The sequence below is a fragment of the Crocodylus siamensis genome, chromosome 3 (assembly GCF_052110815.1).
Source record: "Crocodylus siamensis isolate JL-2025a chromosome 3, ASM5211081v1, whole genome shotgun sequence".
In the NCBI taxonomy this organism is placed as follows: Eukaryota; Metazoa; Chordata; order Crocodylia; family Crocodylidae; genus Crocodylus; species Crocodylus siamensis.
In genome coordinates this window covers 127,006,452-127,078,540 of record NC_143397.1, presented here as the reverse complement: position 1 = coordinate 127,078,540, position 72,089 = coordinate 127,006,452, and the positions used below count along the sequence as shown (strand labels likewise).

General features: G+C 44.3%; 1 long non-coding RNA gene across 1 annotated transcript; it reads right to left on the bottom strand.

Moving 5' to 3' along the window:
* Positions 1-30,350: 30,350 nt before the first annotated feature.
* Positions 30,351-57,618, bottom strand: LOC149868782 (uncharacterized). Its single transcript, XR_016441026.1, has 3 exons — positions 57,412-57,618; positions 34,859-34,984; positions 30,351-30,473 (listed from the first exon to the last, which is right to left on the bottom strand). It is a non-coding gene; the product is annotated as an uncharacterized LOC149868782 (long non-coding RNA).
* Positions 57,619-72,089: the final 14,471 nt, after the last annotated feature.

The following is a 72,089-nucleotide window of genomic DNA, read 5'->3' as shown; positions in this document are numbered from 1 at the left end:
ATGTAACTAGTCTTCCCTGTTTGGTGAATAAAAGTCAAATGTTTCATCCCAAAAGTACATACATTAATACCAAGCTTTCAAAAGGAGGACTGAGCATGAAACCTAATGAAATGTGTAGAAGCCAGAAAGGATTGAAAGTATACCTTTATTAGGTACACTTAACAACATACTGGCCACATCTACACGAGACACTGACTGTACAGGAGCTCATTAATACTGTACAGCAACATCATGGGGCAGGAAGCATGATGTGACACTACTGCACAGCAGTAACAAGCTACTGCACAGTCAGCATCACAAAAAAAGCCATTTGGTGATGCTCCTGTGAAGTAATATGCTGGTTCAGAATTAATTCATCTGTTTAAATATGGTGGTCAAATGTAACTCTTTGGTCCCCTACTGGGATTTTCATGAGAAATTTAGACTTTTTGAACCAAGGTTCAACAAGGATTTCTTTGAGTTTGTTTCAGTTTTTGGTTATAGAAAAGATACAGCTCTATTAACCTGAATCAGTTTAACAAACCAATTAAGTTTGAGTGGTTCAGTTTGCAAATCTATTTTTAAAAGTAAAGATTATATAGTTCTGCACAAAGCCACCAGATTTGATTTGCTACAGTTGGGATTTCCTACATGGTTAGAGTGAAATAGGGAAGGTTCTTTCATGAAATACCCCCAGCCAAGGGTGAATCTTGGTGGAGGAGGGGTGCAATGGAGGAGCGGTACACTTGCACCGCTCTTTGGTTTCCACTCTAACCAAAGTTAAAGCCAACTGTCTGGCAGTGATAGCAGCATTTCTATTCAGGCAGTAGTGAGGGAGTCAGCTGACTTCATAGCTCATTATAACATGCTTGACTCCTTCTAAACACTTAATTCCACCAGTGTTAACAACCCTGTTTCCTTTTTAATGGCATTAATGGTTCCACTACTCAAGCTATCCTTACTTCTGCAATTCAGCTATTAACTGATCCTTGTAGTATAGCTCCCATTTTATAGTCTTGCAAACTGTTTTTTTAACTCTAGATATAAGCATTAACTCATGTGTGGGAATGTTAACTCAGGTGAACATTAGCTCAGGCATGGGAATAACTTTCAGTGAAGCACTGGATACATTATCAGGATGCTCAGCAAAGCTAGATTTTGTTTTATGAATCTGAAAAAGATGTACACTTAACTATAATGACTATAGGACTAATGAAACATCTCTTGATTATTTTTGCCTGGTTTGTTGTGTTTTTAATATATGATACAACAAATTAATGCACATTCCTATAAAGAGGGTTTTTTTCTTTAATCTTAAATTGAATAATATAGCTCTAGGTCCCTAGCTTATTAGTGAAACATCTAGTTTCTTTTTAACTAGAGAAAAATGTGTGTCATGTTATATGTGATGATGTACCATACCATCTGAACCTCATTTTTCAAAATCCTATATCCAACTCTGCCTCCAGCTAACCCCAGTTGGAGGGTGATTCCTTACTTTTGGAAGTCTTAGGGAGGAAACAGTTTGCCTATTTGCTGTGTTAGAGAAGACAGCACCTCACAAACGTTAGCACTCCTGACAGAGAAAATTATATGGTCTGCCATCTTGTGAACTAACAGGCAAAACTGGCCTTCATATTTTGAGTGCCTGCAAAATAATTTTCCAGGAATTTGATCCCTAAAATGTCTCTGACCCCTTTCTACTGTGGTTGCCAGAAAGAGTGTATCAAATATTTATGCCAATAAAATCAAAGAATTTTGTTTTATTTCACCCTCATATTTAATTCACAAATAAGCATGGCTAGACATCCCTCCAATGGCCTTTTGCTTCGCTCTCATCCTCCTGTATCTTCCATTTTTGTGTCCTTTGTTTTCTTCACCTTTGTTTTTCCTTGTAATAAACCTATTCATCCACTGTCAGCCAAGCTCTTCTCAATGCTCACTTTTCTCCTTCACCTGTTTCATTTGTTCTCCTACAACTTTGCTCTTTCACCCATTGACCCATTGTCCTTACCCACACATTACTTCACCCAGTCTTCCTTTGTCATTCCATTTCACCATATCCCCCATTGACCTATATCTTTCCTCACCCCTTGGCTTACCTAAGAAAGCTTTTCCCTATTTGTTCATCCACCACTTCTCACTCTGTTCATTCCTCAGCTGCCACATTGCATAGACACTTGAATGGGATATCTTAGTCAGAAATGATCCTGCCTTGAGCTGGGGGCTAGACTAGATAATTTTGTAAGGTTTCTTCCAGCCCTACTTTCCTTTGATCCTATGTTCCTGCTGCTCTAATCCACATTTTATTAATTATTTTATGAATAATGAAGGGAAGATGGGGTTCTTCAAGGAATCTATTGAGTGCATGCACAACATCCGATTATTGCAAAAATAAAATAATACAATTCCACTCTTCTTTGAAGTTCTTTAGATTTGCACCATAGCAAATGAAAGCAAAATCTAGCCCATTAATTTTACAAGGCTAAAAGCATCTTGGACCAAATCTTGGCCTAACTGACACCCAGTACAATTTCCTCTAAAGACAGTGAGGTTGCAGCCAGCTTAAGCCATGGTAGTATTTGATATTTCCTTGTTTGAATTAGATTCTAGCATTAAGGCAGTGGCTTTTGTAAATTATATTATTGTGTTTAAAAAGGTCTAAAAGTAATTGTTTTGCTACCTCAGTGGGTAATTTTTGTTCAAATTACTTTGAAAAATGTATTTTTTCACCTACCTGATTTCAGATTGCTAGTTTTGGCTGTGTAATCAATCATGTTATAGGTGTCATCATAGAAATTGGATGAAAAATGAATTCTTCTGAAAACTGTACTTGAAACTACTGTTTACAAAAGAACATCCACAAAATGTTTATTTTTAGAATACAAAGACACCATTAACCACTTTTTCCTACTACGCACAGTCCCTAAAACAGAACTGTGTGAAAAGGTTGAAATCTACATTTTAAGTAAGCATATCAGTTAGACTTAGTTGCAGTAAGTGCATTGTTGTTGGAGATGAAAATATCCATTAGGTTATAATAATACTTAGCGTGTCTCAAAAGCATTATAATAAAACTGATGTAACCAAAAATGCTCATAGAAAGATTTTGAGAAAGTAATATTAAAATATTAATTTCAATTAACTTCTTAATTTAGAGATGAGGTGAATTGGAGGGGGCATGAAAAAGATCAATAAAATAATGATATAGGGAAAGTAAATCAGATGTTCACTTTAACATTAGTAAGAATGCAAAAGGCAGTGGCTGGCCAGTGAAACTGAAAGGGAATTCATTTAAAGTAATAAAAGCACAATCTATAATTAACGTGTAAATTAGTAAAAATTATGAATGAGGCCAAGATGTCAGTAGATTTGCAAAAAAGATCTAGCCATTTCTACAGATGTTTAAAATATGCACACTTAACTAAAAGGTGCAACTAATATCAGTATATTGGCATGGTTTGATCTTGCAGGCATTTAAAATCCATCTACATGTTTAGAAAAGCTGGCATTATTAACCTCAATGCCTAGAGTAAATGATTTCTACATGAATTTGTTTTTTGGTCCCTCCTGGGAAAAAAAATGAAAGGATACACATATATAAACTAAAGCAAACTTGCTTTCCACTCAAAGTAATTATAGCTTGTCTAAACAATAGTCTGATCTACTCTTATAATGCTTTTCCCTCTGCATTCATATGGCCTTCCAAGTGAGTGTCTTTGTTTAGACACGTTAACAATTTATTATTCAAAAATAGAATAGATCTAAAAAAAAGCAATAACATTTATATTTAGTTTCATGAGTTTGAGTATTTCTTAGAGAATGGTGAATTTCAGCTATTTTGTATTATGCGGCCTTTTCCCCCTCAAAGGCTGCATTTCATTTCCCCCTGTACACAGGCCTTGCATTTTGCTTTGAAGTTTGGGTTTGAAGGAGCTTAAAGAACAAGATAAACAAGGGGGATAGACTCCTTAATCAGTAGCTTGATTTCACAACCAAATAATGTCCAGTAATCAGAAGCAGGTCCCAGATGTTAAGCACTTTAGAAAACCAGACCACTTAGGAACCAAAGATATTGACTTAGAAGCCTGACTTCAAACTTCCTTCTTAAAAATTTACTGGCCAGATTATCATAGTGAATTTCTGTCATATCCCTGAGTTGGTTTTTACCACATCAGCAGTGAGTCTTCAAGAGAATGGGACAGAGCATGTCCTACCACATCCTGCCCACCTATGTCTACTGACAAGCTGCAGAGATGGAAGTTCACTGGAGAGGTTGCCCTGGACTTGTGCTTCTTTTTGCCTTTGAGTCCTCAGCCTCTGGTGGGTACAAAAGATGAATCTGGAATGAAGCTCATGAGTGAATTTCTAGCTCTAGAGCATGTCAACAGATTCAGATGCATAGGGAATGCTCAGTCCCATCCTTCACAAAACCAGCTTCTGACACAGACTTGACATCCCCGAGCTTCCCTGGGGCTTTACTGAAACCAAACAAAACATTTACACAAGTTCATTGCAAAGCAAATACCAAAACTACCTCTGCCATATGTTCTGGGTTCTGCTTAAGCATGGGACTGACCTTTATTTAACAGCTAGGAAATGCTGAACATTGTCATACAGCTACTGCAGATGAAATGCTCCTAATTTCCCAGAATACACTGGTGCTAATATAACCAATAAAAAAAAATTATAATAGCAATAATCCCCTAGAAATCACCCATCACTGCAGTTAACAAACCAACGCTGTTAATTAAAAACAGCTCATATTAGGGCATTAGCTGCCTTAGGCTTCACATCAAGTTATAAACACATTTGGAAACCAAAGTGTTGGCGGTGTGTAGGCTGTAGAGAACATGGGATCATTAAAAGACTGACTACAGATACAAACAAAGTACAATGAAAGATTTTCTGCAGGCATCTCAACAATTCAATCAATTGAATTTTATTTTAATTAAGTATGCTCTGGATTATTATTATATTGTTTCTTTCTCTATCTCTAGCTGACGTCAACCCTAAAACATTTCATAGCTTAAAAATATTTTTTGTGTTCCTGCTATAATCCATTTTATTAGTTCCTGATACTTTTCATTTTCTATTATTGAAAATAATCTGCTACAGCTGCTAGCATTTACTTTCTCTGCACAAGAACTAGTAACAGGTTGAGTGACCATCATACATTTTCAGATGAACACCTATTATACTTTCTAGATGGAAAAGGACCATTCTCAGATAGAAGCATTTGCTAGCTTGTGCATTAGGCATAATTCAGTATTGCTCAGTAATTTTTTCAGTGAATGCTGGAAGCAGTTTTTCTGTGAAATTGGCTTGTTCACTAGGACTCTGTGAAATTTTGCAGGCCGTTTCATTTCATTTTAACACTGTTTCAACCAATTTCAAGGCTGAAACACCAAAACTGGAATGAAACAAAGGCCGTCGAAATAGCCTCAAAAAAAAAAAAGGTTAGTTGAAATGTTTCGAAAGTTGAAACAGTTTGACCATAGGCTGGGGATGGGAAATCAGTCCAGCTGGGCTGATTTCCCATCTCCAGTGCAAGATCCGGCAGGGGACGAGGAGTCAGCCTAGCTGCCTTGACTCCCCATCCCCCGCACTAGATCTCCATCCCCGGCACCAGATCACACAGGGGTGGGAAGCAGCCCAGCTGGGCTGCCTCCCACCCAGGCACAATCTACCACTGGGGATCAGAAGTCAGCCCAGCTAGGCTGACTCCTATTCCCAGCGAAACATCAAAACAGCATTGAAACAGCCTTTCTGTTTTGATGGAACAGAACAGAATACCTGTTTTGACTTGAAATGAAATTTGAAACAGAACACTGTTCCGCTGAACCAGCAAAACTGAAGGCAAAACGGAATGGTGCCATTTCACACAGCCCTATTGTTCATCTCATATAACGAATGCTTTCATATATAGCTGTTCTAAATATAATGCATTTTTCTCTGGAAAGGCCAAAATGTTTCATAGAATGAAATAGTTGCTCAGTTTTGATGGAATGATAAAAATGTTCTGTGAGCAAATATGCACAGTAAGAAACATCTGCCTTTGTGGTAGGAAACCTAATGCAAAGCAGCTAGATTTTTAGGAACTGTAGGTAAACACAATTAAAATCCCTTTCCGATCCAAGACACTAGAAGCAGGAAAAGCTGTTTAGCAGGAAGAACTGGTAAAAGAATATTAATTACCTTATTACCATCTGTTATTTGTGGAACACTGTCACTCTTGGGCACCTTATGTCAGATAAAAGATTTTTATCTTTATGGTCCTTGCTCAGAAACACCTGAAATATGAATATCAGAGCTGCTGGAGCCAGCAGCCCTGGTATGTGATAGGATATTCATTTTCTGCATGCCTGACCTCTGTCAGGTGACTGTGGCAATAAAATTCAGTATCCCTAATCAGCACTTCCATATGCCAGACATGCATTATGAAGTTCCGGGAATAAACTGAATCCTTGACAAATATGGACCAAATAAAGGGAATTAAAAGCTTGAGTGGACTGGTTTGTAAAATGAGATGCTATTGAGCAAATCCACACACCAAATGACTGAATGAAGGGTATGGTCCATTTAATAAAGCCAGACAAGTTAAGGATTGGCTTAGACCCTAAATGTTTAAATAGCATCATCAAATGTGAATACTACTCAAGAGAATACTTGAGGAGGTCAGAGCTAGATTTGTAAATACAAGCCAAGTCTCACTCAACACAGATAATGCATAGGCTGACACCTTCACCTGTCTTTTTCATACTGTGGGCAAAATTCTGCACTGGTGCCTAGATGTCTACATGGCATTTATTAAGTTCTTAGTCATCTAAGTTATGAAAGGACATTCTCCTTTACCCTGCGCAAGGGCCTAAGATACCCAAGTTCTTAACCTACACAACCTAGTCTGCCTTAATCCACCTGCCCAGAAGCAATTCAGTAAGGCCCTGTGTCATCTAACTCTAGTCATTCTCTGTTGCAAGTCAGTCGGACTGTGGAGGCCCAGAAACCTCCTAAAGAGGAACTGACCTTAACACCTTGCTGGGGTCGTTTGACCCCAGTACTCTTTCCTGCCATGGCAGGGGGTTGGACTAGATGATCTACTCAGGTCCCTTCCGACCCTAGAAACTATGAAACTATAAAAAAAAAAAACAACTATGACCAAAAACTCCAAGGAGTGACTTGGATGCTACATGGTAGTAAAGCAGATGGCAACTTGTCGGGTAGGGTATCCCCAGTAAAAGCATGAGAGAACAAAGAATAGAGTCCTAGGTCACTTTATGGGCCCAAATGGCAGTTTTCCAGTTGCACAGATGCCATTTTTGGCACCGATGCACAGTTTGCTCTTCTGTGCCCCATGCCATGTGGACCCACATTGAGCTGTGTCACATGTGGCTCGTATGCAAGTAGCAATTGAGCATGCACCATAGGTTATGCACTATCTGGCAGATGCATGGTGCAGTATGCATGTATGCTAGGCAAAGATGAGTCTCATAATTCTACCCAGAAAAACCTCATGGTAGTAAGTGTTAGACACTGGAACTACGCCCATGTTGTGTCTGACTGGTTAGTGCACTCACTCCTCCAAGAAAGGGAGACCACGGTTAAGGGGCCCACTCACCTATATTTCTATAAGCTCCCAGGACAGCACTCTAACTACCACACCACAGGTTAAATGATGTTCTCCAGCACTCTTTTTTGAGTTGGCCCCTGGGAATCCAAGAGACCAGGCTAGAGAGTCTGTGGCTCAGTGGGACATTTGCTATGCTGGAAGGGGGAGTCCCTGGCTTTGAGCTTACATTCTTGTTTCCAATGAAGCAGAAGCTTCTGCATTACTCTCCAGGTTCTACAAGACCCAGTAATTACTGCTATGGCATCCAGGGGTCTGCCTGGATGTTTTCATTCTCTGCCTAGTCTCACTGTACTTGAGCACAGCCCCAAGGAAAAGTGCAACCTCCTGTTGATGACAAACACATGTCTGCAGAAGGACTACCCAGCCATCAGAGGAAATCACCACTTTTGTCTCAGTTGTTCCAATCTAGAGGTGGGAACGGAAACCAGATAGAAATAGTCAGTTAAGTGGAAGTCCAGAAAGTAACACCATCATCGTGCCATACAGCCACATCTTAGCATGGTATCATAATGATTTGTTCTGATGTGGTTTGTTGAAGCTGAATTCCAGCGACAGAACACCATGATGGAGCCACCATGACGGTGTTCAAGAACACCCCACTCTATTTTGTTGCTTGTTGTGACTCTCTGGCTTTCCAAAAGAGGGGAAGAGTCTTTAGAAAAAAACATTTTACATACAGCTAGCCGACCCCATAGAGGAACAAGCTGAAGCCTTTTTTTAAAAGTTGTGGCTAACTCATGAAAATTTAGTAAAACTTTCTTTTTAGAGATAATGCCACTTAATATAATGAGTCATTTTCTGGTCTCTGCCCTTCTAGGCACTTGCTTTTCCATGCTGTCTCACTAGTTTAATTCTAGCCCAGGGAAGGCCAGCTTTTCAGGAAAAGCAGCAGCCAACAGTTATTAGGCCCATGGTCCTGCCTAAATAAATTATACATGCTGGTTTGGCCATGTGAACAGTTAAGCAGATCCTAGAAACAAGCTAACTCTGACCAAGTAACTGCCTCTGAAGTCAGTGATTTATTTTTTAACCTTCACATGCCTAAGCAGCGGGTATGTAGCCGCATAACTGCAGCTTTTGACACTTCACACAGTTTGAGATTTAATTTCTCCCAGTGGAAAAAAAATACCACTGTGCCTGTATCAGCCAGAAGTAAAATAGAGAAGAAGGAGGGAGCCTAAGTTCCTACAAACAGTACATAGTACAGTATCAACTTACAGTCCCACAGTTGGTGATACTCCTCTTAAATCTGGCATAGCACTTCTTAGGTCAGCTCTTAGCTGGGTGCAGGGGAAGATCAAAAAGCATAAGAGGAAGCATCAGTCATCAGTCAGCACTGTGTAGGTTTACAACAGAGATCAGATTCAGCTCCACCATTCACATCAGGATCTAGGCTGCCAACATCCAGAAGCATGACAGTCTTTGAATCCATGTTTGGTTTGGGACCATCTCTGGTTAAAGCAGAGTTCCATTATTTCTGGATTCCCTGTCCTTTTTGTCACAAATCCAAGATAGAAAGAGAAATATAAAAAATATTCACTATGAAAATTTACTAAAAATCAAGGCATGGGACTGATAAGAAACTGCTACCAAGGGAGATGGTCTGTTATGCCAGACCATTACTGAACTCATTGAAGGAACTATTGCCAGAAGAAATGACTGCAGTGCAGACATCCCCTAAATTAACCATAAGTAACCCTCTTTGAAAATACAGTATCTGTTCCATCTCAGCCTTATAAGATGACATGGATTTCCAAGGACAAATGCGGTACCTGATAGGTCTGTGCAAGTAGGTAGCTGTTTGATCCAGCTTTGGATCCAGCCGCTTCAGATGCCAGGGATCTGATCTGGAGCTCCAGATCAGTTTCCCGCTTCAATCTGGCTGAAGTGGCTCCAAAGCTTCAGAGCTGCCGCAGAGATCCGGCCATAGGGTATAATGGGGGATCAATGAAATATCTATAACTTTGTTGTTTTTGTCTGATTTGCCCAAAACTTGCAGGGGTGGTAGCCTCTGCTGAGCCTACGAAGCCTGCCAAGTTTTAAGGTGATAAAAGCAGGGGTTTGGGGGGAACTGCACCTCAAGCTGCTGACAGGCAAAACTTCCAGTGTGTATTAAGGCGCAGCAGGATGAAAACTGTAGGAGTGGTGGCCCCTGCTGAGGCCACAATGCCTGCCAAGTTTCAAGGAGATAAGTGAAGATGTTTGGGGGAAACTGCACCTCAAGCTGCGGACAAGCAAAGCTCGTGCCATGGGTGACACTGTGTGTGTTAAGGTGCAGCAAGGTGAAAGCTGCAGGGATGGTAGCCCCTGGTGTGGCCACAAAGCCTGCCAGCTGGCGAGGAGATAGGTGCAGGGCTTCTGGGTTCTGGGGCCCTGCACCTCTAGCTGCTGACAGGCAAAACTCGTGACATGGGTGCTTGTGCAACTGTGACTGACTTGGGGCATGGGAGCAGGGGGTGGGACTACTGCAGGCCTGGCTGCTAAGCTATTGTGTTACCAGTTACCAATTAACCATGATTCACTCAGGGACCAGCTCAATACACAATACCTACCTACTACATAATGAGTTGACCAGCAATGATTAACACCTACAAAACCACAGACTAGGAAGAGGAAATAATCATTACAGACAATCAACTGCCCCGAGACAGTCAGTTGCACAAGCACCCATGGCATGAGTTTTGTCTGTCAGCAGCTAGGGGTGCAGGGCCCTAGAACCCCCCTGCACTGATCTCCTTGACAGCTGTCAGGCTTTGTGGCCTAAGCAGGGGACACCACCCCTGCAGCTGTCACCCCGCCGCGCCTTAACACACACAGAGTCATCTATGTCACGAATTTTGCCTGTCATCAGCTTGAGGTGCAGTTCCCCCCAAACCCCTGCACCAATTGTCTTGAAACCTGGCAGGCTTTGTGGCCTCACCAGGCTCTACCACCCTTGCAGTTTTCACGCCCCTGTGGTGTAACACATACACATGACATGAGTTTTCCTTTCAAGAATTTGGGGTGCAGTTTCCCCAGAACCCTCTACCGATCTTCTTGAAACTTGGCAATCTTCATGCTCTCAGCAAAGGCTACCATCCCTTCAAGTTTCATCTAAATCAGACAAAAACCAACAAAGTTATAGGTATTTCATTGATTCCCCATTATACCCTATGGCCAGATCTCTGAAGTGATTCCAAAGCTTTTCTGAAGCAGTTCGGAAAGCCTAACAAAGCCAGCGCTTTGATCTGGACATGCTGCTTCAGACACTGAAGCATCCAAATCTTCTCCAGATCCAAAGCATGGTCCAAAGCCTTGCACAGCCCTAGTACCTGACTTGTAGAATACATTGTGAGCCTCTTTTGAAAGGCTTCTCAATACAGGTCCTGATGCAGACATGTTAGACTAATGCATGCTCTATTTACAAAAAATAATTAAAAACTGGTAAATTATCAAGAAAAGTAAAAAAAGGAGTCCCAACCTTAGCCCAGAAGTACTTGTTTCAGGATACAAGATTCAGAGCATCACATAAGTGCACTGCTTTTCAGAAGGGCTATGCCCATACTTTTAACTTGAAATAAATACCTGCCTTTATCTGGTAATGAGTTTTCAACAGATAGAAACAAAAATTTTTGTTCAGGTATTCTGATGCCCTTCCCTTTCTTTTATCTCCTTTTCAATCAAGGAACATATAAATACAGATATAATAAAAAATATTCTTAAAGATCTTGAAAAATATATTCTTAAATGTCTTGCCATATATGTCGACTCTTCTTTCACCAACTCCCTCCTTCTTCCATTGTCTATCACTTTCCATCTCCAGTTTTCCCCTCTTTTTATTCTGTCCCTAACATTTTCTTCTGCTTTCTTCCTCTAGGACTCTCCTTCATTTCTTTCTTTCAGAACCAGTGTACCCAACTCTTTTTAATTTTTGCTTGGGATTGTGGGACTTTCTGAATACAAAGCAGTGTTGGTTATGTCCTATATGCACAGGCTGTTTCACTTTTCCACTTTTTTCTTTTAGCACAAAAGTCATTTTTTCCAATGTCTCTCCCTTTGATTTGCAATGAGACCTTGTCATCTGCCCTCTCATATTTCAGGAAGATAGTACCTTATATAATCTACTGGAGAGAGAGTGATCCTCATGATATTCTGCTTTTACTCACTCTGGGTGAACCTATTAGTCCTGATAAGTCCTAGGTGGTTAGCCTGGAATTTGCTGCTCTCGCTGTCAGAGCAGAACAGTCTGTACACGTTTTGGATGAAGCCCCTGTGATTACCAGGTGGTAGACCATCAGCAATCTGTTTTGAACCTGCAAAAGGTTCATGCAGGCCTGTTTTCCTGAGAAGGAGAAAAAGCATTCCCTCTTCCCATTGCTGGTTCTCTCTCCTTTATGGATGGATTGTGTGCTATCAAGATGCTGTCTGGAACTGACTAGTAAATGTTCCTTTCCTAGTTCAGGGGGACTATGAGCAAAAGGCAGTTCTCTGGGATTTTTGTATACTGTGGCTTCACAACATCTTTTCTCATCTTGTGGCCCCCTCCTAGAGAACGCATTTGTCCTGGAGTTACTTCATGCCTAGGCTGGAGGATACCCCATAAGCAAAGTGCACTGGTAAGTGGCAGCGAAGTGTCCTACATGGCCCTGTACCAGTCACTTTGTGAGCCATATTGCTGTACCTGCATAGCACTCTTGTTGCTCAGCCTCAGATAGAGAGGTTTGTTTGTTTCTTCCATTGTCCTCCTCTGTCTCCTCTCCTGTAATTGTGTGTGGTAGTAGCTTTTCAGCAGGTTGTAACTGGCTTTCTCCAGGTGCCTATTTCTTCTCAGGCTGTGATACAGTGCCAGCAAATGGCCTGCTGCCAAACCAAAGAATTTGTTAGTGTTTTTGAAATCTCACCAGGACAAAATAGTTGTGCTGGATGGGAGATGTGTACAGGGATTGTTCTGCTTACAGACTGTGGCTAGACTTGTTTAAACTTTTAATCTGGCTGCTATTCTGTTGACCTGGTATGTTGATAATGTTCTGGGTGAACTTGGTGATACTAACACTTTAGTAATTCATATGTGATATTTGCCTGTCATGGATTTATTTATTTCTGTATGTGGGTATGCTGCAATGCATAATGTTTAATACTTTTATATCACTGATTGTACATAATGTTGTAAAGAACAAAGGAAGTTTTCAGGTGCTCCCATCTCTTTTCCCATTTTCTCCTCAATCCTATCTCTCTCTCTCTTCTATATCTCTTCCTTCCTCATTGTCCTTCATCTTATTCCTTCTTCCCTACTTTCTCTAACTTTACTAGTTCTTTCTCACTTTTTTCCCTCTCTTTCTCAATTTCTAACTTCCCCTTTGATTCTCCCTATTCCTGAAGAAGGGTGTTTGTGCCCAAAAGCTTGCAAAGAACATTTTTCCAACTATTTAGTTGATCTAATAAAAGATATCACATTTACCCAAAGAAGCCTGTCTGCCTATGTCCTTAAACCAACATGGCTACAACTAATACCCCCATAATTTCCCCTTTAGTTTTTAACTACTGTCTAACATTTCTAAAGCTGTAGCAGGCTCCAAATCTTTTTATCCACTATAAATATTTTATCCACTATAAATACTCCAGAAGTGATCTTTTCATATTCAGAAGTATTAAAATCAGCCCATCACCACCATCACAATCCCTACCCCTGTCATCTAGTAACTTCTGGCCTTTTTTTACCCTGACAGCCTGGGAACAACATACTCACATTGAAATTTCTTGCACTTTGCTACTCTGGGTCAGAGGCTACTCTGGGTCACACCAGAGTCCTGGATGGCTCCTTTGTACTGCTCACATAATGTGAAGTACAGATTTTTTGATTAGAGCCAGCCAACTCAGAATGTGTAAGAAGTTATCAAGGGATATGTGGTCAGCAAATATAGGCCCCGTGAGCACATCTACGGATGCATTAAACTGGCCCCCCACACGCAACTGAATGTGTACCCCTGAGGAGTAAATTTACCTCCAGCTGAAGCAATTCAGTTTAGGGCTACTCCTGCCCTGCTCTGCCCCCTGCAGCCAGGAAGAGGTCCAGGCTCCCCTAGGTACAAGCCCTGGGTTGGGAGCAGGCACGGGGGCTAGTTCCAATCTCTGCAGTGCAGGGAAGAGCTGTCCTGGCTGCTGGACAGCCGCTTTCCAGCCATGTGGAGAACAGCACTCATCCTGATCTCCACGTGGCTGAAAGGCAGCTTCCCGCTGAGCTGGGACAGCTCTCCCAGCCATATGGAGACCAGAACAGAGCCATATCTCCATGTGGCTGGGAGGCAACTGCTTGGCAGTTGGGATAGCTCACCTAGCTACATGAAGATCAGCACAGGTCCTGCTCTCCATGTGGCTGGAAGGTAGCCTTCTGCTGAGCCAGGACAGCTCTCCCTGTCCCTTGTGGCCCCCTGCTGCCTAGGCTGACCAGGAGCAATCTGTTGCCAGTCAGTGTCTACACGTGTTCTTCAGTGCATTATTTTAATGCACCAATTTCTAGTACCTGTATCTATAGGTACTAGAAAACAGCATATTAAACTAGTCCATTGCACAGTAATTACTGAGCATAGATAGATGCTGATACTTCACTGCACATTAGGTTGTCTAATGCTCAGTAATATGTCTCATGTAGAAGCACCTTCTGTCACCCTTCCCACTGCAGGGACGGATGGAGTGATGCTCCTCTTTGCTACGACGGTGTCCTCTTGAAGTACCAATGACATAAATAAAGGGTGTGGGCTGGATCCAGCCCTTGGAGCTGCTCCATCCATCCCCCTTCCCTCCCCCCAGGCTACTAGTGGACTACTGGAAGTTGGAAGTATGGGAGCAATGCAATGGGAGTATGGCACCAGTACAATGCTGCAGCTGTCAAAGCAAATAAAATTCTGGTTTGCATCTATCAAGGCATCTCAAGCAAGACCCAAGAAGTCATCCTCCCGCTTTACTCAGCCTTGGTGAGGCCGCAGCTAGAGTACTGCATCTGATTCTGGGCTCCACACTTCAGAAATGATGTGGAGAAGCTTGAGAGAGTCCAGAGGAGAGCCACATGTGCGATTAGAGGGCAAGAGAACAGGCCTCATGAAGAGAGGTTGAGACTCTTCAGCCTGCAGAAGCAAAGCCTCAGGGGTGACTTTGTGGCAGTCTGTGGAGAAATCATGCCCCAGTATGCCTCACTGCCATAAGCAGACACCTCAAACCCCGCTGCGTTACCTGCTTTCCCAACCAGCTGGGCTATAAAAATTCCAAAGGGAGCAGAAACTTACTCCTCTATTGTCTCAGGTTCCTGCCTCTGCAGGTCATGTGATTAGTTATCTCATCTGGTCAGGCTGATGTCATTTGGAAACACCAGTCAGCAGCCAGTGGGGCTACTTTTGTTGGGAACTTAGTGATGAGGTCATGATAGGTGTATAAGAGTCTGGCCATGAGGAAGGGGGTGGGGGTGACATGTTTTGGGACACAGCAAACAAACCATGCAGCCTCCAGAGAAAGAGCCTGGTCAGACTCTGGATGTAAATGTGAGTAACTTACTTGGAATTCAGCTAGTAACTTAGGATGAAGTGATCTAGAAGTGTATCAAAAGGCTACCAAGTCAACAAGATCTGGCAACACCAACACCGGAAGCCAGTGGCCTGTGCAGAATATTGGAAGTAGCCTATATAGAAAGGCTGGACCGGAGACATGACAAAGAAGAAGACTATGAGATTCCTTAACCTTTGGGCAATACAAAGAAAGGGCTCTCTCCATTTATGGCTTCTTTTGTTCAGACATCCTTGAAAAGCTGCTGGAGGATCTGATGAGCATTTTAGACATGTGTTAGGGACCAACACCTGTTCTGAACTGTATCTGCTCCCCTAAATCCCAGCATTATAAGTCAAAGACAGAGAGGAAGTAACTAGTTTTGAATAGTGATTTTGCACCCAAAAACAGCCAGCAACCTGCCTCAGAAAGACTTATTACTACTTGTACTTCTACTACTACTATTTTTGCCAGTTTTGCAGTCTTTTGCAGCTCAGCTGTCTTTGAGCATTCTTGCTTCAATGGCAACAGTAGATTAAGCCAGGCTCAATGACTAGAAAAGACCTTCTCTAGAGAACTAGTGAGCATCAACCGAACTTATCCCCCCCACCCCCATTCCCCTTCACAGAACAAATTTTAGGAGCTTTTACTGTGTCATACATCTGTGAAGCAGCTTCCTATTTCACTGAGGTTTTTCTTTGTGACTCTTTCCACTTTTGCTTAACCAAATTACATGTCCATATAAATAACCACTGTTGGAAATACATCACTGTAACTTTTTTATCATAAAATGCAGAAAAGCATCAGGATAAAGAATAACGCTGTTGTTCTCTTGGCCTCATACTGAGTTTCAATATTTTCAAGGCCAAATCCTTCATAGCAATGTCTTTAATTAACTATTCTCCATCTTTTGAGGAAAATATATATTGATATTTACATACGCACATATAGGATAAATATGGCAGGTTAGATCAAAGCTGTTGCTTAAAAAAAAATTAAAAGAGGGCTTCTTTGCAATTAGCAACCAGAATATCCCTGCTACCAAAAGAATGACTTTTCCTTATAATCTGGTAAGGACAGCAATAGATTTGCACATTGTCTTGTGGGTCTTTTGAGGAGGAACTCTGGTTGTAGTCCGGCAACTACCAAAACAGTGGCAGCTTTGCAGAGCCTTCATAATCATTACTTTCTTAGAATTTATGGCTAGGGACTCTTCTAAACTCCTGCTTGGGTTCCACAGAGACCACGGTTCACACAAATCACCACATAACTTTGTCTATCAAAACACACTTTCACTGTAATTATAGAGCCTCTAGCTCTCTATTATAATATAATTATATGCAAAACCAGATAATGTAACAATAATTCTGAGATTTTAATCATTCAGAAGCCAGGAAATTTGGAATTGAATCCTCAAACCAGCCTTAATTCTTCTGCCTTTCACATTCATTATCGAATTGCAATTCTGATTACAGGTTCTCAGAGGAGGATGCCCAGTAAGTAGTGTGTGAGTGTGCTCTCTCTTGGCTGCTCTGAGTTGATGTGTATTTACAAATGGCAGCTGGGGCATATAAAAGGTTCTGTTCCCTGTAACAGAGTAGTCTTGTCTCTCTCTCTTTACTTGAAGGCACAGGATGCTGTATTTTCAAATGAGCTGACTTAGACTTAAGAGTGGTAGTGATAGGTCCAGGGGATGGTGTGTGATAAGGCATTTGCACTTGCACAGGATATAGAAATATGATTGAGGAGGCCACTGCAGAGACACAGGTATTCTATTTGTACCCATAAGCAGTATTTTTTCCAGTCCTGACTGAGGCCTAGGAACAGACTTCCATAAAGTCCTAGCCTCAGGCATTGTGGGGTTGATCCCCCTTATTAAACTTAGACAGAGATAGTTAAGAAGGGGAAGCACATGTCAAAACAGGAGAAAGAGGTGAATCATTGAGTCAAACATCCATGAGCACGTGGAAAGTAAGAGGGGTAGATGAACTCAAAACTTGCTTGTGAAAAGTAAAGGTTTTATTCCTCCTCCTGGGAGCAAAAGACGGGATGTGGGATCTTCATCCTTCTTTGACAGTGTGGACAGTAACAATGGGCTACGTTTTACTTCATTTCATTGGCATACCACAGTTAATAGCAGGGAACATATGTTCAAATCTCTATTGAAAGAAAATCTACTTGTCTCTTACTACCTCCCACAAAACATGTCCACTGCCCAAATTTGCCACACAGTTCTCTGTAACTGAAACCTCTGGCTGAAGCAAAACCCTTGAGTTCACTGAGTGTTGCATGTCAGAAACAGTCTGGCCCAGGCAGATCTGCATGTGAAGGACTGTGCTAGTGACAGTCTGGAAGTGTTGCTGATTATTTCTTCACCCCCTGGAGCACTGAATTTACTCCCATATATTAAAATAAAAGCAAATTAAATGCAACAATGGGCTAAGGTGCCCAGGTAGTAGATCCCAAGTGCTGATTGTCTGCAGACCCATATTAAAGTCAATTTTATGGAAGTTATTATAATTAATCTTTCAACATGGGGGCATGGGAAAAGATGTAGTATAACTGTGGTCTGATCAAAATAATCAGATGCAATTGTTATTCCTCAGGGTGATAGCATTTTATTCTCCATGTGGCAGCCAAGAGATGATGGATAACAAGCTTGTAAATGTACTCATTTGTTGGCTCTGTTCCCACAGTACCTTAAATCATCCATAACCTAATTTGCACATCTTGTCATCAATCATTAACAAAGATTTACCATGCCACAGATGAATTGCCTGAGATTCTGATTTCACTGGTTAGGTAAGGGAGAAATTATTATTTTTTATTAAGAGGGAACAGAAAATCTATAAGACCCAAACCACCTGGTCATGGGCAGTAATGGCTCAAGGCTGGTGTCATGTGCTCTTTAATTAGGAAGTTCACAGCTTGCAGCAATCAGTATCATGCTACCAATACCTGTTTCCATTTATGGTCAGTATCTAGGAAGGTATGAGAAATTAACTGCATGTTAATTGCTAATATAAAACCAAATTTAGGCCTGAATAAGGAAGTGAAATGTACACATATAGGCCCCCATGTAGTAGTACATACATGTAATATCTCATTGATATCAGTAACTGAAGTCAGAGGAGGGCAAATGCGCAAAGAGGTTCAGAAAGTCTTGCAAGTAATTGTCCATGTATCTACAAAATGCAAAGGTATCAGAGATAAAATGTAATGAGAACGGAGGAGAAGGTGGATGATCAGAGAGACAGAAGTGCTGACTGTGGTGAAACTGGCATGAATTCCTGGAGTCATATGTAATTAGGACTGGAGTGTTTAAACTCTAACATCTGCTCTTTTAGGGTACAGCATGAAATATAGAAAGGAAGACTGAAAAATGTAAAGGGAGTGACAGGCTGAATTTTTGGCTGCTGTCATACTGGCTTGTTAATATCCATTTGTATGATTTGCCCCTCATTTAGTAATTTTGAGGGGATTCTGGTGTTATTATACTGATAACACTAATGTTTTCGTTGCAACTTCATCTGGTTTTCCATGACATTGTTAGAAATGGAGTATTGTTAGAAATGCACAGTTTGCATCTCGCACCTGATAAGAAAGAAACACTGCCAAGGACTTTTTTTCCTTGCCCAGCCTTGCCACAGTTTTTCTTAAATCGCAGACTCTCCCCCAGCCTCACCCTAGCCTTTCTCATGCAGATTACAGAAGCTGGAATTCAACTGACTGTGTCCTAGAAAGGGGGGGGGGAGGGGTTTAAACTCTTGGTGACCTATAGAACTTTCTGAGCATGCTTGATTAGCTGTTGCATATTTACTTCTCCGCCCTGCATACTTAAGTAGTTAATTATAATGTACATGCGATGGATGTAGTGATGTAACCACATATATGTTTGTATAAAACAGAAATGAGCTGTAAGAGTTCCTGTTTCTGCACACGTGCCCAGGAGGAAAAAGATAAATACAGGCTGCAAAAATTTCTTGGTGGATTCAGAGTAATCTGAGTCTTTGACTCTGCTCTGACCCTATTTGCAAATACACCTTTTGTGCCATCTAATAAGTGTGTGTCTGTGATTTTAGTAGCCTCCAAGAAACGGACCACAATTTTTTGCAACAACATAATCAGACCAGCAGGATTCAGCCTTCCAGTCCTTACAAGTTACATGTAAATCTTCTACTCTGTACTGCAAAGGTGCAAAAAGATTCTGAGGGCTTGTTGTTATGTTCCTTTGATGCTTCCATGACCAAAGGCACTTCTCAGTTTAAAACACAAACAACACCCCCTCACCACCTGTATTTTGGGAGGGCAGGAGATATGGTTTAACTACCAGTACTGAAAACTGAACCTGTGCTCTGAGACAACAGGGGTTCCCTTTTTACTTGGCCCTCATCCACAACACAGAGTTTCTGCAGGTCTACCTAAGGAGCTCTGCAACCTACGGGTGTGATAATGTGGGAAAAAGCAACCAGCTTGTTTTAGGCACAAGATAGAGGCCCCAATTCTGCAAATACTCCCTCACACACTTAGGGCCTTGTTGTGCATTTCCTTGCAGTCTTTGCAAATCTTTAACTTTACCTTTCCCAAGTGTTAAATGCTTTAAAGACGGGAGTGCCTACACATCAGGGCAGGAGAAGACAAGCTAAATAGGCTCTGGCTCAGAGTTATGCCTTTTTGGGAGAGAAATATCTCCATCTCATGCTACGCAGCTTGTGCTGTGGTAATGTCAGTGTGCTCCAAGGAGCCAATACAAGTGATTTACAGTCCTCTGGCATCCCAGGATGTACCATTCCCAGCACCCTCCCCCCTTCCAGACATAGGTGCTCTATCATCCTGGACTCTACTGGCCTGAATGGGTGTGGAGCCAGGGAGCTGGGCAGCTGAAATGAGAGAGCTGGTGAGCCAGGCAGCAGCAGGGGAGGAATGGGATCTCTGACAACTGTGGAAGAGCTGTGGAAAAGCTGGCTGATGCAGGAGAGCCAGGAGGAATTGCAAGAGAGTCACAGAGCCACAGGAGAGCTGACAGCTCCAGAAGGGAGAGCTGCAGGGCAGCCAAAAGAAAGGTGGCAGGTGCAGGGGAGCTGCAAGTATGTGGGAGCACAGGCAGCCAAGGGGCAGACTTCACAGCTCCTAGCCACACCCTGCTCACCAGGCCTCGAGTGGCAAGTCAGAGCTATGCACATCAGAGAAGTCATTTACCTGTAGCATGTGACTGTTCACAGTAGGCACGTTTACACAAGATGCTAAATGTGCAGGAGACTAATTCTATGTGCTACTGCACTACTGTGCAGTAGAATTAGGCTCCTGCACATTAGCATCACTAAAAAGACATGTGCCAGCACTACTGTGCAGTAGCACTGGTTACTGCAGATTCAGTTATTACCTGTTATTGCAGGTACTAAACTTAATGCACAGTATCTATGGCACATTAATGAACATGTAAACATGCCCACTATGTTCTAACTTTGAAACCATGTAATATACCATAGATTTAGTCCATGTGAATGGTAACATCTGATGACACCTTTAGTCTGAAGTTAAGCAGAGGCCAGGGCAGTATGGCACCATATAGACTAACTCATCCAGAAAGACATAAGCTTGTGTCACTTTTGTAGGCTGTAATGGAGGGCAGTCTTATTTATCTGAATAAAAATAGTCATTTTATTTACCACTCATCCTGGGTGTTCTTGAGGGCTGGAAATACTGGTTTTGTAATATAATGATAATATGTATAAAATAAATACAAGCATAATGCAAGCATTATATATAGATATATATAAAATGCTTTTATTTATTATGTATTACAATATAGACAGAGACAAATGTTACTACTATTACCAGTCCCCAAGGACACCCAGGATGAATGATGATGAGTAAAACATATACAAACACAACACACACACACACACACACATATAGTGTCATCTTTGGGAGAGTATATGAGCTGACATTTTCTGAGGGATGCCTTAAGTCTAAAATGATTGAGGATCACTGCCCTAGTCAAAGAACAACTGAAGTACTGCTCTAACAATGGCGAAGCTGCTCCTGGGGACCTCTACAGTAGTAACATAATGCTTTGTGAAGGTATGACAAGAGAGAAGATCTGCTTTATCTCAGCTGAAATGGTTTAGTCACGGACAATCCTGCTTTGAGGAGAGGGATGGACTAGATGACCTTGTGAGATCCATTCTAGCCCCATTTTCCTATGATCCTATATATATAGGCTCATATAGGAAATGTGCCATTTATATTTATATATGTTTTACTTCATTTCATTGGCATACCACAGTTAATAGCAGGGAACATATGTTCAAATCTCTGTTGAAAGAAAATCTACTTATCTCTTACTACCTCCCACAAGACATGTCCACTGACCAAATGTGCCACACAGTTCTCTGTAACTGAAAGCTCTGGCTGAAGCAAAACCCTTGAGATATATATATATATTGTCCTTGTATTTATTATTTGAACTTTTACTTGATGCTTTTACTGTTTCTTTCCTGTCAAAATCTTAGAAATAAGAGACTGATGTGTCATAAATTAAATAAGTATAGGGGCATTTATGCCTTCAGGCTTATGTGTACATATATACATGTTATCTGTACTAGGTCTGTTACAAAATTGCATACTTTCTGTACACAGTGCCTCACCAAAATAAGCAGCATCCTCAAGTAGAGCAGAATCCATTTCTGAGGGAACCATTTTTGGTACAATACCCAAATATACTAGTTTTCTGTTTCTTTCACATGCAGGATATTACTGCATTTGCTCATTGTCATGTGAGCAATAACAGATATAGGTATCTAATAAGCAAACAACCACCTGAGTTCAGAACCTGTCAGCGCTCCAAACCATTGTGCAACAAATATATGCATGAACTAAACCACAACCACAAGTGAACAGACATCCTATTAAAGTTAGTGAGAGCTATGGACATATATCCAAGTGTAAGCCATGTCCCAAAACTCAGGACAGGTAGCAAATATATACTGTCTTTCACCTCTTCCTTTTACTACTCCACATGGCTTAGTTTGGGCCTATTTGGGCCTCCTTGGAATGAAACTAGCAGGTACTATGTTTAAAACTAATAACAGGAAGTGGTTTTTTTGCACACAGCATGTAATTAAAATGTGGAACTCATTGCCACCAGATGTTGGGGAAGCTGACAGTTTAGCCAGATTCAAAAAGGGAACGGACACATTCTTGGAAGAAAGGGGCATCAGTAGCTATTGAGCATGGGAGTTAGGAATACAGCCTTTGAATCATAACTTTCTGGACCTAGACCTTAAATGCTGGAGGCTGTAAGAGGGGGAGGAACAATAGAAAAAACTCTGGTCACACCCAGTTCAGTCTCTCTTTCAGCATCTGTTGTCTGCCACCGTGTGACGCAGGATACTGAGCAAGATGGACCTATGGTCCGACACAGCAAATGGCAGTTTTTACAAGTTCATCAATACATTTCCTCACCATCGTAGAGCACCTTAGGATGAACAGGGGCAATATTACACCTTCAGTAGGATCTGCTGTACGCAGTGGACTTTCTTGGAAAAACATTTTTTACTATTTTGAGTCTCTGTGGCTGTGCTAATCATGATTCTGTGCAATGCCAAAAGTCCTTTCAAACACAATCCATCCCGTTCTATCTCAGGCTTCTTTCTTTTCCTAAAGTAATTGTTGCAAATATTTTAGACATAGCTTTTATAGCTTATTAGTCTCCAAATAGCACTTTGAGTCCTTGAAATACAAAACTGATTGTTTTAATTAAAAACTTTAGAGCCCAAAACTAATAAAAATAAAATCTGTCAGGAAATTTTCTCCCAAATTAGGAAACAAGAGTCATAGAATTGCAATTTCCATAGCATTTATTTAAAATTGATAGTAATCAGCTGGTGGCAAAATTACCAAAGCAATCACTTTTCTGCATTGCAAAATTGAGATATTTGAAAATAATGTTAAAGCTTTCAATGTTTCTTTACTACTCAGGTCAAAAGACGTTACTACAAATCCCACTTCTTAAGCAGTCCCATTAAAAGCAATAGTATAATAAAACTGAACATAAGCAGAGAGGTAGCATGTTTTTTGAATCCATGCTGCATTGTCATTTCTCTCCACCTCATCAGTCATTTTTTCTTTAGAATTCTTTTAATAATATATTTTCCATTTTTCTGCTTAAAGCTCTAGTCTTAATGAAAATTTTAGGAGCTTTTAGGACTACCAGAATATATGACAAATGTAGCTCTATGAAGGAATTTTGGAATCAAAAGCATATCTTGTAATACAAAAAAGAAAAGATCTATATATCCCTACACCCAAAGCAACAAAATCTTCTTGGGGTAGCTTCCTAAATTTTACGCTGCAGTTATCTTTATTACAAATCATTTGCTCAGTATATTTTCTAATCAAAACCCATGTCATTCGGTTGTAAAATACATATTTGAGTGAAGAGTGACTGTGCTCATTCAGATGAACCCCAGAAAGAGAGAAACGTTCTTTTAGGTAAAAGCATTAAGGATGCAGTGTATCTAGAGAATAATTCAAATTATAATGAATATAACAAAAAAAAAATCAAAAACACCTGAGTTTCTCATTACTCACTTCCAGATTTTTTGTAACCATTGTTTCAAACAGGTTGGAAAAGAGGCAGAAAGGGCCGAGTTCATCAAGGACTTTGTGGTAAGATTGATTTGCAATAGAACGAAGCAGAAATCTTGAATTAGCTTTAAGGGAAAAGCTAACTATACTCTCATTTAAACATAGATTTTTCAAAGTTCAGAAAGCTATGAAAACTATTTTATGTAACCAGAAGGAGCCTTTGCAATATCTGAGGGAATTTTATGAAAAAAAAATTGGAAGAATTACTTTTCATCTGTCCCAGATCTCAGCTCTACATTTTCACTCTGTACTTCAGACAAACCCAGAAACATGTTCCTTCACATTGCTTTTCCAAGCTCTGGTATTTCTGGTTTCTCTTAAAACATTAGACCAAATTCTGAAGGCTTTCCTCCTACAAAGAACTTGCTTGAAATCAGTTATTTGTCTAATTATGGACTGAACAAAAACTTTAGGGTTAGGCCCATGAGTATTTTATTTCAGCTTTACAATGCTGCCTAACAACACACTGAGCATGTCTACATGGGAAGCTAACAACACAGTAGCCTAATAACACTGTGCAGTAGCACATCACAGCACAAACAGTGCTAATACTCTACTATGCAGCATGATTAGGCTACTGCGTGGTAGCATCATTTAAAAGGTGTTTGCCAGCACTACTGCACACTATCTCTGATTACTGCACGTTTATTTAGTACTTGATTATACAAGTACTAAATGAAATGTTCAGTAACCACTGTGCATTAATAAATGTGTAGATGCACCCACTGAGAAATGTATTTTTCTTTTTTTGAAGCGTTCAGAAAGATACCTTGCAGACAAAACTCTGGCATGATAGCAAAGTGAGTTCCAGTCCTGGTTTTACCAACTGCATGTTTGGGAACTCTAGGCAAGTTAGGAACAGATCCCCAAATGTATTTAGAGACAAATTCTGTTCAACCTATCAGGCATGTAAGTAGAATTGGGCACTTAAGTACAATTATGTTTCACTTTGCTCAAGCCCCTGAGGGGGTAAAGGGATCCTCCTCCTCACTGCTTTTATGTGACTTGGCTTTAAGGGTCAGATGATGGTATGTTACAAAAGGATATGCAATGTGGATTTTCAGGGACTTGAACAAGTGTGTGTAACAAAATCACACTTGAGTGCCTAAATCCACTTAGGGCACATCTACATGTGCATTAATGCACCATAATTACAGCACATTAAGTTTACTACCTGTGGGTGCTTTTATACAAGTGTGGAAGTTGCTCCAATGTGTTGTAATTACAGCGTGTTCAAGCAGACTCAGTCAAATTGAGTCTGCTGGTACTATAAGCCAGTTAGTTTTACCTTGATCTTGGGTAAGCTTTTTGAGAGAATTATTCTGGCACATGTCCACAAGGGGCCAGCGGGGGAGAATATGCTTAGGGGCAACCAACACGGGTTCATTAGAGGCAGGTCCTGTCAGACCAACCTGGTGGCCTTCTACAACCAGGTCACCTAATCCTTACATGCAGGGGTAGCAGTGGACATAGTCTTTCTGGACTTTAGGAAGGCCTTCAACACTATCTCTCACCCTGTTCTCATTAAAAAACTGGGGGACTGTGGTGCTGATGTCTACACAGTCAAATGGGTCACCAACTGGCTGGAGGGCCGCACCCAGAGAGTGGTGGTGGATGGGTCATTTTTGACCTGGAGGGATGTGGGCAGTGGGGTTGCGCAGGGCTCAGTCCTTGGGCCCGCACTGTTCAACATCTTCATCAGTGTCTTGGATGAGGGGGTAAAAATTGTTCAAATTTGTTGATGACACTAAGATGTGGGGGGATGTGGGCACGCTAGAAGGAAGGAATAGTATACAATTGGACCTAGACAGGTTACAGGGGTGGGCGGATGAGAATAGGATGGGATTTAACACTGAGAAGTGCAAGGTGCTGCACGCAGGGAGGAAGAACCAGCACCATAGCTACAGGCTAGGGAACTCCCTTCTCATCAGTACAGAGGCAGAAAAGGATCTTGGAGTCATCATTGATGCCAAGATGAACATGGGCCGGCAGTGTGGAGATGCAGTCAGGAAGGCCAACCGTACCTTGTCATACATCCACAGATGCATCTCGAGCAGGTCCAAGGAGGTGATCCTCCCCCTCTATGCAGCACTGGTCAGGCCGCAGCTGGAGTACTGCGTCCAATTCTGGGTGCCACACTTCAGGAGGGATGTGGACAACATGGAGAGGGTCCAGAGGAGGGCCACCCACATGATCAGGGGGCAGCAGGGCAGGCCCTACAAGGAGAGGCTAAGGGACCTAAACCTGTTCAGCCTCCACAAGAGAAGGCTGAGGGGGGATCTAGTGGCCTGTTACAAACTAGTCGGGGGGACCAGGAATCACGGTCACAAGCTGGCAGAGGGTAGATTCAGACTAGACATCAGGAGGCGCAACTTCACTGTCAGAGCAGCTAGGATCTGGAACCAACTTCCAAGCAAAGTGATGCTGGCTCCTACCCTGGGGGTCTTTAAGACAAAGCTTGACAACCACCTTGCTGGGGTTGTGTGTCCCCAGCACTCTTTCCTGCCATGGCAGGGGTTCGGACTTAATGATCTGCTCAGGTCCCTTCCGACCCTACTAACTATGAAACTATGGAGCATGGCAATTACTGCACTCCAGCAGCCTCCTGTGTCTCATGTATTAGCATCCCCACACTTAAAAATAGTGGCAGGGCGCTTGAACTAAAGCTTGTTTAAGCATATTTTTAAGCACAGGGATGCTGATACATTAGATGCTACTGTGCTTTTATTAGAGTGGGTCTCAGAAATCCTCTAATTAAAGCACCACCTCCCTACCCCAGAGCACATGTAAAAGTAACCTTCAATTACAAGTACTAACTTAATGCACCATAATTGGCAATAGACATGCCCTTAGATGCCCAATACGTGGAATAGAATCTGGTCCTTAGAGGCTTACACTGCAAGTTGAGTGGCATTTAGGCACATAAATCCAAGAGTGTAATCCACAAAAGCTATAGAAGTTATAGGGGGAGAGAGGTAGGAAACAGATCAGTCTGGATAGGTCCCTCTGTTTGGCTTAGAAATGGTATTTAAAGGTTTGGTTTTTGGGAATTGACTCATAGATAGATATAAATATATAGATCTATCTAGCTATCTATGCATTACAATGGTTTAAGATGGGCAGCAGCGATTAATTGATTTCTAAAGAACTTAGGTCTCACACACAAAGTGCCTCATAACCTTGGAAGCAGACAGGCTGTCTAATACAAGGCCAACAAGAACACATAGTTTGGAAACCAGCCTGGGAACCAAGGGAGTATGTAATATACTGCCCATAACATGAGATAAAAATGGTACCAGCTAACAAGGCCTCAGAGCAGGGGGGTCTGAGTCCTGGTTTTGGGGGAACAGACCAAATTAGGAGAAGGCCCAGAAAGCTACGTGGACATGTAATGACAAAGAGACAACCAACCAGAGATAGTCATGGATCAAGAGTCATCAGGAGTCATCAAGAGGGAAGGAGTATACAAAAGCAGATACTTGAGAGTAACAAAGGGTCCCTCCCTGTTCCTTCTCATCACTCCCAATCCTTCTCCCCAAGAGGGTCCCTGAGAGGGACCCTCATCCCCATCCCTGAAAAGGGTCCCTGAGGCCACCATGGGCAGAGGGCACACGACCAGCCCATCTCACCCACCCCACTGGAGAGGAGGGGTGTGGGCCTCGGCATCCCACCTCCAGACTGCCGACATGCTGACACCTAAGAGACAATCTCAGAGTGGAGCCTGCATCCTGGCCAGATGTACTTTGTCTCTGATGACAGTCCTAAGATTTGGTAAATATATAGAATTGCTTGATTGTTTGTGTTGTTTCTTTTCTGTTATCAGTGTGTATCAATAAATTTGCCTATTATCAAATGGAAAGGTTGTGATCGGTCTGACGGTGGGTGTGATGCACAGGATACTAGGTCAGATGTACTTTGACTCAGAATGGCATTGCTTAAATACTCAGGTAGCTAAATGTACAAGTGTTTAACTCCTCTGTGTGTGCCCAGGACTGCCACCATCTTGACTGAGCCAAGCATCTCAACACCTGTCTCATGACTAAAGCCATTTGGGATTTACCAGTAAGGTGTCCCTTTAGAGGTCCAGTTCACTGGGCACACTCAGAGCCCACCTAGGATACACTAACAGCATTGAGCTCAACACAAAAGGCAGCAAGTATGTCATTTGTTTATGTTTGTATAATCTTGAAACAACTTAGGCCCACATCATGGTTGGTCCTCAGCAAATGTATGCTGAGTACAAAGTGAGAAGCCAGATGCAAAGAGCTGTCCCCCTAGCCCTTATTTCCCATGGAAGGACCAGGAACTCTGTGGTTGGGAAAATGCAGCCTACTCTGTGTGCTAACAGTTCTGATGGCACCAGCCTCCCCAGAGCTGGCATGAAAGGATGAGATAAGAGTGGGGCTTTGACCCTGTCAGCTTTACAAAAATCAGCAAAGCTGATCTGATAAAATGGAAAGTGCAGACTGCATGTGCTTGATCTGTGGGGGGGGAGGGGAATATGGATCCTCTAAGAGGAACTATACTTCAGGCATTTGCATCATGGAGCCTTGCACCCTAACCCTAACACAGAGCTATGCCTGTAAGCAAGACCCTGTGTATTCATGGCAAACTGGTCTCAATTTCTATAGTAAAGCTCTGGTTTCCATAGAACATGAAAAGTGCAATAACAGCATCATTTGAAATTAAAAAAGAGATGATTATTGGATTAAATATTAAAAAGAAAACACTCAGACTTTGCAGATGCTTTTCTATTAGGTATTTTGATATTAATTTTGACTTATTTTATGAGGTTCTGCAATTTCAGTATGCCATGCATATTTCTATTATCACCTAACAGGCACATCACTGGGATTGTCAAGGAGGGAAAAATGTAGATGTCGGTACCTTTGAGATCTGGAGGCAGTTTGGGATTCTGAAATAAGTGCATTTATTGCTCACAGTGCCAGAAATGACCAGTAAATAATATTGACAATAAAATTGTCATCATTAGTTTTTGGATTTAATGACCTCTTGGTTGAATGATACATTTCACAGACATCAGAACTTACATTTCAGGGAGCTTCAGGTCCAGAAAAATCAGGTTGTAGACCAACTCCCTTTGAGATATGGAAACAGTTTGTAGAGAATGTAGGATTTGTGCCCCATACTGCTTCTCTTCAGAACACACCAACACATTTCCTGCTGTGAATGATGTTGAAAGGTATCAATGTCTTGCTCCCTTGTGGTCACTGATGCTAATGCACGAGCCATTACAGGTAACTGCTGAAACTCCCTATAGACAAAAATATTGATTCCACAGACTATTCTGTACCTCAAGAGACATAAATGGTATTGTGTGCAGTAAAGAATCCTTCCTCTCTAAGCAATTAGGCCTCTCTCCACTTCTTTTCTGTCAATAAGTAGCTACACGGAAGTAGAAAGAAATAAGGGGGAATTCGGGCTATCTGCTGAGCACCGGCAACATGTAGGGGGGTGCATGCGGGTACACGTGCACCCCTTGAGCATGGCAGTGCACCCCCTGTGAGAAGATGCCGCTGACAGTGCTGGCGGCGCCTGCGGGCGGCTGCCACTCACCACCACCCTGCCTCTCCTCCGACAGCATCTGCAGGTAGTCCGCCGTCACCACTGGCCACTGCCACCGCTGGCCGCTGCCACCGCTGCTGGCAGCATCTGCAGGTGGTTGCTCACTAGTTGGCGCCACTGACAGCACTGCAGCTGCCTGTGGGAGGCTCCCCGCTTGCTACTACCAAGCGCCACTGCCACCTGCAGGAGCTTGCCATGCCGCCCCCCCCCAGCTGCCAGGGGCACATGGCATTCATGCTGCTGAGAACAGGTAGTCTGAAGCCTAGAGAAGTTTCCTAGGTAAAATCTGGGTGTGTATATACCTGAACTAGTTACAAGTGCCAGTTAGTGAGTTCCTGAGTTGGACATGGGGAGAGAAAGATAGCAGGACAGCTGGTTCTTAGGACAGGATGATAGGACATTTATACACGTGCCTTGGGAGCGGGGGGGGCCGGGGAGCATTTGAATTAGAGAGGTTCTGAGAGCCACTCTAATTAAACTGCCCAGAGCACCACATGTATCAGCATCCCCATGCTGAAAAACGGCAGCACGGGTGCTTTAACCCAGGTGAGCTTTAGTTAAAACACTCCCACTCCCATTTTTCAGAGTAGGGACACTGGTACACACGACACAGGAGTGTGCTGGACCACGGTAATTATCATGCTCCAGCAGACTTGATTAATCAAGTCTATTCTAGCACATTGTAATTACAGCACATTGGAGCAGCCTCAATGTATGTATAGGGGCTCATAGTGCCTAAACTATAGTGTCAGCAAGTCTGTGGCCTGTACACCTAGTTCAAGTAACTACGTCCCTAATTTTTACCTGGCAAATTCCTCTCCACCTTTGTGAAGCTGCTTTGTGATACAGATGAAGCTGAGAGTGCCTGTATGTAATGGGCTGCTACTTTTCCACCACACTGGGACTTGCATACAGTGTACAAATAAAAGAGTTCTAGTAAGAAAATACCTCACCTCCCATCACTGATTTCAGCTGCAAGAAGAATTGTAACTGGGCCTGCTTTAAAAGGTGCGCTAAGTGTCTCCAAGTTCTGTCACCATGCACCTAAAGAGCAACACTTGACATTCCTAGTCTTCTTCTGGCAGAAGTTGGAAGCTGGAGGTCCCATATCTCGCTGTGGTAGGGAAATGAGAGAATGAACACTGTGTATTTTAGCATGCATTAAAACTGGAAGTGTAAAGCCTTTACCTAGACATTTTTGACACTTAGCACACCTTTTACAGCAGGCCGAGTTCCAAAACTGGATGACAGTTTTGTTGGTAGGAATGGCTCAATATCTCCTTTTATCTTCACCTCTTTATCCACCTTTACATTTTCTAATAAGTAAAAGGCATTTCAATAGAAAAAAATAGTTGTAGTTGTCATGAATATGTTTAGACCACAAACTGATATGCTTATCCATATTGGGTGATGCCTTACTTTACTCTGCAAACTGTCCTATTTACTTCAGCGATGCGTCCTTTGCATTGGAGTATTACTCAGCATGAGTAGAGTCACAGTCTGCTGGAGGCTCAGATGACCACCCCTTTTGTAAATATGACCAAAACACTGTCAAGCTAGGAACATCTCCTTAATGTCATAGGAAAAGATCAGGTATGGTTCTTTATTATGTACAGTGCATAGGAAGATGGAAGGGTGAAAGTGTTTGGGTCTGTCGATATTCTGAAGGACATTAGAGAATATTAGACTAATGATTATTTCCTCCTACTCATAACTTTTTAAAATGCCAATTGTTTTGTTTTAGTTTAACTTAACCAAAGCTTCCTTGAATTTGGGCCTCAGTCTCATTTATTTGTTACCCACTATTCTTCTATCAGAAAGTCAAGTAGTGCTGGTGTAATTAATCTGTGCTGTTATGTATGGAAACAAATATAATTAAATCTGTGAGCACTAAATGAGAGTGATCTAAAAGTGCTGATTGGACCGGCTGTTTGGTTTACAATAGACTGCTGAACCATGCATGCTGTCAAACACGTCAAAGAGAAAGGAACAATATTCAGGCAGGGTTTGTATCCATTGAAATTCAGCAGACAAGGCAAGAGTATAGTGGAATGTCATTTATAACTCAGGATTGTGGGAGTTCTTATGGGCAAGAAGTGGGGCTTCTATTTTTTTCCATTCTGATGGAGAGAAAAATAATATTTTAATAGTCTAAATAATGTCCTAGTTCTATAGACGTAGAAATAATAAAGCAGGAATCCATGTTGCTAATCTTGCTTGACTTCCTTGATAACACAGCCCATAAAACTTCTTTACATTAATTTGTGCTTGAACTACAGTATGTCTTTTAGATAGAAACATACTATTTGATTTAAAAATCACCTGATATGGTGAATGCACTTCTACTGTTAACTCATTCCAGCAGTTATTTACTTTCACTGTTAAAAGCTGGTACATTACTTCTAGCCTGAATTTGCCTAGCTTCAGCTTCTAGCCATTAGAACTTGTTATATTTTTGTCCAACAGATTGAAAAACCATGTGTTATCAACTTTGTAAACTGTGATGCTCTACCTCCTGTTTGAGATGCTTGCTAACCTAACCTCCAAGTCGTTCGCTACAAGGTTTGTTTTCTAGTCTTCTACTCATTCTTGTAGTTGTTCTCTGAAACATTTCTTACATCTGTGAATAGTGGATACCAAAGCTAGATCTCATATTCCAGTAGCAGTCATGCCACTACCAACTAGAGAGGTAAATAGCCTCCTAAGTCCTGCCAGATATTCCCCTACTTATATCTCCAAGGGCGACTTTAGTCCTTTTAGCTATAGTTTGATATTGAGAGCTCACTTTCAGCTGATGGTTCAATTCATCACCAGCTGAGGATGAAAAAGAATTTCTTTCCCCCCTCATGAATGCTATTGGTTTCTGTTTCTCTTTTTCTTTCCTCTGAGCTTTGGAAGCATTGGGAGCTTTGGGAGCCTTCAACTGCCTGAAGGGTGGTTCCAAAGAGAAGATAGACTGCTCTCAGTGGTGACAGATGACAGAACAAGGAACAAAGGTCTCAAGTTGCAGCAAGGGCACTTTGGGTTAGATATTAGGAAAGACTCTCTCACTAGGAGGGTGATGAAGCACTGGAACAGGTTACCCGGAGAGGTGGTAGAATCTCCATCCTTGGGCATTTTTAAGACCTGGCTAGACAAAGCCTTGGCTGAGATGATATAGGTGGAGATAGTCATACTTTGAGCAGGGATTAGACTACATGGCCTCCTGAAGTCCCTTCCAACCCTAATTTTGCATCCTTCTATGATTGGCCACAGCTAAAGCTGGGCATTTTGACCAGTGTGTGCTGATGCTCCTGCCAGTAATTGATAACCTAGAGATTCCTGGCTAGAGAATGAGGCTTGGAGGGAGCATTTTGGGGATTCCTTAGTTTAACAATGGCTTGCAAACTCAGGGGACTGCACCCAATATTCTAGGACAGTGATCCTCAACCAGGACACCACAGGCTTGTCCCAACCTGATCAATTCCCCATCCCCACTGCCCAACCCCCTGTAGGAGGAGATCAGTTTAATATATAAATTAGCTTTTGAAATCACATGCTATCCATTACACAAAAGTTATGGAAAGGCCCCACAAGTCAAATGAGGGGTTCCTTGAGTCCAAAGAAAGGTTGAGAAGCACTGTTCTAGGAGGTCTCCTCCAGTCCTGTGGTTCTTTATCAGAGTTCCTGCTTCCCAGACTCCTCAGGTTGTAAATCAGCATCCTGCGTTCCAAGATGTACAACCTTATGTTGCCTATAATGGAATATACTATTTGATTATGGCCAACCTAACAGTGATCCAGATAACTCTGTATCAGAGAATTAGCTTTATTACTTACCAGTTTACTGATATTTTCGTTTTATTTTGTAAATTGTATGGCTTTTTCCAGAGCACTGAAATGTGAAGTAAAATAGGGCCAAGAATTGATTCCTGCAAAACCCCACTAGAAGCACTTGCTTTGTGATGATCCCCACTTTACAATCACACCAGGATACCTATCAAGTTAGCTAGTTTTTAATCCATTTAATCTTGTATCATTTTAGTTTCTTAAATAAAACATAGATAAGGATATTTCATACATTAAAGTAGCAGAAGTAATATTTAAAGTTTCATATGGCAGTAATATCTGATGTAAAAACCAACACTAGCAGGAAAATAACATGAGTTTTTGGGAGTGGAGAGTGGGAAGGGAAAAAGAACTTCTTGTATGTATTCTCCATCCATTTCAGTAGTAAAATGAGGTGAGGGGGGCATTGTTTTAGGTCTGTTAGGGAAATTCCCAAAAGGTAGTTTGCAGTTGGTTGCTTACAAAGTTTTGCATTCCTGTTGCAATTATTTTAACACTGAGGGCCCAATCCATCTCCTTCTGAGGTCAATGGAAACAGTCCTATTAATTTCTAGGGGAGTTGAAGCAGGCCCCAGTGTCTTAAAGCCTATACATTGTAAAGTAATTTCAGATTCTTGGATAAAAGTTACTGTATTGTGTAAGCTCAAACTATGTCATTTGTCACTATTCATAGTTTGCATTTAAATCAGGAAAAGCTAAGAGGTTTCTTATCATTTTCTTGTCTGTTTTTCTGGGTTCATATGAATCCAAAACTGAGGGCATGAACTCAACTAAACCACAGTAATAGAAATTCCTGAATACCCTTTGGACTAAAATCATGATGTTCTTTTCAGTGGGAAGTGACTGACAACAGGCTTTGTTCTCTTTTACTAAAGAGGGAATTTGAATTAAAACACACCCCTCTCAGCTCAAACTTATATTTTCTCCTAATAGGGCACATAACCCCTGCTTTGTCTCTATAAACCAAATGATTGATTCTGAGTCACTTTTTATGGAAGAGTTACCTTGGGAACAAACCCATGTACCAGCTGTGTCACAACCATCATTCTGCAATTAGATGAACCAGTCCCCAGGCAGAAAACAATGTCACTATTTAACAAAGGTCAGAGCTTTCAGGTCAAAACAATACAGGTTTGTACTTTAGACTGCAGTCCTCAGTCATTCAACAAAATGCTGCAGAACATTAGAGGAAAGGGGAAGGAAGGGCTTCTTCTTCAGTTGCCATATTTAGTTGCTCAAAAGAGAAAAAAATTAAAGCTAGCAATGTAAACGTCAGTATTTTTACTATTCAGTAAAGCCATTTTGGTATTACCATGGTATCAACTATCAGAAGACCAGTATACTCAAGTTAATAAGTATTTACAAACTTTATGGTTTTAAGAAATATGGGCCCAATCCTCACTCAATTTTTTGTCAGAAGGATAGCAAAGAGCTAGTACATTTCATATGGATTTTTTTGTTTTTGCATGATTTCTGGTGAAATTTCTGGAAGTTTTAGGTCTGTCCCATTTTGACAGATAGCTGCCATCCTAATTTTCATGCATGAGAATAGCATGGAATCATAATGAATTAGGTTTGTGAATAATTTTAGTTTCAAACAGCTCATATTGTGATGATACAGAATGGCATATGAAAAGGGAAATGAAAACACTATGAACAGTTAGATATTTACCTTGCACTATTCTTTCACACTGTCCTGGATGTCCTTCCCCTTTCTTCCATCCCTTATGCTTTAGGTTTTTCTTTCTGTATGCCAGCAGTGTCCTTTTTCAACTTCCATTTTTTATTACATTTCCCACTGAAATAATCAGCCAAAAATGAAGACCATAAACAGAAACAGTGGTAGATAAGGAGAGAGCAGAGCAATGGTTTTTTGAGCAGGAGAACAGTATCATCAGAAAGAGCAGAGTGGATCATCAGGCAGAGGAAGAGGATCAGAGTAGCACTTGGGGAAGGGACAGGGCTTACCCCATGGCATACCTATAAAAAAAGATTGGCCTCTGTTGCTCTAGGTCAATGACTTCTCCAAAATGATTCTCTAAGCAGAAAGAACCCTAACTCTGTAACCCAACATGTTCTGGTTCTAATTGAATATGCATCAGATACCAAGATGCTGATATATTCATACCAAACTTATTTTCTCTTAGTACATCCAGAGAGGACACTTTGGATCAGATCCTAAATGTGATCCTATTCCATCTTACTCAGGTCCCTGAAAAACTCTCGGCCATCTATTTTTGTACACACCACTATCTTAGGCTCTCACACAAAGGAGCAAGTAGGAGGAGGATCCATCTGCCTATTGCCTTAACTATTTTTCATGAGCTGGAGCAGGGTGAACTAGGATCATACTTAGGTGCCTAATAAGTGGAATAGGGGGTAACCCTTCAGAGTAATATACAGTAAGGGACAGTATATTGTAGTGGCTCTGGAGAGACCCCCAGGACGCTTGGAAGCTGAGGAATCATAGTCTCTCTAATGGATTGCCTGCTTCTCTGGGGAGGAAGGAAATGGTGAAATACCTAGGCTTACTACGGTTCATGCTCCCTGCTGGAATTGTATGACTGGGCACAATGTGGAGGAAGGCAAAGCTTCTCTGCTTCTCTGGTCATTTCACACAGAAAAATGTGGTCTCAATGGTTTGTGCACAATTTAGTCAACTGCAGCAATAGAGTGTACAGGCCCCTAGGAATAGTGTGCGTCACATTCTGAGGGAACAGTATTCAGCACGCTGTTTATTTCGATCAAAAAAATCAGAAAACCAGAAATGGCATTGCCACTTCAGCTGGAGTATACAAGCATGCAGGTAAATTGTGAATGCAATATGATTTCATAGATTTCATAGACATTAGGGCTGGAAGGGACCTCAGGAGATCATCGAGTCCAGCCCCCTGCCCAAAGGGCAGGAAGTCAGCTGGGGTCATGGGATCCCAGCAAGATAAGCATCCAATTTACTCTTGAAGGTGTTCAGTGTAGGTGCTTGAACCATCTCCGCTGGCAGACTGTTCCAGACCTTGGGGGCTCGGACAGTAAAGAAATTCTTCCTTATGTCCAGCCTGAAACGGTCTTGCAGGAGTTTATAACCATTCAACCTTGTCATCCCTTGGAGCGCTCTGGTAAACAAATGTTCACCCATATCCTGGTGAACACCCCTTATAAACTTATAGGTGGTCATCAGATCACCCCTGAGCCTGTGCTTTTCCAGGCTGAAGAGTCCCATAGCTCTCAGCCTCTTGTCATAAGGTCTGTTTTCCTGACCTCTGATCATGCGCGTGGCTCTCCTCTGGACTCTCTCAAGCTTCTCCACATCCTTTTTGAATTGTGGAGCCCAAAACTGGACGCAGTACTCCAGCTGCGGCCTCACCAAGGCCGAGTACAAGGGGAGAATGACGTCCCAGGATTTGCTCGAGAAGCATCTATGGATGCAAGCCAGCGTTTTGGTCGCTTTAGTAGCCGCAGCATCGCATTGGAGGCTCATGTTCATCTTGTGGTCAATGATGACCCCCCAAGTCTCTTAATTCTGTAGTACTATCCAACGTAGCGCTGCCGAGCCTATAAGGATGCTGCAGGTTTTTCCTCCCAAGGTGGAGAACCTTGCATTTTTTGGTGTTAAACACCATCAGGTTCTCGTCCGCCCATTTGCTGAGCTTGTCCAGGTCAGCCTGGATCACCCACCTATCTTCTGACGTGGATGCTTTGCCCCAAAGTTTGGTGTCATCGGCGAACTTGGCCAGTCCACTCCTGACTCCAATGTCCACATCGTTAATGAAGATGTTGAACAGTATGGGTCCCAGGACAGAGCCTTGAGGGACCCTACTGGTCACAGGGCACCATGATGAGTGACTGCCATCAATTACAACCCTCTGGGTCCGACCACGGAGCCAGTTTCCCAGCCAGCGGATCATGGTGGAGCCAAGGCCACAACTGGGCAGTTTGGCCAAGAGGTGATCATGGGATACCAGATCAAAGGCTTTTTTGAAGTCAAGATATATGACATCAATCTCTTCTCCCTTGTCCAGGTGATAGGTCACCTGGTCATAGAAGGAAATGAGATTGGTCAAACAAGACCTACCCACAGCAAACCCATGCTGGCTATCCCTTAGGATGTTAGCCTGGGCCAGTCCATCGAGGATGGCCTCCTTAATAAACTTTTCTAAGATCTTCCCCAGAATAGAAGTCAGGCTAATGGGCCTGTAGTTAGCCGGATCCACTCTCCTCCCTTTCTTGAAGATCAGCACCACATTGGCCTTCTTCCAGTCTTCAGGCACTACACCAGAGCGCCAGGAGTTTTCAAAGATCCGTGCCAGGGGCTGGGCTATGACGCTCGCCAGCTCCTTGAGTACCCTGGGGTGCAGATTGTCAGGGCCAACTGACTTGAAGGTATCCAGCTTCTCAAGGTGTTCTTTCACGAGGTCAGCATTTATGGAGGGTAGGGGATCCCCCTCACCCAGATTTCCCCGTCCCATAGCAGGCATGGGCATCCCATGTGACTGATGAAAGACTGACGCAAAGTACCTATTTAATAGGTTGGCTTTTTCCTGGGCTTCAGTTGCCAGTTGCCCCATCTGGTTTAGCAGGGGTCCAACATTGCCCTTGCTTTTCTTCCGGCTCCCCACATATCTGAAAAAGGACTTTTTGTTGTCCTTGATGCCTGAAGCTAGTTGGAGTTCAGTTGCAGCCTTGGCTTTCCTGGTTTGCTCCCTGCAGGACCAGACCAGCGCGGAGTAATCCTCCTTGGAGGTGAATCCCATCCTCCATCCTTTATAGGCTTTCCTTTTAAGCCACAGGAGGTCCACTAGGTCCCTGGAGAGCCAGGGGGGCTGCTGTGCCTTCTTGCTGCCTTTCCTCCATGTTGGAATAGATTTAGCTTGTGCATTGAGGATTGCTTCTTGAGGAGCAACCACTCTTCTTGAACTCCCATCACCCTGGGGTCATGGTCCCTGAGGGCCTGACCGACAAGCCTCTTGAGCTTGTCAAAGTCAGCTTTTCTGAAGTCAAGGACTTCTGTGTTGCTGACGGACTTGCCAGCTTTACAGCGGATGGTGAAGTTGATCAGCTCATGTTCGCTGTCACCCAGCTTCCCATCGATCACTAGGTTGCTGATTAGGTTGTTCCCCATAGCCAGTACCAGGTCGAGCAGCGCTTTGCCTCTCGTTGGCCCATAGACTTCTTGAGTCAGGTAGAGATCATCCACGCACGAGAGAAAGCTTTGCAACCGCTCGGATTTTGCTGAGTGATCTTTCCAGGAGATGTCCGGGTAATTGAAGTCACCCATGACAACCAAGGTCCTGGAGCAAGCGGCCTCAGTCAGTTCCCTGGCGAACTCCTGGTCAAGCTCAGGACTTTGAGTGGGAGGTCTGTAGTAGACTCCCACCGTTGTGTCCCCTGTGCCGAATTCCCCACGAATTTTTACCCAGAGGGTCTCTAGCTGTCCATGCCGGTCGCCAACATCAGCTTGCAGGGACATGTAGCTTTCCTTCACATAGAGAGCTACACCCCCGCCCCTTTTGTCAACACGATCCGTCCTGTACAGGGTATATCCCTCTATACCCGTGGTCCAGTCATGGGTGGAGTCCCACCAGGTCTCTGTTATCCCAATGACATCGTATTTCTTTGCACTGAGCAGGAGGACAAGCTCCTCCTGCTTGTTGCCCAGGCTTCTGGCATTAGTGTACAGGCAGGCAAGTGTGCCCTTGGGGGCTCTTGCCTTGCCCACAGATTGTGCCAGGGCTGAGGCAGGGGTGGGCTCCCTTAAGTGCCTTGGTCTGCTGGCTTTGCAAGGGTCGCTCAGCGGGCCAGCAGTGGTGGTAGTCCCCCCATTCCCCCAACAGGCTTAGTTTAAAGCCCGATGGAGCAGGTCAGCCAGCCTGGCTGAGAAGAGCCTCCTCCTCAGGAGGGAGAGGTGGAGGCCATCTCTTCCCAGCAGCTCACTGCCTCTCTCGCCAAAGAGCGGGCTGTGGTCATGGAAGCCAAAGCCTTCCCGATAACACCAGCGCCGCAGTCTTTGGTTCACTGCATGGATCCTCCTCTCCCTCCTCAGCCCATAGCCCGAGACTGGGAGGATCGACGAAAACACCACCTGAGCTCCCAGACCCCTAAGCCCCGCTCCCAACTCCCTGTAGCGCCTCATGACCTGGCTGGGGGTGCTCCGAGCCGTGTCATTGGTGCCCATATGAATAAGGAGCATGGGGTAGTGGTCTGTGGGACGGAGGATCTGCAGGATCCTCTCCACAATGTCTCAGATGCGGGCCCCCGGGAAGCAGCAGACTTCCCGGGCTAAGGGGTCGGGGCGGCAGATTGCCCCCTCAGTGCCCCACAGGATGGAGTCTCCCACAACAAACACCTTTCGCTTTGTCTTGGGGAGAGCGGGGCCAGTAGCTGTGGTTGAGCCTGGGTTGCCTGCGAGAGCTGGCAACTGAGCAGGCTCTGCTGGGGCTGCAAGAGGTGCGAACCTGTTGCTAAGCTCCGGTGAGGGAGGGGCCTTGGTGCGGCGGGCCTTGGGGCCCTTGACCACCTTGGTCCATGCCCCTGACTGGGCAGAGCGGGAGGTCCCAGAGTCCTCCTTAGTCATGGAGGGAGACGGAGCTCTCCCCTGCAGCTCCCGGGGGAGAAGGGCCTGGCAGTAGGAGTCTGTCTCCTGCTCACAGTCCCTGATGGCACGCAGTCTCTGGACTGTGGCCTGGAGCTCCTCCTGCTGGCGCGCCAGAGACCCCAGTAGGGAGCAGACCCCACAAGGGGAGGTGGCCATGCTCCCAGGCCACAGAGCCTGAAAAAGGGACAGCCAGCCCCCGCAGCCAAGAGCCAGGGGCTCTGTCTGCGTGAAGCCCGGGACCATGGGCTCCGTCTGGGTGGCCGTCTCTGAGGTGCCCAATGGGGGTGCCGCAGAGCCTGAGGGGACCCTCAGGGTGTGGCGCCTGCCCATCCGTGTCATGCCTCTTGTAGGCTGGCTATGACTGGGGCTGACTACTCTGGGGGGGGTCGCGGGCAGGGTCCCGTGCCCTCCCGCGCCCTCCCCTGCGCGAACTCCGCGCTAACTCAAGTGCCTGTTTATGCAGCCTGTTCACATGGCTCCCTGGGGGGCTGGGCCAAGTAGGGGCCTGGGCGGGGGCTTAACCCAGCCCGGCACCAGGCAGCGGCCTCCTCCCAGGGAGCGAGGAGTTAACCCCTTCCCACCACGAGCCCGCTTACCTCCGGCTGTGCTGGGGGGTCGGCAGGGGGCTCTGCAGCTGCTGAGGGGGTGTCTGGGGGGCTTCGGGGGAGGGGGGGCGCAGCGGGCTTCACCCACAAGTTTCTCACTGCTCCGGAGCCTAACTGAGCTTTTTTGACTCAGCCAGCTTATGCAATAGTGTAAAAAAGAAGAATTCAACTCAAACTTATCTACTAGTCTAGAAATGGCACTGTCAGAAATCCCACTCCTACTCTCCTCCCCCCAAAACCCCCTCCAAAAAAACGTGGCTAATGCCACCCACCCCCCCCATTCTGACTAATAATACTAAGTCTGACCAAACATATAGGGTTTTTCAATGATTTTCACCCATGGTGGTGGTGTTATTTATTTTAGTGAGTACCCAAGTGGTACAATAGATATGATGTAAAATTTGAAATATGAAATGTAAAGTAGGGAGATATGCCTCTCTGTTTATGTGAAAATGGCAAAAGGAGCTTAAATAGGCATCACACAACTTTGAGCCATGCAAGAACCTTAGACCAGAAGTATGGAGAGCCCTCCTGACAAACTAGCACAACACAAGCAGCTCTTCACGGGAGAAGCAGCATCCTTAACTGCATTATAGTTACAGAGGGATGCTCCTATATCACTAAGTGTGGCCATTTGTAATACACCTCACATCTCAAATAACCATGCTAGTTCCAAGGCTGGTGTGGCAGTTCAAAGCTACTGTACTCAAATCTAAGATCAGGTGTGCTCCTCCCCCCACACCTCATCAGCATGGGAGAGAAAAGCCCCTCATCTTATATTTGTGTCCAAAGCAAGAGGTGGAAATGGGGGGAGCAGGAAGTTTCTGTGGCTTTGACTCTGGCTCTGAACCCAGATTAGGGCCAGAGTCCTATCCACAGCAGACACCTGCTCCCCTCTCTCCACTTCCCCTCTGCAGCTTCTGCCAAGTCTCTGGATCTGAATTGAATCAGGAGATCCTTTATTCTCTCTGAATCAAATTGGAACCTTTCATATTGATTCAGAAAGATTCGTAGATTCGGATACAGACACAGTTTTAAATATTTTTCCTACATACCTTGAGGTACCAGGTGCAGCTTGTGAATGCTGCGATGCTGGGGTGGATGGAGCTTCCCGGGGGGGGAAGGGAAGACCCAGTGCGCTCAGCAGCAAACCTGCAAGTGGACTGGAAGTACTTCCAGTCCACTTCTGGGTCCACCAGGGAGCATGCAGAGGGGGCCTCCCACGCCTCCCCCGGCTCTGTGATCAGCCATGGAGGGACCCCAGGTGCCCCCCCAGACCTAGGAGGCACCAGTCACCAAGCCAGTGGGGCACGGGGGGCCCCCCCTGCACGGTCCCCAGCAGACCTGGAAGTTCTTCTGGTCCACTTCCAGGTCTGCTGCCAAGTGCGCTGGGAAGCCCCCCACACTCCTGTGGGATGTTCCATCTGCCCCACCATCACAGTTCTCACAAGCCACCTGGCACCTTGAGGTATGTAGAAAAAAACATTTAAAGCTGTGTCTGTATCCGAATCTACGAATCTTTCCGAATCAATATGGAAGGTTCCAATTCGATTCAGAGAGATTAAAGGATCTCCTGATTCAGTTCGGATCCAGAGACTTGGCCACTGAACTGAGCCAAATCTCTGACAAATTGAATCAGGGACTGAAGCTTTGCACAACCCTACTAGGCACCATCTGACATTAAAGGGAGCAGGAGCAGGGAAGAGGCAGAGACTGGGAGGAAGGGGAAGAGACTGTAGAGGGAAAAAGTGGTCAGCAGTAGATGGCAAGGGGATTACCCAACCCCCCATTAACTGTGTTCCTTGCTGTAGTGGAGGGGAGGGGGGAGAGGAATGAAAAATTCAAGACAGCCCTCTCTGATAATTAGATTCTATACCTGGAAAATTATAACAAATTTATAATTTTTCCATATATAGAATCTAATTATTGGGAGGTCATCTTAAATTCAAGGTCATCTTACATTTGAGTAAATACAGTAGGTTATATAATGAGGAGATTTGGAGGGAACAGCTTGCTATCATTTTGCTCATCACAGTCTGAATGCACCCACTGAGGAGATGATCCATAGCATAATCTAGGTTGATCTGCTGATGATCTAGTGGTAACATGCCTCATGATTTTAAGAGAGGTATAGTAGTTGTTTTTGCTTGAAAGCATCGGCTAAAACAATAACTTTTATTACCAAGCCCACAATACCAGGGGGAAAATACAAATTTGATTGGTTTCTTTATGCTTTTTCTTTTCTTTTTTTTCTCATCAAATCATAAGAAAGTGGAGCAGTTTATCTGCTGTAGTAGGATGCTTGATGGTAGGAAATGGGATATCGGGGCTTTGTTACATGTTACACTGCGAGCTGTACAAATGTTGATTGGTGTTAGTTCTAGCACAAGTTGGGAGCAGACACATGTTCAGGCCAGGAGGGCCTGGAGGACTAAAAGGTAAGAGCTCCCCCTTCCCGTTCCAGGCTTCTCCCTGCCCCTTGGGACTCCCCTGGTTCTGCCCCCACTCCTGGGGCTCCCCTGTCTCTCCCCCACCCTGGGGCGTTACTTGTGGTTGCCTGCAGTGTCTTAGGGGAACAGGCAGGGGAGGGTTAACCTGCCTGCCCAGCTGCCCCTGCTACTCTTCTGGCCCAGAGAGCAGCTACAGTGGTGGCCAAGCAGTCACGTTAACCCTTCCCTGCCTGCTCTCCTGGGACAGACAGTGTGGGCAACCACAAGTAAGCAGGGGGTAGGGGACAAGAGGTAGTGAGCAGATCTGGGGTGCTGGAAGAGGGGTAGTAGGCCCAATCCAGGCTAGCAAGAGAAGGGGGGATAGATGGGCTGTTTAAGGTGTTGCCAAGAGCAACTACACCTTAGTGTAATGTGAGCTGGGGAATATGAATCAGAGATAAGATTTCAGGACAGCCCTAGATTTCAGGAGAGCAAACTTCAATGAGCTAAGGAGGATAGTTGGGGAAGCGCTGTGGTCCCAGAGGGGAGGGGAGCCAGGTGTCCAAGGAGAGTGGTCGTTCCTTAAGGAGACGATCCTCCAAACCCAGAGGAAGGCAATCCCAATGAGGATCAAAGGGAGCAGGAGGGCACACAAGCCTCCATGGCTCACCTAGAGCATCTGGGAAAGTCTCCTTGCTATATTGCAGTCGCTCGGGGATGTAGGGGGGGCGGTCAAGAAGGCCAAGGTTGAGATGGAATTAGGGCTAGCTTCCCAGATTAAGGACAATAAGAAGTCCTTCTTTAAATACATAGGGGTAAAAAGAAGGTTCCAGGTAATGTGGGGCCCCTGCAGGACACATTGGGAAATTTGGTCATCACACCAGACAACAAAGCTAATATGTTTAACGATTTCTTTGCCTCCGGCTTCCTAAGTAGAGACCAGAACAGTCACCTCCCTGCTGGGCCCCCCTCGGGCCCCAGGGGAGGCACACCTGGGCCAAGGGTTACTGAGGAACTAGTTAGGGAACTTGGAGGGACTGGACGTATTCAAGTCTGCTGGTCCGGATGATCTTCACCCTAGAGTTCTAAAGGAATTGGCTGAGGTCATTGCAGGACCCCTGGCACGGCTTTATGAGCACTTGTGGGGCTCTGGTGTGGTGCCGGAGGGCTGGAAGAGGGCCAGCGTGGTTCCCATCTTCAAAAAGGGGAAAGAGGAGGACCCGGGAAATGATAGGCCAGTTAGTCTTATGTCAATCCTAGGCAAGCTGTTTGAGAAAATTATTCTGGCACACATCCACAAGGGGCCAGCAGGGGACTGCATGCTTAGGGGCAACCAACATGGGTTCATCAGTGGCAGGTCCTGTCAGACCAACCTGGTGGCCTTTTATGATCAGATCACCAAATCATTAGATGCAGGGGTAGCAGTACACATAGTCTTCCTGGACTTCCGGAAGGCTTTCGACACTGTCTCTCACCCCATTCTCATCAAGAAAATGGGGGACTGCGGTGTCCACACCCACACAGTCAAATGGGTTGCCAACTGGCTGGAGGGCCACACCCAGAGGGTGGTAGTGGATGGGTCCTCCTCAACCTGGAAGGATGTGGGCAATGTGGTTCCGCAGGGTTCGGTCCTCGGGCCCGCACTGTTCAACATCTTCATCAGTGACTTGGACGAGGGGGTGAAAAGTACCCTGTTCAAATTTGCTCATGACACTAAGATGTGGGGGGATGTGGGCATGAAAGAAGGAAGCAACAGATTACAATCGGACCTAGACAGGTTACAAGGGTGGGCGGACAAGAATAGGACGGGTTTCAACACAGACAAGTGCAAGGTGATGCACCTTGGGAGGAACAACCGGCACCATACCTACAGGTTAGGGAACTCCCCTCTTGTCAGCACGGAGGTGGAAAAGGATCTTGGAGTCATCATTGACTCCAAGATGAACATGGGCCGGCAGTGTGGGCATGCAGTCAGGAAGGCCAACCATACCTTGTCATGAATCCACAGATGCATCTCGAGCAGATCCAAGGAGGTGATCCTCCCCCTCTATGCGGCACTGGTCAGGCTGCAGTTGGAGTACTGGGTCCAGGTCTGGGCACCGCACTTCAAGAGGGATGTCGACAGCATGGAGAGGGTTCAGAGGAGGACCACTCGCATGATCAGGGGACAGCAGGGCAGGCCCTATGAGGAGAGGCTGAGGGACCTGAACCTGTTCAGTCTCCAAAAGAGAAGGCTGAGGGGGGATTTAGTGGCCTGTTACAAACTAGTCAGGGGGGGAATCAGCAGGCATTGGGGGAGTCACTGTTCCCCCGAGCACTGCCAGGAGTGACCAGGAATAACGGTCACAAGCTGGCAGAGGGTAGATTTAGGCTGGATATCAGGAGGCGCTACTTCACGGTCAGGGTGGCTAGGATCTGGAACCAACTTCCAAGAGAAGTGGTGTAGGCTCCTATCCTGGGGGTGTTTAAGAGGAGGTTAGATGAACACCTTGCTGGGGTCGTTTGACCCCAGTATTCTTTCCTACCATGGCAGGGGGTCGGACTAGATGATCTACTCAGGTCCCTTCCGACCCTAGAAACTATGAAACTATGAAACTATAATCCCGCCCTGGTGTGGCATAACTTTGAGCCACGTTAATTAGTGCTTAAAACCAGTTTCAGGTGTTAATGTGTAGACAATCTAGGAGTTTAGAGTTCCAGAAGCTACCCAAAATTACCATTTCATGAGGCCCTTAGAAAGTACTGATAACCACTTTGTGAACCAGTCTTATAAAAATACCACCAGTTACTTTTGTTGAATTGAATTGTACAGCAATTAGTTTTGTGTGTGAAGAGTTCGATCTCACAGTATTCTCTGACTAAGAAGTAGAGGGCTAGCTCTTGTCTATACAGTACATGGATGTTTGCTTCAAATTCAGGCTGCAAGCTTATTTAGAAGCTCATTTTTAATTTTTCTGAGCCACCTTCAGTGAGGTGGTTATAAGAAGACTGCGATCAAGAATGACTCCTAAATAAACTGTCTTGTACCAGCCATTTCTATTCTTGATTAATGGATGACTCATGCATGAGCTCCCTGGGTGTCACCACTGGGAAGAGAAGTACAAAAAGGAGAGGAAGGCCATTTTCCCATCAAATCTTCCTTCACTGACCTCAGGAAAGACCCATATACTTTTTGGAAAGAGAGACCCATGACCTTGAAGGTGGATGAAAAAGGTGCAAGATGAAATGGAACTTGAGATTTTCAGCTGGGCCCCATTTCAAATACCATTTCATCTACCTCTAAATTCAGATAGCCTTCTGCCCCCAGGTCTCACACACCTAATTTCTTAACATGTATCTGGTCTGGGTAAAGACTCTGAATAGAACTTCATCAGGAACTCCCATGGAGCATATTTTTCCTGTTGCGTACATGTGGTGTCTTACCCATATCTAATGGCTCTTCTAGCTGTCAGAGCCAAGCAACTCAGTGTCATTTCTCCACTGTAGACAAGTCATGTATGTAGAGTTATGAGCCAATTTGCTCTTTTCATCCCACTAATACCGGCTGCTTGCAGATGTGGGGAACCTGCCCCACCCCCCAAAAAAACCAACGCTTTAGAGTCAGTGTACTTCTTACCAAGCCCAGCACACTTCTAGAAGAGGCATTGCATTAGTTAGACCCAGCTCTACCAATATCTGTATAGATCAGGCATTTTAGTGGGGGGGGTTTTGGGTGCTTTTACTGGAGCTTTTTGGGTGCTTTTATCTAATAGCTGATTGAATCAGTTATTAGATAACAGTGCTAAAAAGCCCCACTGAAGTTGTAAATTGACAGTATAATTTGCAATTTCCTAACATGACCCTTCAGGTCACACAGTAGTCATGGGTTAAATGCAGGTCAAAATAGACATTTTATGTTATTTACAACAACATGATAAGCAGGGTCACATGCAGCCTCTGATTTCCCTTTTAGCCACCCCCAATACCACCCACATGCTATTCAATTTTTCTTGTCAGAGGTCTCAACAGTCCTCTCCAGCCTTCTCTTGGTAGCCATCCACAACATTTCCACCCTCTGAGTTCTCACATTCTTGGCAACCAAACTGCAACTGACTTCTCTTCCTTTGCTCACTCCTTATATAACTTTAAAAGGGAGGAAGTCAGAAATGGGGGTGGCTGGAGTTTTGGCCCAGCCTCCTCACCCTTTAGGCACAGATCTTCCTACCCTGTGACACATGCTCTTAAACTAAAAATCTGTAGCAAAAGAAATGTGTGCAGGTTGAGCACTTCCTATTTAGAGACTGTGGAAGGTCAAAGATACTAATGTGAATTAGACACAGGGTTGAAGTTCAATCTAAACAAAAAATAACAATGGTGTAAAGGAACTTACTAGTCATTGGGCGGGGTGGAAATAAAATGAATATAGAAAAGGATTAAATCAGATCTGAAAGAATCATAAGTACAATTTCCTTGAGAATGACTGGGATTAACAACAAGGTGCGACATCAAGAGAATGCACAGGTATTTGAAGCCATAACTCCAGGGTTAGATTTCATAGATTTCAAAAAGGGAACACAGGAAGCCAAAGACACATAATAATTTCTACAAGAGCTGCAAAAGAGACACTATAAAGATGAATAACAAAGGCATGCCGTGCCTGAACCAATTTAACATAGAGAATACTTCAAAGACCAGATTTGTTCTAGTACATAGGCGTTAGAAAATGACATTAAATTACATTTTTAAATAAAAGGGAAGAAAAAAATGGGGCTATTCTCAATTTACTAGTGTTCAGCACTGCTTATTTTTATGATACATTTCCAAGCTCTTTCTTAATTGATATGGGAGCTGCAAAAGTGTTCTGATGATTTAGGAGTGGTAAAAACAGATGTCGCCAAACACAGGTCCCACCACAGATGATCCATTTTATTGTGTGAAACATGTCTCCCATTGTCCTGCACTGGGCAGGGACCTAATGCAGGACAGCAGGTGATATGTTCCCTTGCCTGTGGATTTGCCACATCCCTGCCGCCCCAGTCCTCCTTTCCAGGATCTGCACCAGGTCCTACACTGACCAGTGCTTCGTGTGGAGGAATGGGTATGCGGAGGTCTCAGTGTGGGGCAAAGTGGGGGTGTGGGATGGTACAGGACCCAAGGAATTCCCAGTGCCCCATGCCTCCCCATCAGGATCCATGCCAACCCATGCTGCCTTGTGAAGCATGGGCCAGCACACGCACTGGCAAGGAAGTAAAGGGTGCCTGGGGACTTTCTGGAGCACCATGCCTCCATTCTGGGACCCGTGCAGACCCATGCTTCATACAGAGGCACAGATAAGTGTGGATCCTGGCATGGAGGCATTGCATTCTGGGAATTCCCCAGGCCTCACACTAACCCATGCTTTCTTGCTGAGACGTGTGCCAACTTATGCCTATCACAGGTCCCAGCATGGAAGCATGGAGCTACACATGTTCCACTATAGAGACATGGGGTGCCAGGGATTCTCTGGATCCTGTGCCTCCATACAGGAACCTGCATGGACTCTCCCCTCTTACAGATACATGCCCCTGGGGATCCCAGAGTGGGTCTCTATATGCAGGAACCCCAACTTTCCCAGCTTAGAGAGGAGCCCCAAAATTTCCCAGCATAGGCAACTGGTAGGGGGTGCATGGGGGTGCACCTGCCCCCCCCCGACGGCTGACACTGATGCTGTCAGTAGGGCTGGTGCCTCCCCCCCACCCCCGACAGGGCCACCTCTGTCGGCGGCTTCTGTGGGTGCCCCCACAGATTCAGGAGGTACCAGTCACTCATGTTTCCTAGGGTGCATCCCTGTAATCAGGGGAAGCCAAGAAGGTGCTTCTGGGCTCTGAGGGGCCTGATCTTGCATGGGAATTCCTGAAGTGTGGAGGATCAGATTTCTAAAGCCCCAGAAGCACCTGCAGTCTCCTGCCACAGAGCAATGAGATGTTCACTGCAATGAAGTGGCACTCATTTGCCTGAGAAATTTCTGGAGCTTTTGTTGTGGCCACTGATGTGGCATGACAAAGGATGGGGACATCTATTTTCTCACTGTTGGTGTTGCCATAAAAATTTTGGCACATTGCTACAAATGTGTCATCCCCAGATTGGCACAGATGCAACATCAAGCAAGGTCAAACAACATTTCTATCCTATAAGTCTCTCATAAGTCTCTTTTGCAAACTCAGCCCGTGACAAACCATGGTCCAGTGGTGTTTTCCTATTCTCAGAGGTCCAACTGAAATACAAAATACAGAACAGCATTGTTCTTGGGATAGTGCCATAGTGCAGTCTTCCCCCATTTGAGATTTGGATTAATTAGAAATCTTGGTATCATCTGAAACTGGGAAAATCCAGCTGCTAAAAGGAATTTTTTTCTGCTTTCCTTTTGCTCTTCCTAGCAATAAATTATGGGGTTGTCGGCAGAAAAGACTGTTTCTCCTTCTAGCCAGAGGGTAAATTCAAAATTAATTTGTAGTTGCTAAAGAGGAGGGGATTATATACAGAAATAAACTGCGTTAAGTAGTGGGTTGGTTAAAAACCTTATTTACCCCTAGATTGGAACTAGATAATATTTGGAGGCATCTTGATGAAACGAATGCTCCCTGATCCATGTGAACGAGTAGGAAATAAGATGCCTGAGGGTCTTGTCTGCATATTGTTATTGCATTACATACACAATAAAATTGTGACATCTTGGTATACCGGGCAATTGAAAATATTTGAACAGCTTTGCAACTTCAAAGTGAATTATAACATACTGAGCCTTTATCACATGTATTTCAATTCTTTTTATTTTTAACCAGCCAACCAACCACATTATATAGAACACAGTATAGAACGAAGGAGGAACTATAATTAACCATGTATAATACAGTTACTGAATCTCAGAGGGGTAAACCCCAGGACCAGATGGCCTAGTAGCCTAAGAAATTAAGGGCAATGAGAAAAGAATGAGCAATTAGTTGAAGAACTGATTACCAGCAGTACTTCATAAAGGTTAGGGGAATCATTGAGGCTGGGAGATAAATAAAAAATGAAACTTAGGAAGGCAGGTGGTACAGTGAATTAATGCAGTCTCCTGTCACCTCTGTAAGGTCTAAGCACAAATCCCAGTTATGAAGAGGACCATGCAGTTTAATACTGTTTTCTGTCTCTCTTGAAAAGAGAGCCATGGCTAGAAAGGAAGAGTTGCAGGCCAAAATTGCAGAAGACTGCCCATGGAAGCTTGCACATCGACTGACACTAGATAGCAATGCTAGCCCCTGACTTTGGTTTTGAAGAAATACTGGAAACCCTTACTACTCATGGGTTTGGCATTTGTGGTTTCAAATATTCGTGAATGCTGAACCTGCATCTTAAAGACACTTAAAAGAGCTCCTCGGCAGCTCCACACTTGCCGCTGCCGGGCTCCCACCACTGTGCTCCCACCATCGCCAGCACAGCCATGCCCACCCCTCAAGCGGCCAGGGGCACTGTGTTCATGAACGCAGGCAGCGTTCATGAACACAGTGCCTTATTCACGGATTTCACCATTTGCAGGGGAAATGAGAACATATTCCCTGTGAATGGCGAGGGTCTCCTCTAAATACACAAGGGGGATTCCTGACTCTGCTTAGGTCAATGTGGAATATCACTCAGTCTGAAGAGGAATTGCAATCAGCACCTGGAAATGGGAGAAAATTATTGTACATATTTGTCAACAATGCACTCTGTTTAAAAGAAAGGGGAATTAATTCAGAAAATGAATCCTGTACTACAAAAGAACTTATTTTCTTTCAGACTATTAAGACCTATTTGTGTGGTGGGCTATGGGCAGGGCTTCTAAGACTGATAGCAGTTTATATCCAAGACACATAACTATTATTTTTTATGGTTGCTCTTGATGTTGCCTTGTAAAAATAATACTGTGCTATTTAGATAGACATTTTTTGTATTTTTATGACTTGAAATAGTTAATATTGTCTTAAAAAGCCTGGACTGTTTGAGATATACGACAAAGACAAAGGAATTATGGCAACATGTAGAGGTAAATTTCTGTCTTTGATAGTCTGTCATAAAGTGTATTTCAAACCAGCTGCTGTGAGTTTGATTTCAAAGCTGTTTTTGACAGCATGTTCCAATTATATCCATATTGAAAGTCTTAGAGTTTTGCTAGAGTGGCAAGGATTTTTTCTTTCTTTCTTTCTTCCTTTTAAATGAGAAATACAATCTGTTCCAGTATCCAGATTTAGTTTATTTATTTTTGGACTTATGAAATGTGCTCTGCCCACTTTGTCTGTCTTAAGGTGTGTGTACCAACAATAGTAAAGTAATATACTCTTTTGAGAAACAAGGACTGGGGGGAAAGGAGGTGAGGGGCAGGGAAACAGTTCCATTCATACCTAGTTCACCCACCATTGCTTTGCAGGGTAGTATCATATTTACTCAAATATAAGACAAACCCTACCCCCCTCCTCCCATTCAGCATGGGGAAAAAGACCTCTTATCTTACATTTGCATACAAAGAAACCTCACTAACTATATATTATGTATCTTTGAACTACTGCTAAAAGCAATGTGCTCAATACAGCAGTGCGAAACGGCACCATTTCGTTTCAACTTCTGCTTCACCATTTTGAAGGGACAATCTTTCATTTTGGCATTTTATTTCATTTCAAAGCACTGTTCCATTTCATTTCGTCGAAACTGTTTCACTGTGTTGATATGTTTCAACATTTCGCCCGTAGGCTATAATGATGAATCACGAAAACTTATAACTGTCATTTCTTGCCTGATTGAGATGAAAATTGCTGGGATGGTAGCCCAATCTGAGGGCATGAAGCCTGCCAAGTTTCACGGAGATAGGTGCAGGGGTTTCTGGGAAACTGGACCTCAAGTTGCTCACAAGCAAAACTCGTGCCACTTGCCAGCAGCAGCAGCCTCCTGTCATTCCGTGTGCAGATCTGAACCCCTGGGAGGGCTGTGGGGCTGTGCCAGACTCCTCCCTGGGCTGCAGGCCCCCAGATCTGCACTCGAGATGACAGGAAGCTGCCACTGCCTCCTGGGACCAGCGCTGGGCACAACCTGCACCCAGCACCGAGAAGATAGGTGCTGCTGCTGGCCCCAGGCAGCAATGGCAGCCTCCTGTCATCCCGCACACAGATCTGAGGGCCTGCAACCCTGGGAGGAGTCTGGCAGCACTGGGAGGGCAGATTGAGCTCCATGGAGCTGGCAAAGCCACTCAGAGTGCAGCCCTGGCTCTCCCTGTCTCCCGCCGCTGGGCTGTACTCTGAGCAGCTCCACCACAGGCTCCTCCACTGCCGAGCTAAGCTCCACAGAGCTGCTCGGAGCACAGCCCTGGCCAGTGGCTCTCCCCCAACTCCCACTGCCAGGCTCAGCTCCCTGGAGCTGGCAGAACCAGTCAGAGTGCAGCCTGGTGGCGGGAGGCGGGGGAGAGCCAGGCCTGCACTTCAAGTGGCTCTGCACGGCCCACAGAGCTCAGCCCGGGAGCAGGAGGCAGAGCACAGGCCTGGCTCTCCACTGTCTCCTGCCACTGGGCTGAGCTCCATAGGGTGGCGAAGCCACACAGAGTGCAGCCCAGTGGCGGGAGGCAGGACTGAGCTCTGACTGGCTCTGCCAGCCCCATGGAGCTCAGCCTGGCAGCAGGAGGTGGGGGAGAGCCCACCACCAGGCTGAGCTCCATGGGACTGGTGGAGCCGCTTGGAGCACAGCCCTGGCTCTCCCCCACCTCCCACCACTGGGCTGCTTCGAAACTTGAAATGCTTCGAAATTTTGAGTTCCCTCATTTCATGTTGAAGGTTTTTGTTTCATTTAGATTTCGCTGTTTCGAGCTTGAAACGCATTGATGAATGAAACACTCGTCAAAATTTTTCACAGCCCTAGTGCTCAGTCATGGAAACTAACTGTGTAGCTGATTGAATGCAGCCAACATTAAACATGACTATAAAATACCTTACCCGCATTGGGCAAACATGCTTATGGGAACCTACCACAAAGTAAGGCTAATGCAACTCATCTGAATGAGATATATGGTAGTGCCCAATGAGCACAGTCCCCTTCAGCACTGATTGTTTTAAGTCATGGGAAGCTGACCTACTATTCTGAATATGTTTCAACTTCCTTTTCACTCCCACAGCAGGGCTGCACCTTTCTTTCCAATTTCCAGTGATTCCTGTTTCTTCATGAGCCTTAAATGTCTGACAAACATCAACAAATTGGGCCCCAAAGAGTTCATCATTCTGGATGAACTAAATCTCTGGGGACTATATGCAAATTACAATATCTGTTTATTTCAAGGTCAGTTTTTTCATAGTTTCATAGTTTCTAGGGTTGGAAGGGACCTGAGCAGATCATCTAGTCCAACCCCCTGCCATGGCAGGAAAGAATACTGGGGTCAAACAACCCCGGCAAAATGTTCATCTAACCTCCTCTTAAACACCCCCAGGATAGGAGCCTGCACCACTTCTCTTGGAAGTTGGTTCCAGACCCTAGCCGCCCTGACCGTGAAGTAGCGCCTCCTGATATCTAACCTAAACCTACCCTCTGCCAGCTTGTGACCATTATTCCTGGTCACTCCTGGCGATGCTCGGGGGAACAGTGACTCCCCCAATGCCTGCTGATCCCCCCAACTAGTTTGTAACAGGCCACTAAATCCCCCCTCAGCCTTCTCTTTTGGAGGCTGAACAGGTTCAGGTCCCGTAGCCTCTCCTCATAGGGCCTGCCCTGTTGTCCCCTGATCAAATTTGCTTCTCAATCCCATGTGCCCAGAGAGAGCAGGGTCTTATAGTAAAAAGCGGGGAAGGGGCTGCAGGAGGAAAAAGGGGGGAGAGGGCAAACAAGATACCTGACCCCCCCCAGATTTATTTTCCCTACTGTAGCAGTGGGAGGGGGACAAATTCAAGTTAAACCTCCAATAATTAGATTCTATACCTGGAAAAAGTATTTGAAACGTATATATTTTCCACATATAAAATCTAATTATGGGGAGTCACCTTATAATCAATGTCATTTTATATTCTAGTAATGATGGTACTTTGGGAAACTGCTACAGACTAGCCTATATTAAAACATCTGATTGTGTTAAAAATCATGTTATTAACATGTTGACCAAGGGAGGGTCATATTTAACATCATGTCATTGGTACCTGTTCTATCTGCCAGTGCTTTACATTGGGTTCTAATTTTTTTTTTTTATATATATATATATAATTAGAACTACATTCTACCCCATCTATTAGGCATCTAAGGAGACTTAAGCTCCTAAGTGTTACACATTTTCAACCACTAACTTTATAGCTGGTTGGCTGTTTTTATAGCTGGATAGTAATTTTTATTATGAGACAATTACTTTGCACAAGTGGCTTGTCTAAAATTAATGGCACAATTAACCAGTTAATTGCGTGATAATTATTTTTCCCTTTTGACTGATCTTGCTTTGCATGTGTGGTGGGTCTAAATTCATTGCAGGGTTTCCCAGGATAGACCAGTCTAATGGTAAAGACAGTCAGGGCTAAACCCAACTGTATCTTCATGTACATATGAAATGGCGATTTGGAGCACTAACTCATAGTTTGGATTCTGTTTGCATTCATGACAGAAGAAGATTGTGCAGGCACCTGCTGAAAGTAAAACAGAGGAGAAAGATAACCCTTCCATCTTTTATCCCAGGGAGCACAAGACCCAGGTTCCCAGTCCCCCTTACCAACAGTATCGAACCACATCCCTTATCCCATAGTATTCTAACCACAAAGCCATGGACTAGGCCAGAGGTGACCAACCTGTGGCATAGGTGCTACACATAGCACGGGCAGCCTCTTTGTGGTGGCACATACCAGATAAGCAAGGGTGGAGGCAGGCAGCATACTGATAGACAGAGTAGGAAGCAGAAAGCAAAGTAGCGCATAGGGAAGGAAGCACAACGAAGAAAGCAGAAAGCAGAGTAGGCAGATGAAGGGAATTGGAGTGGCACTTGGGGATGGTGTGGGGCTACTCTTTGGCACATCTGCCAAAAATATTGGCCTGAACTGGACTAGGCATTGCCAAGAGTGCTTGCCAGCCACCCTTTTAGTAGCAATCAAGACAAGATGCCTGAAATTGGTACCATTACAACCATTAGGTAGCTAGGTAATGTAATCCTATACCTCTGCCAATGGATGGCCTTGCATACCTACCTTGTAATGAATCTATTTCTACTAGGATTTTGTAGCACAGCTGATAATGTAATATAACCCTTCTGCTGGACACCAGTCAGCAGCAAAAAGGGATGGGTTCACATTTTGGGGTACCCCATAAATTATACCAGTGTCTTGAACCCCTACCCAGAAATCTGGGAACACTCAATTTGCTGGGGCATACCCTATAAACAAAATCCACTCCTCACAAGCAATGTAAACACAAAAACTCAAATTTATTACAAAAAAATAAGAACAAAAAACCAAAAGAAAACACTAAATATAATTTTTAAACACTATTAACTACAAAATAAAATCTATAGGTGCCACCCTTTTGGGGAAGCTTTACCCATGCCCAGAGTCTGGGACTTGGGGTTCCCCAAAGGTTAGTTCCAGGGGCCTGTGGGCCTGCACCCCTACACCTGCCCTTAAGGAAATGGGCTGGAGAGGGGGGTCTACACCAGAGAGTCCTATGAGCTGCTCCTTGGGTTTACTGCACCACAGGGAGCTGCTTGAGAGGGTGGGTCCTTCTGCATAGCAAAGGGCTCTATCACTTCTGGAGAAGTGGTAGAGCACTGACCTTCACTTCCACATGGTGGCTGTGAGGAGTTAACTGTGGCTTTTGTCAGCATCCAGCACCCCAAAATTCCTAGTCCCAATCCCAGCTCTCCTGGGCAGAAAACTACAAAAGAACTTGAAGGAAAGGTCAGGCCTATCTTGGCTTGGGCCTGAACTACAATTAGTGCCTGACCACACTGCTTGGTTGAGACATAAACTACAAAAAGGACAAAAGAAGGCCCAGGCCTATCTCTCTGGGCCTGAACTGAGCAGCAAAAGCCAGCCAGGCCTATACTGCACTGAGGCCTGGATCAACAAGATCCAGTCCCTACTCACTGGCTCCCTGGTCACAGGCTCCAGTTACTGGGAATGGGAGCAAGTTCACCCCCATCTGTGGTGTCTGCTCTTTAGTGAGGTCCCTGGAGTCCCAGGTGATTTTGCTCCAGGCCTAGGCAGGCAGACTTTGTGCCTAGGGCCCACGAGCAGGAGACTTGACTACTACAGTCAGGCTCTTCTCCTGAAGAATGAAGAAGAAAAGAAAATAGAGCAGAAGGTGGCCAACAAGGAGTCTGGCCAAAAAGACCAACCTGGAGCTAACTGGAAGAAAGTTGTTTCAGGCTCCAGGACATGTAAGGCTAAGGCTGTCCCTTCCCCTGGCACTGCACAACAGGTATGCTCCCCTCACCATGCTTGAGGAGGCTCTGATGGAGACACTGGAGGAGGAGGTGGGTAATCCAAGAGGAGACACAGAGTGTTAGTGGTGGGAGACTCCCCCTCTGGGACACCAAGGGACATCTGCCATCTAGACCCCCTAGCTTATGAGGTCTGCTACCACCCTGGGGCCTGCATCCGGGATGTTGTGGAAAGGATCCCTAGGCATGTCCAGCCCTCTGACCAGTACTCAATGCTCCTCATCCACATGGGCGAATGACATGGCCAGGAATAATCCAGACCAGGTCATGAGTAACTACAGAGCTCTGAGGGATGGGATCAAGGGGTTGGGGGTTCAGGTAGTCTTGTCCTCTGTGCTTCCATTTGCAAGCCACGGACCTAGGAGGGAAGGATGTGTTGAAGAAGAGAACTGATGAATCCAATGGTGGTGCTACTAAGAGGGCTTTTGTTTCTTTGACCACAGCGCACACTTAAGGAAGACAGGACTCCTTGGAAGGGATGGCAACCACCCCCCACAGAGGGGTAAGTCCCTGTTCTCAGTCAGGATGGCCAATCTTCTAGATAGGGCTTTAAACTAAAATCACTGGGAGATGGGGAAACACTGACTGAAGCATGTTGGGGCACTGGCACACAAAAAAGCTCTGAAGCTGGGGGCACTAGGAGAGCCACTCTTGCAAGAGCTGAGGGAATGGTTCTCCCTCAGCATGACAGGAAATCAAGGGTCTTAATTGGAGGACTCAGGTGCCTGTACACAGGAGCATGGGGAACAAACAGGAGGAGCTAGCCCTCCTACTCCTCGATGAGCATTACAATCTACTTGGGATTATGGAGACCTGGTGGGACTCCTCACATGATTGAAACATAGCCATAGATGGCTACACCCTGCACAGAAGGGACCAAGTAGAAAAGAAAAGCAGAAGGGTAGCTCTCTATGTGAGGGAGCAGTTTTCCTCCTGTTCCCTACATACCTAAAAAATGATTTTTTATTGTCCTTGATTTCTGTGGCTAGTTTAAATTCAGTCACTGCCTTAGCCTTTCTAATCAGCTCCCTACAAACGCAGGCCATTGTTGTATAGTCCTCTTTGGGGATTTTAAAGACTCAAGACGCTGGGGCTGGGTGGGGCATGGCTGGTAGAGCAGGCAGGGGTCTGCCCAAGGCCCCATTCCCCCTCCTCCAACCCCACCCCCCACCCCCTACTTACCAGCATGTAGTCTGGGTCCAGCTCCCTGCAGCAGCGAGTGGGGACTGCCTGAATCTCCGAAGTTCTCTGAATCTTTTCCAAATCAATTTGGAGAGCTTCAAATCAATTCGGATCTTTTTACTGGTTTCCCAATTCAATTTGGATTTGGAGATTCGGCTGCCGAATTAGGTCAAATCTCCTCCGACTCAAATCAGCACCCAAAGCTTCCTACAGCCCTACTTAGCAGCCGCAAGAGAAAGAGAGAAAAGCCTTAGTTGAGTTGTCCTTATATGTCTGGTGTGACATCACCCAAGCTTTGTCCAATTAAGGAATGCCACATTTCAGCCTCTCTCTTACCCAATCTGCCTAAAGAATCTTCTGCTTCCTCTGGCCAATGAGGCCAGAGGATTTTACGTACTTTACATAGATACAGGCTCCAGCTTTCCATGTGCAGACCACCTGGCCAGAAACAGGGGCCATTTTGCCTACATAAACACACGCACACACAATATACAACAACCAAAAGCACAGTGTGGGGGTTACAGTAACCAACTCACCTTTCTTTTAATAGAGACACACCCCCATGGCTGTGTTAGAACAGCTAATTCCAGAATAAAAGTGTTTTGCACTGATATGAGTTTTCAATGGAGTTTCTTAGACACATTTATCTGAGATTGTTGGTCAAAGTGCTTCAGCTGACAATAGCTGGTGTGGTGGCTCCTGGAAAAGGTACATACTCTCAGACAAAGATAGATCTGAGAAAAGTTCATACCCAAAAGAAAAATTATAGCATACGTGCCTACCCAGGCACTGTTGGAAAAGAATGTTCTTAACTTTGGTGTATAAGAGGAATTTCAAAAGAAACTGGGAACACCTTTATCTTGCAAACTTCTTAGCCAAACTTGAGATGAATTCTCTCAATTATTGAGCAGAAAGCACTACATTATTCTCTCAAGATCTTTGCCCACTGGATGTGGGGCATAAGCATAAAGTAACTGTACAGTAAATCTAGTGATATAAAAGCATTCTGGAAATGTAAAACTACATAAGTCTGGATGATTATAACTAAAACTGCAAAGATTTTCAAAATGAAAAAATGCTAAATTAAAACGGGAAAACAGCCCTTAGAGAGAGAGAGAAATCAAAAGGTGTCAGACTTTGATTAATGGTTATAATCAATGGAATAAAGCTGATCTGGATAATTCTGCAATGGGTCCCACGGGAATTGATGCTAATGCTATTACATTTTCATTTAGCTTTACCTCTTTGTTAATTTAATAGAGATGCAGGATATTAATAATATTATTGCTATATCAATATCTTAATTGGCTGAATTAGGTTACAGAGATAATATGAACATTCAGCAGTGTACTCCCTCATCAAGGGGAAATATTTTCCTGCATATCTAAATTTTCACACTGTGAAACTTCTTGGAGCTGCGATATACATGTAGCTGTTTCTGTCATAACTTCATTTCAGTTCTTGAGTGTTAAGCGACATGCAGAAAGGATTTGAGAATGTCTCATTTTCCAACATCAAGCATTATGTTATGATAAATGTGTCCTTGCCTGTTTGAGTACCAATCCATCTGTAAGTTAAAAAGTGTACATTGTATACATTTTCCTGCAAGGTTCTTATTACAGTATTGATTTGTTATCACTGGTCTCATATAAAAGAATTACCATGTAAATGAGAACAAGGAAGTGCAGAATAAAGCAATCTCTCTCTCAGAGCTGTGTAAAATGAGGAAATCAGGAACACTAATCTATTATAAATGATTTCAAATCAACAAATTAACATTAAACTCCTATATAAAGAAAAAAAAAGAAAGAGATAGCAAAAGCCACAGAATTTACAATATTGTCATTTCAGAATAAAGTTGGCAATGCTGTCCATTTATAGTAAAAACATCTCTTGTTTCATTCCCAGAGGACAACAGCTAGTCAAAATAAAGTATAGATGCCATTAGTGCCATATAAGATACAGCAGATTTATGGATAATGCAGCCAAGCATGTAGTGCCTTCCATCTGCTAATGCAATGCAATTGAAACAATCAGGAAAAGATAAGAATTATATTGTGTGGCCTGATCCTGCAAGATACTGAGGACACTCCATTCCATGGGAATCGTGTACAGCAGGAGTGGCATTCTATTCTTTTCTGGTCACATAGGTGTCCAAGTCTGGTCCCCTGCATGGCATTTTTGATAATCAAAGTCCCAGAAAAAACATTTTCACACAGGTTGTTATTCTACTCCTGCATGTGGATGACTACGCACCACTTTGTAGTCATGCAGACTGAGCTGGTGTGGTAGTGGCCAGGGCACATGCATGTGCTCCTTGTGCCTTAGGCAGCCATAAATGAAGATGGCTAAAACCCATGACTACTGGGCTTAAATTCAGGAGCCAAAGAAGACTGTGTGCACTCTTTTGCCCCCATGGGTCAGTGTCTAGGTCATTGGGTCCCATCACCTAGAGGGGGTTTAAACAAAGACCTGCTTCTGCTTCCTTGCACTGCATCTATCCAGCACACCACAGGTCAGACAGTAGTCACTTGCTTCTCTGGGGCTCCTTTTAAAGTTGAGCTACTAATATAGTCATTGGAAGAAAGGCATGTGGGGCAAAGCTTCTGTCCCACTGAGAACAAAGTCCCAGGCTAGAACTAGAACCCTCCTTTCTAGACCAGCTGCCACCTCAATGAGATGCACACCCTCTGGCTGCTCGTTTCTTCCTGGCCTCACATCTCCCACAGACTTCCTTCTCATGGCTGCCCAAGGGGCCAGCTTCAGAAGAAGTACCAAAGAGAATCCTGTATACTTTGTAAGCTGTGATGTGGTAGAGTACTGTACAAGAAGTCAGACGCCCAGCTTCAAACTATCTCTGCCCAAGGGGTGCAGGCTTAGAACCAAAGACATTCAGTTTTCGAGCAAACACCCTGGCTACTGAGATGTTTGGGAGGTGTGGATGATATTTCCCACCTTGTTGTCAGGGCGTCTGACCAGTCTAGGCAGCCATGTGTACAGGTATAGAAATCCAGTGCGTATGTAAGTGGCTTTTTTGAAACTTAAACAACCACACAGACAATCAAATCTAGTCAGCTAGGTATCCAGAAAATAATAGAATGCCATCCAAAGTGCTCAGAAGTAAAAATGTCTAAGGATTGGACACCCAGACAAGAATGTTTGCTAATAGTAACCAACCTCACCACCAACCTTTGTTTTGCTCTTTGAAGGAAGCAAATCGGTTCGTGTGTTGAGAGTAAGAACCAATTTTCCTCTCTTTCCTAGAGGATGCTGGCAATCTTTTTTAAGGTACAACAAAATGTCAAACGAAGCTGAACCCCAAACTGCAGCTCCGCCTGCCCACTAATAAGGGAGGAAGGAATGTTGATCATTAGGCGGCTTCATATATGCATGTTGTAACACCAGACATTAACATGGCCCATTGAACCAAATGAAGGGAAAGACCTTGTCCATTGTACACCATATTCCTTGTACTTTGATACACTTCATTTCCCTGCCAAGAAAGGAAGCATTTACTCTTGTACATTTGAAATAAGAGTTTTGGCTGGTCTAGATTTAAATACATCAAGCAATGAGTTTTTTTCTCCCTCCCTCCCTTTTTGTTGTAACTTGTCTCTCCTTTAGTTGTAACTTAGCCAAGTGACAAAGTGAGCTTTTAAAAAAAATATTTCTTTATATTCCTACATCCCTCTTATAATTTCTTTCTTCTTCTTCCTAGCAGTCTTTCCATTATGTCAATATCTGTCTGGTTGATAAAAAGGTTGTCAGGGCTAAATACCATGGAACAGGTGCTACTGTGCAAAAGCCATTTAAAGAGGGCCAATTATTTTAATCAGCTGTAATCCAATCCTTCTGCCTATGGAGCCCAAAGTCATGAACAGTTCAATACCCACTGTTCTCCTAAAGTCTTTCTGAGAAACAGAACTGGTCAAGTTTTTTCTCCTCCTTATTGGGAACACAAAGACAATTCATTTTCCTTATACAGTGTTAGAATTTAATGTTGGTGGGGAGGCTATGTACCACTCTCCTGCCTGTATTTACGCTTGTTCTTCAGGAATAAAACATTCAGTAACAGAAAAATCCAAAGGGCTTGTTATGGGATACAGTGACCCAAAGTTTTCACTTAATTTCTTGAAAAAGTGTAGCAGCATTATATATATTATTTATATACACTGTGGTTGGATCACTTCTAGGGGAGGTGTGTGTGTAAAATATATTACACACACATTTGTATAATACGTGTATACACACACACACACACACACGTGGTGTTCATAAATGTATAATGTGTGTATACAAAACACACACACTTATATGTATATATGTGTGCGCATATATACACACTTCTATATACATACACACACACACACATATACACATACATACACATAACACATACACACATATACATACACGTGTGTGTGCACAGATGTACACACACACACACATTATGTATGTATGTATATATGTATTATAAATGATTCATCCACATTAGATGGATGTTGAAATTCAGAGGCAGGATTGACTAACTGACACCTCACAGCCAGGAACCCAATATGTTGGAGTAGGGAATGCGAATGGATGACAGGGATAATGAAAGCAGTAGGAGGCATATACAGTTCAACTGGAACAAATGAACCAAGGAAGGGTGCTAAAGACATGTCAGTTCTTATGTTAACATGCACAGTTACCAATCTAAATCTGCAGTCACAAAGCTAGGAGAGTGGAAAGGAGCTGAAGGGAATCCAGCTTTGTTTCCTAAATACAATTACATCTAATTCCAATACATATGGTTAGATACACACACATCTGTGAAGGGAAAAGAGTGGGGCAAGGGTTAGGAAGACCACATCGTGATTGGAGTTGCAGCTAGCAAGGGATGTAAAGGACAGCAAGAAGGATTTCTACAAATATGTCAGTAACAAGAGAAAGATCAGGGAAAGCATGGGTCCCTTACTGAATAGGGGAGGCAACCTAGTGACAGATGATGTACAAAAAACTAAAGTACCCAATACATTTTTCACCCCAGTCTTCACAAGCAAGGTCAGCTCCCAGACTACTGCACCTGGCAGCACAGTTTGGGGTGGAGGTGAGCAGCCAACAGTGGTGAAAGAACAGGTTAGGGGCTATTTAGAAAAGCTGGACATATACAAGTCCTTGGGACCAGACAGGATGCACCCAAAGGTGCTGAGGGAGATGACTGATGTGATTGCAGAGCCTCTGGCCATCATTTTGAAAACTCATGGCAATCAGGAAAGATCCCAGGTAATTGAAAAATGGCCAACACAGTGCCCGTATTTCAGAAAGGAAAAAAGGAGGTTCCAGGGAACTACAGACCAGTCAGCCTCACCTCAGTCCCCAGAAAAATCATGGAACAGATACTCAAGGAATCCATTTCTGAGCACTTGGAGGAAAAGGTGATGATTAGGAAGTCAACATGGGCTCAGCAAGGGCAAGTCATGCCTGACAAACCTGATTGGCTTCTATAATGAGACAAGTGGCTTTGTGGATGCAGGGAGACCAGTAGAAGTGATATAACTTTGATTTTAGCAAGGCTTTTGATACAGTCTGCCACAGCAGTCTTACAAGCAACTTAAGGAAGTATAGACTGGATGAGTGCACTGTAAGGTGGATTAAAAACTGGCTGGAGCATCAGGCTCAGAGGATAATAATCAATGGCTCGATATCTAGTTGTCAGCCAGTATCAAGTGGAGTGCCCCAGGGGTCAGTCCTGGGACCAGTTTTGTTCAATATCTTCATTAACAACCTGGAAGCTAGGATAGCACATGCCCTCAGCAAGTTTCCAGATGACATCAAGCTGAGGGGAGTAATAGATATGTTGGAGGGTAGGGGTAGGATTCAGAGTGACCTAGACAAATTGGAGGATTGGACCAAAAGAAATCTCATGAGGTTCAATGAGGAGAAGTGCAGAGTCCTGCACTTAGAATGGAAGAATCCCATGCACTGGTACAGGCTGGGGGTTGACTGGCTGGGCAGCAGCTCTGCAGAAAAGGACCTGGGGGTTACAGTGGACAATAAGCTGAATATGAGCTAGCAATGGGCCCTCGTTGCCAAGAAAGCTAATGGCATACTGGGCGGCATTGGCAGGAGTGTTTCCAGTAGGTCAAGGGGAAGTGATTATTCCCCTCTATTCAGCACCGGTGAAGCCACATCTGTAGTACTGTGTTCAGTTTTCAGGCCCCCACTACAGAAAGGATTTGAACAAATTGGAGAGAGTCTAGTGGAGGGCAACAAAAATGGTGAGGGGACTGGGGAACATGACTTCTGAGGGAACTGAACTTATTTAGTTCTAGAGAAGAGGAGACTGAGAGGGGACTTAATAGCAGCCTTCAAATACTTGAAGGGGGGGGTTCAAAAGTGGATGGAGCTAGACTATTCTCAGTGGTAGCAGGTGACAAAACAAGGAGCAATGGTGTCAAGTCACAGCAAGAAAAGTTTAGGTTAGATACTAAGAAGAATTTTCTCACTAGGGGAGTAATAAAACACTGCAACAGGTTATCTAAAGAGGTTGTGGACTTTCCCTCTTTGAAGGTTTTTAAGACCCAGCTAGACAAAGTCTTGGCTGGGATGATCTACCTGGGGCTGGTTCAACTTTGAGTAGGGACTTGCACTAAATAACCTCCTGAGGTCCCTTCCAACCCTATCTTTCTATGATTCTGTGATTCTAAGGGAAAAGCCCTGAGAGACTCACCCAAAGAACCCTTACCTCAGGTATGATGGGAGGCTCAACCAAAGCGGTGAACATGCTGCCATGCTTCCACAGCATGTGCTCTCTGTAGATAGGCAGGTGAAAGGCATGGGAGGGTATTTTTGGCCCTGTGGAGGGGCAGTTGAGGGAGGACCATGCCCAGCAGACAGAGGCAATGCAGGGAGTCTCACCTGCCAGCAGCTGCCCATGACCAGCAGTAGAAAAAGGAGGCAGATCCTTCACCTAGAGTGTTCAGGGGCCCACTGATCAACTTTGTGACCCATTGGAATAGGAATCCCTTGAAGATGGGCAGCCAAAGACTAAAGCAGTAGAACCCCTGACAAGCCATGCATGAGTTAAGGGGTGTCCACCCAGTCTGTTTCTTCCCCTCCCCTCTTTTGTTGTTGTTGTTGTTGTTTCTGTCCCGGTGGTGGTAGAATGCGTGGGGGAAGAACTCTCCTCCCGGAAGTATGGTCTGAAGGTTCTTGCCCTAAGAAGCCAACCCAGGGAGAAGAACCCAGGGAGAAAGGGGTTCCTTTGTTTGCTTGTTGGAAGAGTAGAGTCACCCTTAAAGGGGCAGATGTGAATTAATCAACACAGGAGCCCAGAAAGGGACATTTCATAGATTTTTTTCATAGACACTTGGGCTGGAAGGGACCCCAGAGGATCATTGAGCCCAGCCCCCCACCCCAGGGGCAGGAAGTCAGCAGGGATCATAGGATCCCAGCAAGATAAGCGTCCAAATATGTTTTGAGGGCATTTGAACCACCTCAGGTGGCAGTCTGTTCCAAACTTTGGGGGCTCAGACAGTGAAGAAGTTCTTTCTTATGTCCCACCTGAACCGGTCACAGGGGAGTTTGTGACCATTCAATCTTGTCATCCCTTGGGGCGCTCTGGTGAACAAACGCTCCCCCAGATCCTGATGAGCACCTCTGATAAGCTTATATAGGTGGCCACCAGATGACCCCTGAGCCTGCGCTTTTCTAGGCTGAAGGGTCCCATGGCTCTCAGCCTCTCATCATAAGGTCTGTTTTCCTGACCTTTGATCATGTGTGTGGCTCTCCTCTGGGCCCTCTCAAACTTATGCACATCTTTTTTGAATTGTGGAGCCCAAAACTGGAAACAGTACTCCAGCTGAGGCCTCACCAAGGCCAAGTACAATGGGAAAATGTTGTCCTTGGATTTGCTTGACAAGCATCTATGGATGCAAACCAGCATTTTGCTCACTTTACTAGCCATAGCACCACACTGAAGGCTCATGTTCATCTTGTGGTCAACCGTGACCCCAAAGTCCCTTTCATCTGTAGTTTTGACCAGCGTAGCACTGCCAAGCCTATAAGGATGCTGCAGGTTTTTCCTCCCAAGGTGCAGAACCTTGCATTTTTCAGTGTTGAACACCATCAGGTTCTTTTCCGCCCATTTCATGAGTCTGTTCAGATCTGCCTGGTTCACCCTCCTGCTCTCAGGTGTGGATGCTTTACCCCAGATTTGGTGTCATCGGCAAACTTGGCCAGTCAGCTTCTGACACCAATGTCCACATCATTGATGTAGATGCTAAACAGTATAGGCCCTAGAACAGAGCCTTGTGGGACCCCAATGGTCACAGCGCACTGAGACGATTGGCTCCCGTCAACCACCACCCTCTGGGTCCTACCGCAGAGCCAGTTCCCCAGCCAGTGGATCGTGGTGACATCAAGGCCACAGTTAACCAGTTTAACTAAGCAATGATTGTGGAATACCAGATTGAAGGCTTTTTTAAAGTTGAGGTATATGACATCAATCTCTTCCCCTTTGTCCAGGTGATAAGTCACCTGGTCATAAAAGGAAATGAGATTGGTCAAGCAAGACCTACCCGCAACAAACCCATGCTAGGTATCCCTCAGGATATTGCCTTCAGCTAGTCTGTTAAGGGTGGCCTCCTTGATAATCTTTTCCAAGACTTTCCCCAGGAGAGACCTCAGGCTGATGGGCCTGTAGTTTGCTGGATCTACTTTCCTCCCTTTCTTAAAATAGGCACAACATTGGCCCTCTTCCAATCTCACCAGAGTGCCAAGAACTCTCAAAGATCCGTGCCAGGGACTGAGCTATGATGCTCGCCAGCTCCCTGAGTACCCAAGTAACCCATCAGGGCCGGCTGACTTGGAGGTATCCAGCCTGTCAAGGTGTTCCTTCATGAGGTCAGCTTCAATGGAGGGCAAGGAATCTCCCTCGCCTGGGCCTCGCTGACCCATAGTGGGCAGGGCCGTCCCATGGGGCTGATGGAAAACTGACGCAAAGTACCCATTTAGCAAGTTTGCTTTTTCCTGGGAGTCAGTTGCCCCATCTGGTTTAGCAGGGGTCCAATGTTGCCTTTGCTTTTCCTCTGGCTCCCCACATATCTAAAAAAGGACTTTTTATTTTCCTTGATATCTGTAGCTAACTGGAGTTCCATCACAGCCTTGGCTTTCCTGGTTTGCTCTCTGCTAGTGAGCAAACCAGGAAACATTGGCCTCATCAGACCTGTTCATTCACATAAGTATTGGATTAGGCCCTCTAAGGAACTAAGCTGGGCCACTTAACCCAGGAATGGGGGATGCTTTAAGTTTATTTTTCTTTTCCTTTGTTACCCACTGAATGGTATAATTGGCTACTTAAGGGGCCAACCTGGCCTGATTTACCCCAGAAATCCAGGAAAAGCTGATTTAAGGTTGTTGGCCTGGTGGACTTGTAATGGGTTGATCTGATTGTTGGCAAATATCTGGCCCAGAAAGGGTGAGGGACTTTGAGAGAACTGGCCTTAGGTGGCCTGAGAAAAGGCTTAAACTCTGGGATACCCATTAAGTCCTCCAGTGCTGACCTTGGGGTGATTTGGGCCCCAACATGAGGAATTCTGGAAGTGGTAAGGGTGGGGTGTGAGGGGGTCTGGAGATCTATGAAGAAAACCTTCCAAAGGAACCATCAAGATCTTCACCAATCCAACATCTAGCTCCTAGTAGTCAATAATACATCACGACGTGACAGGCAACCAGAGGACACTGGAAGTTAGTGGTAGTGATATGGTCTGGTGCTCCAGTGGCTTATTCAAGTAAGACGCCCAGCAGTTGGGGGCCACGACTGTACAGCACCCATCTCCAACAATATCAGAGATGATACTATATACTACACATACACATGCTGTACTATAATATATATATGTATATATATATATACACACACTATATAGATAGTATATGTTATAGTACTCTGTGTGTGTATATGTGTGTTGTATATAGTATCATCTATGATATACACAGATTCACCCTATATATATATTAGTATCATTTGTGAAATAATTTAAATAGTATATAACCTATTGCTACAAATTGCCTCTGTGCCAGAGGATGGGCAGGCTGCCAACATAACAACCATCTTTAAAAAAGCCTCCAGACATGATACTGGGAACTAGAAACCAGTGAATCACTTCCATCCCTGGCAAGTTGGTAGAAATTGTAATGAACGATAACACTGGTAGTTACACGGACATATTATGACCTGCTGGGGAAGAGACAACATACTTTTAGTAAATGGAAATTCTGTTTCTCAGATCTCCTGGAGTTCTTTCAGGGTGTTATCAAGTACAGGGACAAGGTGGATCCAGCTGACATAATATAGTTGAACTTTCAAAAGGCACATGACAAAGCCCTTCACCAATTGCTTTTGAAAAAAAAAACTGCATTGCCACAGTTTGGAGGAGGGAAGGTTCTTTAGTGGACTGACTGCTGGTTGAAAGATAAGAAGCAAAAGGTAGAGCTAACTAGTCACTTTTCAGGATGAAGGGAGGTCAAAAGTGGGGTCCTGCAGGGTTCTGTGATGTCCCAGTTTTGTTCAATATTTTCATCAGTGACTTGAAAATGGGGGTACGCAGTGAAAACACCAGGCTTGCAGACAATACCAAATTATTCTGGCTAGTCAAGTCCCAAGCTGATGGAGACAAGCTGGAGAAAGAACTCACCAACTGAGTGAGTAAAAAAAATGGTAAATGAACTTTAGTGTTGACAAATGCAAGGTAATGTACCTGGGGAAAAATAACCTCAACTGTATACACACAAAACTACATTCTGAAATATTGTTAGGAATCAGGAAAGAGATCTTGGAGTCATTGAAGATCAGGGTGGGCAATTATTTGGGCTAGAGAGCCACTTAGAGAGGTTTGGTGAGCTGGGTTAGCACCCCCTACACCACCACCACCATGACAGGCCAGCACACCATAGCCAACCCACAACAGCTCACCAAAACTCCATAAATGGTAGATTACTAGACCAGTTCAGGGACACTGGACTGGGCAGGGGTATCCATGGAGACTGGCCCAGGACCCCTGCTCAGCCAGGCAGATGGGATGAAGCTACAGGTGGGCAGGGATTGGGAGCAGCATCCAGAAGCAGAACGGGTAGGCAGGGAGCGGCATCTGGGAGCAGTATGGGGAGGCAGATTGGGGCTGCGATTGGGATTGCAAGGCAGTGACAGCACAGGGGCAGGGCCCAGGCAGAGTTGTGATCTGCTTCCCACATGATGGATCTGGATCATGACTAGCCTGACCCAGAATGGGGGCAGAGTGCACACCTGTGACTTGACCCCACCCCCCCACCCTTGCCCCAGCACAGGTGCATGCAATCAGACCTAGTACAGCATGGCCCCAGCCACCACCAGGGCTTCTGGGAAGCAGATCCTAGCCCCACTGTGTACCCAGTGGTAGCAGCACCAGTGGCATGCCCCATGGTCCCAGCTGTCAGCCCAGGCCTGAGCTTAGAGGAGTTGAGGGATGTACTGAGGCCCAGATAAAATCCCTTGGTAGGCTGGATCTGGCCCATGGGCCATATTTTGGCCATCCCTGTTGTAGATAGTTTTCTAAAAATGTCAGCACAGTGTGCAGCCAAAAAAAGCCAGTAAACTTTTGAAAACAAAATGGAGAACATCATGCCAATATACAAATCCATGGTGTGTCCATATCTTCAATACTGTGTGCAGGTCTTACCCCAACATTACCAAAAGGATGTAGTAGAGCTAGAAAAGGGCAACCAAAATGATTAGGGACATGGAGCAGTTGCCAAACCAGGAGAGACTAAATGTGAGAGTTTGGCTGAGATGTAGGTGGCCAGGCCGGCAGTGGGCCAGTAGGAGCAACCTGGAGGCCAGCCAGGTGAGGACACAGGTTATGGGAGCTGAGAGGGGATATCCAAGAGACGTATTCCAAGATATAAGCCAAGGTCAGGAGCTAGGAGTCACAGAACTGGTGCTGAGTTCCAAGGAAGAGCTAAGGTCAGAGTAAAGGAAGCCAAGCTGAATCAGGGTGCCGGGGAAACCAGAGGGAGCAGAGCCAGCACTGAGGTTCATGGGAGATCCAAGATGAAGGTCAAAAAAAGCTAAAGTTGAGTCAGGAGCCAGGAGAACCAGAAAATAGTGAATGTGAAGCTTGCCAGAACTGACTGAGGCTGTGTGAAGACATGCCTGCAGCCTAAGGCTGCAGGTGTGGTTATAAGGGGTGAGAGGCACTCTCAGCAGCCAATCCAGTTGCAGAGAACTGGAGCAGCCGCATAACCAGGGATCAGGGGCAGGTGTGATGAATCAGGTGCTAGCCAAGCCAGGCATGCCTGGTCAGAGGCCCTGACACCTGAAAGGCTAGGACGCCCCAGTTTGGAAAGAGAAGGCTGAGGGGGGGGCATGACAGAAGTCTATAAAACCATGAAAGGTGTGGACCACATGAACAGTAAACTGGTGGTCACCAAGTCCCAGAATATTAGAACTTTGTGGCACCTGCTAAAATTAGTAGGAAGCAGGTTTAAAACTAACAAGAGAAAGTACTGTTTTGTGCAATGTGTAGTTAACTTGTGGAATTCATTGCTGCAGGAAGTGATGGAGGCACTGGTCAACAAACAGCATAGCCTAGTTCAACAAAGGGACTGAATAAATTCACGGATGACAGATCTATTAATGGCTATTGAACAGAATGGTTGGAGAAGTTTCCTTTGGCATCTCTAAACCAATAATGGTGGATGGGATGCGAGGGAGGGTATTGAATAAGGGATAGACCACTCTAGAGGTATCTGGTTTGATGTTCTCCTTGCATAGCATCAATTTCTGCCACTGTCAGAGACAGAATACTGGGCTAGATGGACCACTGGTCTGACCCAGTATGACAATTCTTAGGATATTATATTCTTATATGTCACAAATTTAGGTTACTCAGTCCAGTCCTTGTCACACAGACAACCGCAACACAGAACATGGTTCATAAATTTATCAAGCTCCATCGAAGACCAATTTCTCCCAATTTCTGTTCTAGCCCCTCTGTCCTCTACTGGAGATAGATCTTCTAATTTCCAGCTTAAATATACCCACATCTATAAATCAGTTATGTTTGGTTTATGCACCTTTGATCTTGTGACCACACTGTCTTTTTCCTTCCTCTCCCCTCCCCTTTCTCATGTTAAACTCCCCAACATATTTATAGACAACAATCACATGTCCTCAAAGCTTTGGATCTGCTAAGTCAGCCAACCTTCTTTAATCTCCTTTTGTAAGACAGATTCACTATCTCATCACAGTTGCTCTACTCCACATCTGTTCCACTCTGAATTAATCTTCCTTGAACCTGGGTGACCAGTTTCTATGTAAACTGAATTCCAGATGAAAGTCTTACCAACCTTCTGTTCAATAGCTTTGATATATTCCTATCTTTACTGGAAATAAATCACCTAATATGTCCTACGGTTGCATTTGCCCTTTTCACAGCCTCATCACATTGATGGCTCAGAGTCATCCTGTGATTAACTAATACACATCCTCATCTGTCATTCTAAGCTGATGAGCTCCCAGATAATAGCTGAGATTCTTGTTATTACTCCCCAAGTACATGGCCTTGCACTTTGTGCTATTAATTTCTTCCCTTTTCTATTAGTCTAGTCCTCAAGGTTATTCAATTCTTTCTCTATGAAATTTTGATCCTTCTCTGTACTGATGAAGCCTCCCAATTATTGGAATGTCTGTACTGAAAACAGATAAGAAGCAGGGTAGATTAGCCCATATGGCATTCAGTGCTACAGCTAAACCTGAGATAACTTAGCTCTAGCTGGAGTTTCTCTACATTAGAGTGAGGGCATGCCTTTTGTGTCATCAGGAAATGTCATTAGTGTGCTTCTATTTCTTGTGTCAAGGTCACTGATGAATGCATTAAATAATAAAGGCCAGATCCTATTTCACCTACTAGACACATAACCAAACTTAGACGCCTAAGTGCAATTCTGTTCCACGTTGCTCAAGTCCCTGAAACCTGTTAATACAAAAAGTAAGAGGGACCTCTTTTCCTCACTGCTGTTCTGTGACTCAGTCTTATAGGCCATATGATGGGGGTGTTACAAACATAGATGCACTCTTGGACTTTCAGGCACTTGAACAGGGTAGAACAGAACTACACTTAGGCACTTAAGTCTGCTTACATGCTGAACAGGTGGAATAAACTCTGACCCTACCCAGCCAACAATCAAACATTTTGAAACTGTTACCTTTTTCAACCCCAACAGCTCTTCTTTCAACACAACCAGTTGTTGTTTCACCATCAGCCAGTTCCTTACCCACCTTACCACTCTTCAGCTAATCCCCATGTTCTCCAGTTTAACTAATAATTTACCATTTGGGGTTGTATCAAATGATTTACTGAAGTCCAGATAGATTACATCTACCACATTTTCTTTGTCTAAAAAGTCAGTCATTTTAACAAGGAATGAGATTACCTCACTCGGACACAATCCCCCTTCGGTAAACCTGTCTTGCACCTTACTTCATTTTCCATTAATGTCGTTAATTATTCTTGCCTTCAACATTTGTATGCATGCCACCATGGCCGGAATAATGGTCTGAGAGCTGCCTCAAATCACTTTTCCCCCTTTCTTAAAAATAGGAACAATATTTATCCTTCCCCTTTATATGGTACTAGCACTGATTTGATCTTTTTATT